Genomic DNA, 72089 nt, shown 5'->3' with positions numbered 1-72089 from the left:
ATGGTAAGCTCAGCAGAGGCTCAAAATTTGTGTAGATATAGAAGATTTATCCCTTATAACTCAAGAAGTCCTTTTTAAGATAATATATCCTCAACCCACTTGGACCCCTGAGAAAAGTTTGGATAAGAACAATAGAAGAGCCAAAATAGATTCTAACATAAAGATTTTTAGCCGAATAAAAGTGAGGATTTATTGTCTTTGTTTTCTGGAAATTCTGGGTAGATTGTGTGTGTGTTTGTGTGTCTCTATGTGTGTGTGTAATGCAGACACATAGCAGAAGACTTGTACATTATGAAGAACCCAAAGTTAGAGGGCAGAGGTGTTTTCTCCACTGTTGGGGATCTTCACGAAGAGACCAAGCAACCACAGCGAGAACCTTAACCGTGTTTTTCTTTTAAACAATGCCTGTGGTTGACAAATGATATCTCCACAAAAATCATGTCATTTAATCTTCACCCAGCAGGGGTTGGTATTTACATATAAGGATACAGAGGTTGAATGATTTGTCTAGATAAGAATCATTTTTGAAAACACTAATAAGTGAGAAAACTTGAGCAAAATTTTAATCTCTGGCATCAAATCCTAGCTAAAAGGTTAACATCTGTAGGAATATCACTATTTCATCTGCTGATTATGAAAGTAACTTAAAGACATAAAGCTATATTTTAGAATCATCAGTTTTATTAGTAAAAAGATTTAAGGAGAGAAAATTACCACCAGACTTCCCAACACTTTCAGAGTTTTGTGTGGTATAGGTTTAAAGCAGTAGGCATTTATCACACATATTTAGACCATTTCATTTAAGTGATTTCACAGCTCATTATTGGTCCTTTATACACTCTGTCCTCCTCATTCTCACAGTCTCAAGTTTTGTTCACTCTTGAACTATTGTAGACCATTTTCAAAAATTTGTATCAAAAAGCATACAGGCATTATGGCTTTGGAAAGCTTTAATATCTGAGAATTCTTTTTTTTTTTTTTAAGATTTTATTTATTTATTTGACGGAGAGAGATCACAAGTAGGCAGAGAGGCAGGCAGAGAGAGAGGAAGGGAAGCAGGCTTCCTGCTGAGCAGCGAGCCCGATGCGGGACTCGATCCCAAGAGCCTGGGATCATGACCTGAGCCGAAGGCAGCGGCTTAACCCACTGAGCCACCCAGGCGCCCGAATTCTTTTTTTTTTTTTAACCTTTATTTGTGAGTAATACCTTCCCTGTCAAATATTTAGGTATAAATATTGCCTTTCCAGATCTCTATCTTTGCTTCATTGATGGCCTTAACTATAAGAGCAAGCCTCCATCCCTCACGGCCTCTGTGAAGAATGAATGACCATGCCTTTTATAATTGTAATAAACATACAGTACTCATGAAATTGAAAAATAAAAATTAAAAAAAGTAGCACTTTTAGAAAACAAAAAACAGAAGTTAAGAAAAATAACCATAAATCAAAATCCCAACAAGCAAAGGTAATGGTTTTTAACGTTTTAGAATATTTAATTTTCAGCATTTTTTTTGCTGAAAGATAATATGTTTTATAAAGTTTCATGTAAGTGGAATTCTTCATCCTGTGCTTTTTCTTAGTACATGTAAATTTCTTTTTTTAATTAAAGATTTATTTATTTATTTCACAGAGAGAGAGAGAGAGAGAGAGAGATCACAAGTAGGCAGAGAGGCAGGCAGAGAGATAGGGGAAAGCTGAGCAAAGAGCCTGATGTAGGGCTCGATCCCCGGACCCTGAGATCATGACCTGAGCTGAAGGCAGAGGCTTTAACCCACTGAGCCACCCAGGCGCCCCGTAAATTTTTATATGTATAAGTTCTATGTAGCACTCAGTCTTTTTAATTTTTTTCTGGTTAATTTTGTGCCAATATCAAATTGAGTTAAACATTTTAGTTTTACAATAAATTTAACACAGAAGAGGACGATAATCCCTTATTACCTATTCTCTTTAATTTTAAAGTCCTTTTCATGTGTTTGTTTTTCAGATTAAATTTGATTTCCTTTAGTGAGTACCAAAATAGCAATTTTGTTTGGACTGTGCAAAATTTGTAACTTAATTTTGGAAAAAAAGTTGACATCCTTATACTGTCAAGTCTGCTTATTCATCAAATATGGATTCTCTCTGCCTTTGTTTAAATCTTCAAAAAATTTTTATTAAAATTTTGTACTTCTGCAATGTTCTTATTATTAGTATTTTGAGATATTTTGAATGAATATGAGTTTTTTCATTATGTATTCCCTTGTTTATTTATGACCTATGGAAATCCAGTGAATTTACCTTTTTTGGTGTTATTATATTGGTTTTAGTTATTTCCTTTTGCATTCATTCATTTTGCTAAACTTGTGCTATTTTTAAATACTTCATGGATTTTTTTCTGTATTATCTCAATCAATTAATCGTTGCTGATAAATCAAACATTTTGGGTTTATCATTTTATAAACTGCAATTTTGTTTGTTTTGTTATTTCTGTCTTGTGTATCAACAATTTTGCTAAACTGTTGTCAATTTTCAAATTTTTCCGATTAATACTCTTTTCCTGATTTTCTAGGTATAGCAATAAGTTGCTTTCAGGGCATCTGGTTGGCTTAGTCCACAGAGCATGCAACTCTTGATATCAGGATTGTAAATTAGAGTCTCATGCTGGGTGTAGAGGGTACTTAAAAATAAAATCTTTAAAAAAAAAAAGTGCAACAAATACCTTTTTAAAAAAAAGTTGCTTACAAACAGTGCTATTTTCCCTCTTTACAAATATTAATATATTTTAATCTTTGTTTCATATCTCACTGAAACAGTTTGAAATTCATGATCAATGTAAAATAAGTATGATGGCAAATATCTTCAATTTTTGGTTGATTTAGTGGGAACTCAGCTTCAATTTATATTAAATATGAGATCTTTAAAAAAAATCATGTCTTTTCATTGAGTGTAATAAAGCAATGTTTTGTTTAAAGTTGCTTTTTGTTCTAGGAATCTTGGGTGTAGAATTTATTATTCTAGGCCTGTTGGTTTATCATTGATTTACTGAAAATCCTAGAACTCAGTCTCATTTCTCTCCTGTTTCCTAGTCACAGAATGTAGTTTCTACGAGACAAGAGCTTGAGAGAAGGGAGGTACTAGAAATGATGAATCAAATAAGGAAAGCCATAGAAGGCAAGGATAAGGCATAAACTAACTAAACTCAGAGAGGAGGAACAGAGTTTCTTACAGGATGGTGGGAAACATCCATCCCTTCACTTTTAGGGTACAGGTCATTGACTGGTTTACTTAGTACTTCAAGGTCTTAGACGATACCTGTGTTGCCTTTTGTAGCTGTGTCTGCTCTCCTGGCTTCAGCTGCCTTTGTCAGCCTTTGTTCAGAACAGATTTGTGTCCTTGTTGCCACCCTTGGAGTCTGGGGTTTTTGTATAAATTGGGTCTGTGAGATGTCTGATCCTGGTGTGGTGCTCTCCAGGCCCTCCCTGCTTTATAACAAACATCCTCCAGGGTCTTTTTTGGCATTGCAATGGGAATACAACCCAAGTGTTGTTAGGGATTAGTCACAAAATGTTTGGGTCTGTTCATCTCTAATCCCAGAGCAGCCCACAAGATGGACAGCTTTTCACTCAAGGATTAATTCACTCTTGTCTGATGAATAGTGCTTTTCATTCTAGGAAGGTTTTGAAGTCTACCTATCTCAAAATATATCTTTACTTTGTATTCTTTCCAGAGATTGCCCCTATTTCCTGATCACAAACACTATGAGTAACCTATTTATGTTGCTTCCTCATCCTCACTTCCTATAGCTTTCTTGTCTCGCTGCAAGTTAACTTTTGTTTTAGCATGCATAGAAATTGCTCTTGCTAATGATCCCAAGTGCCAAAAGTATTGGGTATTTTTTATAAATACCCAGATTACTCAGGTAATCTTACTAGAGCCCTCTCTATTATTTGTGTTATCTATTATCTATTATCAGTTCCTTTTCAGGACCATTTGCCTCTCTTGTCTTTCATGACATTGTAATTTTAGTGTTAATTAAACTGGAATAAAAGAGTGATGTAGAATTTGTATTCAGATCAAATGTTCCTTAATCAGAGATGCATTCTCTGATCAATTTATCAAAAACAGCAATCCTGACTCTATAACTCTCTGCTCTATTTGTCTCTATGGCACATATCACAACATGTCATATTATCAAGTCATTTATTTGTCTCATTTTTTTCTTTTTCACATTAAAATATAAGCTCCCCAAAAGAATGCTTCTTGTAATTTCTGTTCATTGCTCTGTCCCCAACACCTAGACCAGTTCCTGGCACATAGTAGATATTTTATGAATATTCGTCAAATAGACGAATGAATATTGAGAAGAGTGAATAGAGAAGCAGTCTAGAGGAGTTTCAAAGTGTGATGCTTACATTCATAGGCAGTGACATTTTACCCTTTTCTGTTTAATAATACATGTATTCTAGCTACATATACTATTATTAAATAAAACTTTAATTTTTATTTTAATTTTCTCAAATTAGCTTAAACTCCCATTTACTTCTTTGTTGCTTAAAGACTGCTGTCAGAGATTCTAACAGCCAAAAATTACTCAAAATACAGTAACATTGTGGTGGAATGGAATCAATATATATTTAAGTTTTTATTTTAATTCCAGTTAGTTAATGTATAGTGTTACATTAAATTTCAGGCGTACAATATTGTGATCCAACTCTTCCATATATTGCTCTGTGCTCATAAAGTTAAGTGTACTCCTTAATCCTTACCACCTATTTAACCCATTATCCTACCCATCTCCCCTCTGGTAACCATTAGTTTGTTCTCTATAACTAAGAGTCTGTTTCTTGATTTCTCTCTCTTTCTTATTTCCCCCCCTTTGCTTGTTTCTTTTGTTTCTTAAATTCCACATATTAGTGAAATCAAATGGTGTTTATCTTTCTTTCTCTGACTGACTTACTTTGCTTAGCATAATACACTCTAGCTCCATCCATACTGTTGAAAATGGCAAGATTTCATTCTCTTTTATAGCTGAATAATATTCCATTTGTGTGAGTCTCTGTGTGTGTGTGTGTGTGTGTGTCTGTGTGTGTCTGGAGAGCACCACACCTACAAATATCTAAAATTATCTTCTTTATCTGTTCATCAATTAATGGACAGGTGGGTTGCTTCCATATCTTGGCTGTTATAAATAATGCTTTTGGCCTTCTGACAGGTGAAAGGTGGTACCTCTTTGTAGTTTTGATTTGTATTTCCCTGAAGAGTGATGTTGAGCATCTTTTCATGTGTCTGTTGGCTATCTTATGTCTTCTTTGGAAAATGTCTGTTCACGTGTTCTGCCTATTTTTTAATTGTATTGTTTTTTGGATGTTGTTTTATAAGTTCTTTATGTATTTTGGGTACTAACCCTTTATTGGATATGTCATTAGCAAATATCTTTTTCCATTCTGTAGGCTGCCTTTTAGTTTTGCTGATTGGTCCCTTTGCTGTGCAAAAGCTTTTTCTTTTTGTGTAGTCCTGATAGTTTATTTTTACTTTTGTTTCCCTTGTCTCAGGAGGTATATTTAGAAAGAAGTTGCTATGACCTATGTCAAACAACTTACTGCCTCTGCTCTCTTCTAGGATTTTTATGGTTTCAGATCTTACATTCAGGTCTTTAATCCACTTTGAATTTACTTCTGTGTATGGTGTGAGAATGTGGTCCAGGTTCATTCTTTTGCATGTTGCTGCCCAGTTTTGGAATGGAATCAATATTTTGATCCATGTGTGAAAATTCATTATTTTTACTATAATTAAAGTTATGTAATGCTTTAGCAATTTTGTTTAATAGAATATTGTACTCTTAGGTTTTGTAATACATTGCAAAATGAGGTGTAGCTTGCTAAAATTAAGATATACCAAGTCATAAATTATTATTGTCAAGCTATAGTCAAAGAAAGTCAAGAATTGCCAGCACATTAGGGAAATTTGCTTCTAGACTGTAAAAAAGAATGGTCAGAGGAGTAAGCAATTCTGGTGGAACAACAAATATTTATATTTTGGTAAAATATTTGTAAAATTTGGTAAAATTTGGTAAAATTACCAAAAAATTGGTAAAAAAATTTTTGGTAAAAATAAATTTGTATATCTATAAAAAATGTGAAGTCACAACCAAGAAGGGTTTGGGAATAAAAATATTTTGTTCAGGACATTGTAGAAATGCTGTGGAGAGAAATGGTATAGATTTCCAAAAGAAGAACATTGATAAACATTTCATAGGCTTATCCTCTTCTCTGAAATCATGAGGTATTTCAGAAAACCTACAAATATCTAAAATTATCTTCTCTAATAGAATGTCAGTTGCTCTCAGAATGACTGCTGTCTTGTTGTTTTAACTAATGAACTTGCCCAAAGGAAAGGTAAATATGCTCAGTGGGTTTCTTCACAGTATCGGAAGGACTAAGTGATAATGACAATAGAAGAGGATGGAATTATGCATATTTTCAATCACAGACAATGAACTGGCAATGTGGTCTGAACTGGACCTTTGATAAGATGAATCTCAGTATGGCATGCAAGATTATGGAACACTATGAACTTGGAAAAAGGAGAATGTAAAAATGGGCATATTGATTCTCATTAGCAAAACCCTTTTGTGAACTCAGAAGTGGTGTAGCATCAACAATTAGATGTTTTAATCCACTTCCTGGTGGAGTCTTCTTGGGTTACCTGAGATGAATGGTCATGAGATTATTCTATCATGCTATCATGATATCATGTGCAATAAATAAATAAATCAGTCTAATCCACTGACTCCTTCTGAAGCTCAAAATTGTTCTGTTTGTCAACAGGGACAACCAGAGACTCAAAACAACTATTAGTCACTATGAGACCAACATGTAGCTAGCAAGTGGAGGGTATTGATGGTTCCTGACTGTGATAGGGACATATTCTGGATTTCAATTTGCATATCTGGTCATGGAAGCAAATGCTTCAAATATCATTAGAGGATTAGAACAGAAAGTATTTTTATTTTGGATCCTCTGTTTATAGATCTTTACATCAAGGAACCATCTTCTAACAGACTAGTGAAAAGATGCTCAACATCATCATCAGGGAAATACAAATCAAAACTATAATGAGATATCACCATGCATCAGTCAGAGTGGCTAAAATCAAAAACATAGGAAATGACAGGTGTTGGTGAGGATATCAAGAAAGGGGAAACCCTCTTACACTGTTGGTGGAAATAAGAACTGGTGCAGCCACTGTGGAAAACAGAATGGAGGTTCCTCAAAAAGTTAAAAATACAACTAACCTATGATCCAGCAATTGCATTATTAGGTGTTTACCCAAATGGTGCAAAAATACTGATTTTGAAGGGATACTTGCACCCTGATGTTTATAAGAGCATTATCAATAACAGCCAAATTATAGAAAAAGCTGAAATGTTCATTGACTGATGAATGGATAAAGAAGATGTGGTAAAAAATGCAATGGAATATTACTCAGCTAATAAAAGAGAATTTAATCTTGCCATTTGCAAGAATGTGGATGGAGCTAGAGAGTAGTGTGCTGAGCGAAATAAGTCAGTCAGAGAAAGAAAAATATCATTTGATTTCGCTCATCTGTGGAATTTAAGAAACAAAACAAATGATGATAGGAGAAAAAAAAAAAGAGAGGCAAACCAAGAAACAGGCTCTAAACTATAGAGAACAAACTGAAGGTTACCAGAGGGGAGACGAGTGAAATAGGTGATAGGGATTAAGGAGTGCAGTTGTTATGATGAGCACAGGCATTGTATGAAAGTGTTGATTCATTATATTGTACACCTGCAGCTAAAAACTAATATTACACAGTATGTTAACTAACTGGAATTTAAATAAAACTAAAAAAAAAAAAAAGGTACTCATCTTACTGCCTTACACCATAGAACCAGAGGAGAAAAAGAGATTAATCTATTACCTGGTGTGATTAAACCCCAAAACTAAGGGGAAATTAGATTGCTTCTATGCAATGGGGACAGGAAGACTATGTTGGGAACCCAGGATATCCCCGAGGTGCCTCTTAGTACTTCCATGCTCATTAGTAAGGGTTAATGGAAAAGTATACCAATGATAAAGGGCAGGATGACTGAGAATTCAGACCTTTTAAGAATGAAGGTTTTCGATACTCTGCCAAGTTTTGACAGAGTTGGTATAAATATGGTAGAGATCAATAATGACCTTGTGAACAATTACAGAAATTAGAGCTGTAGTAGCTTTGAACATTTTATATTGGCTTTTTATTTGTGAACTTCTATTTTTATGTATGATCCTTCTCTTTCCTTTCCATTTTTATTTTATGTACGTTATTGAAAGCTAACTGAATAGTTCAGTCTTTGGTAGGTAACAGAATATTTGATTGGACTCTAACTGAATTTGAGGAATATGGTAGTTTTTCCAGCAGTGTATACACTGACTCTCTGGATTGTGTATCTTGTTATTTATGGGGAAAAAGTGACAACCTCTTTGTATGAAGAATAGCTCTATCTTTTATGTTTATTATTATTTATTAATTATTATTATTTAGCTGTCTTTTTAAAAATAGAAGTATTGAATTGTTTTATTGTTGTTTGGGAGTTCAGATGTGCGTGAAATAATGCATTTGGAAGCTGAGGAGTCAAAGGTGTGAACCAGGCTGTTTATCAACTTCTTGTGCCTCAGCTACAAATCCTGTTGTTTGGCCTGCTCTCTACAAGTGGATTTAGGTCCATCAGTAATATGCCTTTATCCGCTGGAACGATGCTAAACTTTGGCAGTAGAGGGCACTAGAGAGACATCATAAGAGGAGAGGTTTTTTTTTTGTTTTTGTTTTTTTGGTTTTTTTTTTTTTTTTTTTTGTTATTGTTTAAGTGAGGTAAAATCCAAACAACATACAATTCAGCATTTTAACCATTTTAAAGTATTTAATTTATTGGCTTCTAGTACATTCACAATGTTGTACAACTATCACTTCTAATTACGGAAATTTTCACCATTCTCCAAAGAAACCCTTTTGTACATAGTTGTTTCTCACTTTCCCTTTCCTTTAGCCCATGGTAATTACTTAGCTCCTTTTTGTCCTTATGGATTTGCCTATTTTAGATATTTCATAAAAATGGTATCATATGATATGTATCTTTTTCTGTCTGACTTTCTTTCATTTAGCCTAATGTTTTCGAGTTTTATCCATATTGTAGCAAGTATCAGTACTCCTTTACTTTTTCTGGCTGGCTGATTTTCCATTGCGTGGGTATACCACATTTTTTTAATGCATTCCTCAGTTGATGCACATTTGAGTTGTCTTCCTTTTTTGGCTATTAGGAATAATGCTATTAGGGATATTTAGGAATAAATATTCATCCAAATTTTTGTGTGGACATACATGTTTTCAGTTCTCTTGGGTGGTACCTAAGAGTGGAATTGCTGGGTCATGGGGTGATTCTTGTTAATCACTCCCAAGAGCTACCTGCCTCTTTTCCGAAACTGCTACACTGGTTTATGTCCCCACCAGCACCGTGTGAGAGTTTTATTTTCTCCATAACTTCACCAACACTGGCTTTCCGTATTTAGAATTATAAACATCCTGGTAGGTGGGAGTGGTATATCATTGTGGTTTTGTTCTATACGGTAATGAAGACAAAGCTAATGCTGTTTCGAAATGATAGGTTCAAATGAAATTGTCAGCTGGATATGAAAATAAATGTTCTAGAAAAGACAGGCAATTAAAAATAAAATAGTGTGACAGTATTAAAATCACATAGGGCAGAACAAATGGGTAAATGTAAAGCACGTGACAAAGAGGAATAGTTTATAAAGATAAAACAGAGTGCACATCCCTTTTTATACACATGGCACATAGAGTGAATGGAGAGAATAATTAGCTGCTCTTATCTTTCTGTTGTGTCAGAGTTTTCAGGTTGGATGTGAGATGTTTGCATATTTTCAAAGGAACTGAGAGACACATCCCCAGCAAGTTATTGAAAGTGGCACTTGGGGCTCCTACACATAGACCCATGCTGTGTGTTTTTGAATGAAGGAATAAATAAATGAAATAAATATGTGAATGAAAGCTTGGAGGCAGCTTTGAGGATGGCTCAACATTGCTATTTACTGCCGGGATCCAGCCTTGGCAGGTACAGGTATCCCTGAAGGAAGGGTGGCGTTGGTGAGATGAATGAGAGAGCCACACAGCGAGTTCTGGTCAGTAGTCAGGCATCTCCATCTTTATTCTGATTATCGAGCTTCTTATATAGGCAGTTTAATTGGGGTAGGGGGTTCCAAGCATTCATCATATAATTTCTCTTTGTTCACCACACGTTATTTTAGTTAAACCATAATGGTATAGACTGGTGCCAGGGATGGGAGACAGGGTCTTGCTTCTTGAGTAATCACGTCCCTCAGAAAGCCATGGAAGTTAGCACAGTTATGTGCTTTTTGGTAACTTATTTGGGGGTCTGCAGTAAAACGAGATATAGGTTAATGGAAAACGAGAAGCTATAGGGTTGAACTAGATAATAAAGAACTGTAGGAAAACAGGATATAGGTCAATGGAAAACGAGAAGCTTTAGGGATGAACTAGATAGTAAGGAACTGCAGGGAAACAGATTAATGGAAAATGAGAAACTAAGTATATAGGAGGGAAGTAGGAATGAGAAGGCATTACCTTTGTAGGAGGCAGGGTATATTTTAATGGCTCAGTTTGTGAAAGCCTTGGACAAACATCAACTTAGATAGGAAACCATCTATTGCGGTACACATCTAAAGTTCTCCATTGTTCTAGGTACAGAATAATTTACCTCCTTGGAGTTGCTCGGGTCCTTAAGCCTGAGAGATGTTTGCCGCTGATTAGCAAGGGGCTCTTTATTTGAGAGAGATAACGGGGATCAGAGGAAAAGGTAGGAGACTAACAGACCATGCTTATCTGCGGGGCTGTCCCACCCTCAGCAGTCACCGGCAGGGCAGGTGTTAGGCGTGCATTAGTTCAAACCTTAACCTAGGGGAGCAATGCCCTCGACCAGGCCTCATGGCTCCCAACAATTTACTAGTTGATGAACTTGTATAATCATTCAACCTGAGTGCCTTTTCTTTGTGACAAAGGGTTAATAGTACACTATGTTTCCTAACTAAGAAGGCTGCTGTGAAGACTACATGAAATTAGTTGACCCATTGTGGGAAAGTGTTCTGCAAACTGTAAAGAAGTCTTTAAGGTTAGATGTTGTTATTACCCTACTCCTTTGGGGTAGAAACAGTGGAAGTTGGCTTAAGTTCAAGCCCTTTTCTGTGACTGCCTCTTGCATACCCTTTCTTACTGGAGAAGTGCTTCAGTCTGAATCAGCGGCCATTGTTGGTCAAGGGTGAAGTAATAGCTCCTTTTGGAGAAAGTTTATAGTCTCTGTTCTTGAGTAAGTGTTCAAGCATTACTCTTAGGATGGCTTGTCCCACATATGGACTGACTTCCTGCAGGTCTGCTGCCCTGCCCAGTGCTCACTTCTCTGGTAGGATGAGCTCATGGCGTTGCTTAAGCCCTGAGCAGTCTTCTAAGACTTCCAAGGTGGACTCATGCAAACTTTTTGAGGTCATTCTTCATATCATGGTCCAGGATATTTGATACGTAGGTCCACAGACTAACTTATACTGCTGACCAGCCACATCATGAATCAAGTATTAAGCATCAGTCATGTGCGGAGTTCCTATACTAGGCTTAGAGAAGGTAAAAATGAACATGGATCAGCGTTCTTATACTCAAAAGTGTACATTTTAAAAAATTTTATTTATTTATTTGACAGAGATCACAAGTAGGCAGAGCAGGAGGCAGAGAGAGAGGGGGAAGCAGGCTCCCTGCTGAGCAGAGAGCCCGATGTGGGGCTCTGTCCCAGGACCCTGAGATCATGACCTGGGTCGAAGGCAGAGGCTTAACCCACTGAGCCACCCAGGTACCCCAAAAAGTGTACATTTTTGTTAGATGGGCAAATGATAAAATTTAAATTAGATTTAACTGGTTATTTGTAGCTACTTTTCTAGGGCATTTTCTAGGACTATTTTCTTCCTTTCCTAGAATGAAAACTTTGCTGCATAATTAGATCAGTTTTCCCCTGTGTATATCATATCTCAAAGCCTGTTTTCTTTATCATCTCTTTTGCTTGTTATGGCATGCTGTGACTTTGTGAATCAACAAAATGCTATGATTATTACTACTTTTAACTTGAAGAATTGAAGCAAAGTGAGTTTCACAAGTTCCTCAAGATCGTGTAGAGATTCTAGAACAGATCAAGAGGAACAGGGAGAAGAGTGCAAAGGTTTTGAAATCAGACTTCCAAGGAGTAGAATCGCAGCTGGTGGAACAAGTTCTGTAACCCCCAGTGCCTAGATCCCTTAGCTATACATTGGGAAAATACTGTTTGCACCTCACAGGGTTATTGTGAGTATTAAATTAGATTGTGTGTGTGTATGTGTGTGTGTGTGTGTGTGTGTGTGTGTGTATGTGTGTATCTCAGTTCTTTGGCCTATGAGAAGTACTTAGCGCTTGTTAACGATTAACTAATTATTATTATTATTATTGAGATTATCTGGTATGAAATTAAACTTTTTTCTGTCTTTTAAAATAGACATTTATTTATTTTCTTTTCCATATTATGAAAATGACATGTAAAACACAAATATGTGCAAGTTAGAGTTAATTCATACAGTTTTCATTTTCTATTAGTATTAATGAATTTTCTTGAATACTTTTTGCTTACATTTGGACTATTTCCTTTGGATGTTTTTCTACATATAGCATTACAGGATCAAAGAATATGAACATTTATGAACATTTCAGTAAATTTTATCAAATTGCTTCAAATTGCCCTAACCCTAACCCTAATCCTGAGTGTGTAGACCATGGGATTGAGTGCTGGGGGGATAACATTGTGCAGCACATTAAGGAGTACAGGGATCAGGGGGATCTTTTTCTTTGCAAGGCGTATGGCAGACAGTGCAATGATACCTGTGTAGAAGAAGAGGATGAGGATGAGGTGGGAGCTTCAGGTACCCAGAGCCTTTGACATTGCTTCTGGTGAGTTCAACTGGATCACAGAGCAAAGGATTAATACATAAGAAGAAAAAACCAGGGCCATATCACTCCCAATCAGGACCCATGCTAAAATCAGTTGGTAAAATTTGTTCACAGTAATGTCATCACAAACCAGGCTGGTGACTCCCAAGTTAGAGCACAGGCAGTGATCAGTTTCATTCTTGGAGCAGTAGTGTTGCTGGGCAGCCAGTGTAGATACTGGAATAGTAAGCAGGCCATTCCTGAGCACCATAAATCCTGTGGTTTTGATCACAAAAGCTTCAGTGACTATGGAAGGGGGTGACAGATGACTATACTGTCTACCGCCATGCAGAGGAAGATACCAGATTCCACGCATAAGAAGCAGTGGATGGCATAATCTGAGTAAAACACTCAGGGAGACTGATGGCCGTGGCATCAAACCAGAGGATAGCCAGGATCTTTGGCATGATGGTGGTGGCCAGCCCCATGTCCACAACTGCCAGTATGCCCAGAATACATAGGCATGTGCAGTGTGGCCTCATGTTGGATGGTGATCATGACAAGGAGGTTGGCACAAAGAGCTAAGAAATAGAGCAGAGGCGGGGCAGGGAAAGCCAGTGCTGCCACTCATGAATGCCTGGGAGCTCCATGAGGATGAACTGGGAAATCTGGAGGTTGGAATGGTTGGTAACTCTAGTGGAGGGATCCGTGGTATAGGTGCTCCGTTCTCAGTGTCTGTCCATAAAACTGAAATAGGAAGAAGACTGCATTTGAAAGTTCATTCAGCTCAGGGTCCTCATAATGCACTCTCCACCAATGATCCAGTTTCTTTCATGTGTGACTTTTTTTTTTTCTCCTGGAAATATTCCATGGGAGAGTAATAAAACAAGCCAAATTTTTTTCTAAACATAAGGATTGGAATAACCATTTATCATTACCCTTGTGTATCTAATAAGCATGTTCAAATACATATATATCAAGAATAATCTTCTTACTAGTAGATAACAACTATTAATATTTGGTTTCCTACCGTTTTTCCATTTTATATTTAGGCAGTTTATATCATTATATGAGGATAATGTTGTATCTTGCCTTTGTATTTTAGTATTGTGTTCTAGGACGTAAAGTAGGCACTCAGTAAAAATTTATGACACAGATGAATAAATGAAACACAATTTTCCATTATCATTAAAAGTAAGGTAGAATCTTAATTTGGATGACTATTTTATATTTCTACATTTGGCTGTACCATAATTGACTCACCACTATCTTATTTTCAGATTATTTCCTTTAAGTAGAATTTTTAAAATGATACAGAAGTGATACATAAAAAGAACATAGCCATCTTAAAATTTTATTTTCTGTAATATTTTAAGTATCATACATGTATGTGGTTAAAAGTCAAATAAAATAAAAAAAATATATTATGCTGAGTGAAATAAGTCAAGCAGAGAAAGTCAATTATCATATGGTTTCACTTATTTGTGGAGCATAGCAAATAGCATGGAGGACAAGGGGAGATGGAGAGGAGAAGGGAGTTGGGGGAAATTGGAAGGGGAGGTGAACCATGAGAGACTATGGACTCTGAAAAACAATCTGAGGGTTTTGAAGGGGCGGGGGGTGGGAGGTTGGGGGATCCAGGTGGTGGGTATTAGAGAGGGCACGGATTGCACTGAGCACTGGGTGTGGTGCAAAAACAATGAATACTGTTATGCTGAAAAAATAAAAAATATAAACAACAGACAGTAAGACTTCTATGCTTGGGTCTCCTAAATCCCTTCCTTTTCACCAGAGGCAGCCAGTAACCCATTTTCTTAGGAATCCTTCCAGAGATAGTTTTTGCATGAATAAGAATATACATTTATTTTTCTTATAAAAGACAAAAGCAAATGTTAGTATACTAAACATACCTTTAGCCTTTGTTTCCTTTCCTTTTCTTTCTTAATTATCTTGGAGACTGTTCCATATCACAAACTAGATATGCCTCATTGTACATGATTTTCTACCACATGGATATCCGATAATTTAATGAGAACTTCTGACTTTCAGTTTGTTTCCAGGATTTTGTTACTGTGAAAAATTATGTACTAACTGTACTGTTCATATATCTTTATGCATATGTGTAAGTTTATTTATAAGGTAATTTATAGGGTAATTTCTGAGTGAATGGGGGGGTGAAATGAAAAACAATGATTTTGATTGATATTGCCAGATTGTTTTTCAAGAAGTTATTCTGCCCCTGTATGAAAATATGGGTATTTTAAGTGCTCTTGATGTATATTAAAATGTTGCTTCATAGATACACTGTAGCACTTTATGTATACATAATTTACAAGTTTGCTTGGGACTGTGTTTATGTCACCACATCCATCCATTTCATCACATCCCAAATTAGGAATTTTAATTTAAAAATCTTTATTAATAGAGTAAGTAAAAATTGGTATTTCAATTTTGGTTCAGTTTTCACTTCACTGTTGAGAGACTGTTGACATTTTCTTTTTTTTTTTTTTGAACTTTGACATTTTCAAAGATTTATTTACCATTTATCTGCTTCTTCACTAATTTTCTCTTTTGTCTTTATGTGCAATTTACAGTATTAAATGAAATAATGTTTTTCAAATGCTCACTGTTTGTATGGATTTCTCTATAACTTTTTTTTAAATTTCATTATATCTTAAGGATATTACCTCTCTTGAGTTTTCTGGAAATATTTCCTTCAATTCATTTTCCATTAAAGTCTGTCTTTTCTAAAAAATGATTTATACACATGCATACACACACTTTTATGTAGTCATAAACAACTCTACTTTTTATTTTTTTTGTGACTTTTAAACTTTTAATGATGTAAAATCCATTCTTTTAATAATTATTTACTAGCATATTCTTTATGAAAATTTATTTTAACTTAGCTTTTTAAAAAAATTTGAAATTTCATGGGTGCTTGGGTGGCATAGTTAAGTGTCTAACTCTTGGTTTTGGCTCAGGTCTGTTCTCAGGGTTGTGAGATTGAGCCCCAGGTCAGTCTCCACACTCAGTGGGGAGTCTGCTTGAATTTCTCTCTCCTTCTTTCTCTGCCTCTCTCCCCAACCCCATTCTCTCTCTAAAATCAATCAATCAATCAATCAATCAATCAATAATAGAAAATTCACATGGGGTGAAAAAGTATCTAAATTAATTTCTCCCCACTAATAGTTAAACTATTATCTCAGCATCATTCAATAAATGAGACTTCTTTTTTCCTATTATTCTGAATGACCTTTTTTGTTCATATATTAAATTTCAGCCTATATTTAAAAATGACTGCCTCCCAGGACAATCTTTCCTGTTTTTAGTGTTACTACCAATTGAATCATGTATTTACCACATGATAGGGGACATTCTTAGTAATAACTTCAAAAAAATGTTTTAAATTAATATTAATTTAAGTGCTATTTTTTGGTATATTACATTTAAGAATACAAATTGATTATGGAAGAGTTGATGTCTTTATCCATTGATCCTCTCCATTCAGAAATCTATATGTTTTTCTTTTTTTGTCATAGATTTTTTTTGGAATTTTTTCTATTACTATTACTTTTGTCTCTCTTCATATTTCCTAATTGGCTACTATTACCTAAGAAACCTCCTGATGACTATTGTTTTTTAAAACACTTTCCAAAATATAGCTCTTTTACACTATTGCTTTCCAAAGCTAATAGTTTTTTAGGAAATTTTCTTTTTCACATTTTTTTTGGTAGAATATATTTTCCACAATTAGATAAGTTTTACTATTGTAAGTTTTTAAAAATTTATTATTATTATTTTTTAAGATTTTATTTATTTATTTGACAGAGAGAGACAGGATAGAAGGAACACAAGCAGGGGGAGTGGGAGAGGGAGGAGTAGTCTTCCTGCTGAGCAGGGAGCCCGATGTGGGGCTCGATCCCAGGACCCTGGGATCATGACCCAAGCAGAAGGCAGATGCTTAACAACTAAGCCACCCAGGTGCCCCTATTGTAAGTTTGCATCGTATTAAAATGTTTATACATTTCTAAACAATGTAAGGAAACAGCAAGAGTCAACATCTGTGTCTAGGTCTAGACTTGAAGTAGAATATCTCTAAAACTTTCCCTTCAGTGTGCTACTGGCTAATGCTTTTCTGATGAATGGTCTCTATTAGTTTTGGTGATTTGATGTCTATTTTTAGGTTTTGATTAAAAAACTCAGAAATGGGTACATTCAATCAGAATCTCTTTTCAGGATCTTGAAAGGATAAGTTAATGGGAGGATCTACTGTTGGCACCATCCTTTCTGCTTTGACAGCATGCTTCCCCAGTGTCAGGCTCTGAGAGGCAGCCTTTGGTTGCTCTTTTGTTAGGCATGGGTTTCTGCTCCTCTAATATGTCCAGAGGATTGCTCAGTATCATTTTTCTCACTTGTTTTCCAGACCTCAGGCTTTTGTCTCTTTAAGGAAGATCTTAAGGAATAAGAGGGCCAAAGTCGGAGGATCAAAAGAAGGAAGAAAAGTGAGAAAGCCAAAGACGGGGAGAAAGAGAAGCAGGGTAACCAGAACCCAGAGCTACAAACACAAAACCAGAAAATGGCCCCTCCCCTCCCCTTCCTTCCCCTTGGCCCCTGGTTATTCCCTGCTAGGAGGTCCTGTAGAGATCCTTCCCAAATGGAACTGTCTTCCATATCTGCTTCTATTCTCTTGGCTACACCTATCTTTTATGCCTTTGTTGCCAGGAGTACAATTTCTCCTCTCCCCTGGGGCCTGGGCTTTTGCATAGATTGGAGCCAAGAGTTGCCCTAGACTTTCTTGGATACTCCCCAGGTCCTCCATGAGACTCTCTGTAATCTTTTTTCCTGTGTGAATCAAGGCATGGTGCCTTTTTTGCTATAGCCCCAAATGGCCTGCAGTGATCTTACAGGTATGTCAAGCTTGGCTCAAGGAATAGAAATACTCATCCCCAAGTCCCATGGAAGGCCCTATTATGTGGTCCCTCTGTCACTTAAAATTTTAAAAAATTTTTAGGTTAGCCATTTACTTTCTCTTTTTAAAAATTTCATTTTAAGTTTTATTTTAATTCCAGGTGGTTAGCATACAGTGTTATATTAGTTTCAGGTATACAATATAGTAGTTCAACATTTCTGTGTATCACTCAGCACTCATCACAACAACTAAACTCCTTAATCCCCATCACCTATTTAATCTATCCCCCAGCCAACTCCCTTTTTGTTACCATCTTTTTATTCCCTATAATTAAGAGTCTGTTTTTTGTTCTGTCTTATTTTTTCCCTTTTGTTTCTTAAATTCCACTTATGAGCAAAACATGTGGTATTTGTCTTTCTCTGATTGACTTATTTTGCTTAGCATAATACTCTAGCTTCATCCATGTCATTGCAAATGGCAATAGTTCATTCTTTTTTATGGCTGAGTAATAGACAATGGAATATTACCCAGCCATAAAAAAGAATATATATATCACATCTTCTTTATCCATTCATCAATTGAAGGACACTTGGGTTGTTTCCATATCTTGGCTATTGTAAATAATGCTGCTATAAGCATAGAGCTACATGTATCCCCCTGAATTAGTTCTTGTATTCTTTGGGTAAATACCCAGTAGTGTGGTTGCTGGATCATAAGGTAGCTCTATTTTTAACTTTTTGAGGAACCTCCTTATGTTTTTCAGAGTGACCGCACCAATTTACATTCCCACCAAAAGTGCAGTGTTGGACTGCAAGGAACTACTGCAAAGGAACTACTATTCCTTTTTTCCCACATCCTCAATACTTGCTGTTTTTCGTATTGTTGATTTTAGCCATTCTGACATGTAAGAGGTGATACTTCACTGTAGTTTTAATTTGCATTTCCCTGATGATGAATGATGTCAAGCATATTTTCATCTGTCTGTTGGTCATCTTTATGTCTGGAAAAACGTCTGTTCATGTTTTCTGCCCATTTTTTAAGTTGGATTTTTTTTTTTTAGATGTTGAGTTTTTTGAGTTCCTTATGTATTTTGGATACTAACCTTTATTGAAGATGTCATTTGCAAATCATTTTGAATTTATTTTTGTGTTTGGTGTAAGAAAGTGGTCCGGTTTCTTTCTTGTGAATCTTGCTGTCCGGTTTTCCCAACACCATTTGGTGAAGAGATTATCTTCTTCCTATTGGATATTCTTTCTGCATTGTTGAAGATTAATTGACCACATAATTTTGAGTTTATTTATGGATTTTCGATTCTGTTCTCTTAATCTATGCCTCTATTTTTGTGTTAGTACCATATTATCTTGATCACTACAGCTTTGTAATAGAACTTGGAAGTCTAGAATTGTGATGCCTTGGGCTTTGCTTTTCTTTTTTCAGGGTTGCTTTGGGTATTTGGGGACTTGTGGTTTCATCCAAATTTTGGGATTGTTTATTCTTGTTCTGTAAAAAATGCCGTTGGTATTTTGATAGAGATTGCATTAAGTGTATAGACTACTTTGGGTAGTACAGACATTTTAACAATATTTGTTCTTCCAATCCATGAGCATAGAATGTCTTTCCATTTCTTTGTGTCCTCTTCAGTTTCTTTCATCAGTGTTTTATAGTTTCCAAAGCCAAGGTCTTTCACCTCTTTGGTTAGATTTATTCCTAGGTATCTTATTATTGTGGCTGCAATTGTAAATGGTATTATTTCCTTAATTTCTCTTTCTGCTGCTTCATTATTGGTGTATAGAAATGCAACAGATTTCTGTACATTGTCTCTGTATCCTGCAAGTTTACTGAATTTCTTTATCAGTTCTAGCTGACAGAACTTCCTTCCTTCCTTCTTTCTTTGTTGTTGTTCTTTCAGGTTTTCCATATATGATATCATGTTATCTGCAAATAGTGTAAGTTTTACTACTTCCTTTCCAATTTGGATGCTTTTTATTTCTTTTTGTTGTCTGATTGCTGTGGCTAGGACTTTCTAATACTATGTTGAATAAAAGTGGTGAGAAAGGACATCTTTGTTTTGTTCCTAATCTTGGGGAAAAGCTCTCAGTTTTTCCCCATTAAGGATGATGTTAATTGTGGGTTTCTCATAGATGGCCTTTGATTATGTTTAGGTAAATTCCCTCTGAAGCTAATTTGTTGAGAGTTTTTATCATGAATAGATGTTGGACTTTTTCAGATGCTTTTTCTGCATCTAGTGAAATGATCATATGGTTCTTATCCTGTATCTTATCAATGTGATGTATTACACTGATTGATTTGTGAGGATTGATTCACACTTCCAATTTAGGAATAAATCCCACTTGATTTTGGTGAATGATTTATTTAATGTATTGTTGAATTTGGTTTGCTAGTATTTTCTTGAGGACTTTTTGCATCTATGTTCATCAGGGATACTGACCTATATAGTTAGTGCTCTTTTTTAATGGAGTCTTTATCAAATTTTGGCATCAGGGTAGTGTTGGCCTCATAGAATAAATTTGGAAGTTTTCCTTCCTTTTCTTTTTTCTTTCTTTCCTTCTTTCTTTCTTTCTTTCTTTCTTCCTTCCTTTCTTTCTTTTTTTTTTGGAATAGTTTGAGAAGAATGGGTATTAACTCTTCTTTAAATATTTGGTGGAATTCACCTATGATGCCATCTGGACATGGACTTTTGTTTGTGGGGAGTGTTTTGATAACTGACTCAATTTCTTTGCTGGTTATCTGTCTGTTCAAATTTTCTGTTTCTTCCTGTTTTAGTTTTAGTAGTCTATATGTTTCTGGAAATTTATCCATTTCTTCTAAGTTGTTCAATTAGCTGGCATATAGTTTTTCATAATATTCTTTTATAATTATTCATATTTCTGTGGTGTTGGTTGTTATTTCTCCTTTCTCATTTGTGATTTTATATATTTTAGTCTTTTCTCTTTTTTTTTCTTGGTAAGTCTGGAGAGAGGTTTAACAATTGTATTGACTTTTTTTTTCAAAGAATTATCTCCTGGTTTAATTGATCTGTTCTATTATTTATTTATTTCAGTTTCTATATCATTTCTTTTTATTTATTTATTTAATTTCTTTTCAGTGTAACAGAATTCATTGTTTATGCACCACACCTAGTGCTCCATGCAATATGTGGCCTCCATAATACCCACCACCTGGCTCCACCAACTTCCCACCTCCTGCCCCTTCAAAACCTTAAGATTGTTTTTCAAAGTCCATAGTCTCTCATGGTTCATCTCCCCTTCCAATTTCCCTCAACTCCCTTCTCCTCTCCATCTCCCTATGTTCTCTGTGTTATTTGTTATGCTCCACAAATAAGTGAAACCATATGATAATTGACTTTCTCTGCTTGACTTATTTCACTCAGCATAATCTCTCCTAGTCCCATCTTTGTTGATACAAAAGCTGGGTATTCATCCTTTCTGATGGATGCATAATACTCCATAGTGTATATGAACCACATCTTCCTTATCCATTCATCTGTTGAAGGGCATCTTGGTTCTTTCCACAGTTTGGCGACCATGGCCATTGCTTTTATGAACATTGGGGTACAGATGGCCCTTCTTTTCACTACGTCTGTATCTTTGGAGTAAATACCCAGTAGTGCAATTGCAGGGTCATAGGGAAGTTCTATTTTTTAATTTCTTTTTTTAAATGTTTGGTTTTAATTTTTTTAAAGATTATTTATTTATTTATTTGAAAGACAGAAATCACAAGTAGGCAGAGAGGCAGACAGAGAGAGGAGGAAGCAGGCTCCCTGCTGAGCAGAGAGCCCGATGTGGGGCTCGATTCCAGGACCCTGGGATCATGACCCGAGCCGAAGGCAGAGGCTTTAACCCACTGAGCCACCCAGGCACCCCTATTTTTAATTTCTTAAGGAATCTTCACACTGTTCTCCAAATTGGCTGCACCAACTTGCATTCCCACCAACAGTGTAAAAGGGTTCCCCTTTCTCCACATCCTCTCCAACACACATTGTTTCCTGTCTTGCTAATTTTGGCCATTCTAACTGGTGTAAGGTGTTATCTCAATGTGGTTTTAATTTGAATCTCCCTGATGGCTAGTGATGATGAACATTTTTTCATGTGTCTGATAGCCATTTGTATGTCTTCATTGGAGAAGTGTCTGTTCATGTCTTCTGTCCATTTTTTGGACATGATTATCTGTTTTGTGTGTGTTGAGTTTGAGTATAGATCCTGGATATCAGCCTTTTGTCTGTACTGTCATTTGCAAATATCTTCTCCCATTCCATGTGTTGTCTCTTTGTTTTGTTCACCATTTCCTTTGCTGTGCAGAAGCATTTGATCTTGATAAAGTCCCAAAAATTTATTTTGGCTTTTGTTTCCTTTGCCTTTGGAGACATATCTTGAAAGAAGTTGCTGTGGCTGATATTGAAGAGGTTACTGCCTATGCTCTCCTCTAGGATTCTGATGGATTCCTGTCTCACGTTGAGGTCTCTTATCCATTTCGAGTTTATCTTTGTGTATGGTGTAAGAGAATGGTCGAGTTTCATTCTTCTACATATAGCTGTCCAGTTTTCCCAGCACCATTTCTTGAAGAGACTTTTTTCCACTGTATATTTTTTCCTGTTTTGTCGAAGATTATTTGACCATAGAGTTGAGGGTCCATATCTGGGCTCTCTACTCTGTTCCACTGGTCTATGTGTCTGTTTTTATGCCAGTACCATGCTGTCTTGGTGATCACAGCTTTGTAGTAAAGCTTGAAATCAGGTAATGTGATGCTGCCAGTTTTGCTTTTCTTTTTCAATATTTCCTTAGCAATTCGGGGTCTCTTCTGATTCCGTGCAAATTTTAGGATTGTTTGCTCCAGCTCTTTGAAAAATACCAGTGGAATTTTGATCGGAATGGCATTGAAAGTATAGGTTGCTCTAGGCAGTATAGACATTTTAACAATGTTTATTCTTCCAATCCAAGAGCATGAAATGTTCTTCCAACTTTTTGTGTCTTCTTTGATTTCTTTCATGAGTGTTCCGTAATTCCTCAAGTACAGATCCTTTCTTTAAAAAAAAAAAAGATTTACTTATTTATTTTAGAGAGAGAGAGAGACAGAGCAAGCATGGGGAGGGGCAAAGTGAGAATGGGGAGGGTAGAGAGAGAGAATCCTGAAGCAGACTCCCTGCTGAGCGGGGAGCCCAATGTAGGGCTGGATCCTAGGAGCTTGATATCATGACCTGAGCTGAAACCAAGAGTCGGGTGCTCAACTGACTGAGCCACCCAGGTATCCCTCTGCATCATTTATTTCTCCTCTAACCTTTATTATTTCCTTCCTTTAGCTGGTTTTAGGTTTTGTTTGTTATTTTTCTATTTCCTTTTGGTGAAAGTTTAGGTTGTTTGAGATTTTTCTTGTTTCTTGAAGTAGGTTTGTATTTCTATAAAATTCCCTCTTAAAACCACTTTTGCTGGGCTGCCTGGGTGGCTCAGTGGGTTAAGCCTCTGCCTTCAGCTTGGGTCATGATCTCAGGGTCCTGGGATCGAGTCCCATATTGGGCTCTCTGCTAGGCAGGGAGCCTGCTTCCTCCTTTCTCTCTCTCTCCTTGTGATCTCTCTCTCTCAAAAAAAAAATCACTTTTGCTGCATCCCAGAGGTTTTGGATCGTTGTGTTTTCATTTTCATTTGTTTCCATGTGCTTTTTCGTTTCTTCTTTAATTTCCTGGTTAACCCATTCATTGTTTAGTAGCATCTTATTTAACCTCCATATATTTGTGGTCTTTGCAGATTTTTTCTTGTGGTTGACTTCTGGTTTCATGGCATTTTGATCAGAAAATATGCATGGTATAATTTCAGTCTTCTTGAATTTGTTGAGGTTTGTTTTGTGGGCTAACATGTGATCTGCTTTGGAGAATGTTCCATGTGCACTTGAGAATACATATTCTTTTGTTTTAGAATGGACTGTTCTGAATATATCTGTTAAATCAAACTGTAATGCATGCATGACAAAGCTTCAGCTAACTAACTCAAAGTAGGGAACTGTGCCCACCAGTTTAATCCACAGAAGACCAAAGTGTCCCAGCTGTCATATCCACTGTCACTGAATGGGGTCTTCTTAGGGGTGGGTGTGACTTTGGGCTTTCGATACCCAAGGGAGTCCCTAAGAATAACAGCTGGAGGATGTCTGCTATCTTACCAGCTGGCAGAAAGTCCTTCCTTGAAGAGGGATCTGTGTAGTCTGCTTGTGTACCCACCACACTTCACACTATTCAATCAAATGGGAAGTTTTTCGTATTTCTCTTTTTTGAACCTCGTTTCTCAAATACATCTAGAGATGTTTTTCTTTCTTCATGAATTTTTTTTTAATGTTCATGTGGGTAACTTTTACTAGTCTTTGGCTTCTAACCTAAGTATCACTTCTTCTAAGAAGCCTTTCCTGATTTTCCTGGTCTTTTTTAGATCCCATTCCTGTGTACTACCATAATGCTCCAAACTTCCCCTTTTATCAGTCTTTGGATAGCATTATAATTGCCATTATGTGTCTCTTCTCTCCATTGTTTTATACTCTGTGAGAGCAGGAGCTGTGCCTGTTTTATCCATTATTTTATTCCTCATAACTCTGAGTTGATGGCTGATAATGATGTTAACAAATGTTATATTGAATATTTTTTTCTCTCTGCTGCTATAACACCATACTCTCTGTACTCCATTATATATATTAACATATAGTAAAAATATTAGTATAGAATCCAGTTACTTTAATCAACTCTTATTAATTCAACTTCAGTGCTGCATATTTTCTGTGTCCTGAATTTTCTTTTTGTGTCCTATGTTTAATGCTTGTACTTCCCTGTGTTCTTTCCTCAACCTATCTCTTCTTAGTCTACATTATTTTCTTGGGTGATATTCACTACTGAGGTTTTGCCAGTGGACATCAACCCCAAATCATCATTTAAACTTTTTAAGAGGTGTATTTATATATTAATTTGTTTTTCACTTTCTTTCTCTTATTGAAGGTTGACCTTATGCATTTGTTCCTTGAAGGGCCCAAAGTTGTTCATGAGGCTGGAAATCAGATACTAAAACTTGTACATATGTAAGTGTTGAGGTTATTTAGAAAAACAAATTCAGACTGGATGGTGAAGATTAAGAAGAACCTGACACAAGTTCTAAAAGAGGAAGGATCATTAGAAAAGCTAAGAGCATGTAGCAGAGAAGATGAGTTTAATAATGTCTTAAAGAAATTTTAGAGATACGGTAGTATGGCTGATAGTGACTTTTTGTAAAAGAGCTTATTCTTTTACCTTTCTATATAAGCACTATGGAAGTATATTCTATTCTAAGATTTATGATATTATTGAGTGATGTGGCTCACATTCTCCAGTTCAGATTATAAAGAAAACTTCTAACCCCTTACAGATTAAAGGGTATCTCCTTATCCATATCATTCAGACTCAGTAGTATAATGAAAATTTGAAAATAAACTGGCTAAGATTTGATGACTATGCATCTTGATCCATGCTTTTATTAGCACAAGAGCTACAGGCAATGGAAAACAGGGAGTCTCTCTTATGAAATAGTAATGGATAGATTTATGAAACCCCAGTGCCTGCCCACCAGCAAAGTATTTATGAATTTAATACTATCTAATGAGATTAATGAAATTATTGCAAGGCAATAGTATCACTTATTCATAGGTTCCAAAAGCCCTACTGATAGCTGAAGCTACAATGTGCAGCTTGGTGACTTGGCTCACATCATAGTTTATCAAAGAAAAACATCACCTGAACTTTACTGGGAGTAACCGTTCTAAATCTACTTACTACATTCCTTCCTCTCAAGCCTCATCCCTCTGCACTGTTCCCTCAATATTGATCTCTTAGCTGTTCATCCAAAATTCCACACTTTATGAATTTGGAGTTCCTTTTCAGGCTAGTAAGTCATTCTGGAATATTCTATTCCACTCTTAAACTTTATTCTTTAATGTTGCCTTATTTGTGAAGCCTTACCTGATCCCCTCAGGTATAATTAGATGCTCTCTCTCCAAGGTGTTCCCATCTCTCCATGGTGTGGCCACAAATCTTTGCCTATGCCTCTGCTTTGCCTTTGGTGATGCTTCACCGTAGTTTGATGTATATCTTCCACTTGGCCATGTTTAAAATCTCTGAATTGCCTTCCACAAGCTTAAGGGGGAACTCAGAAAACATATTTTTTGATACAAATTATTGATCCCAGCCCTCTTGACTGTTTGTGAAGCTTTAGCCCATTCCATTCTCTCGATATTTTACACAATTTCTGACTTTAGGCGAGGGTTCAGAGTTTCAGTCAAGGAGTCCATAGTCACACTAATCTAGAGTTCTGGTTCTGAGACTTTTCTTTATTTTTCTGGGCCTGAGTTTCTGTGTCTGTTACCAGTGCCTATTAGACTGGACTTTGTATTGCTCTTGCTACTTGTTCTGCCTACTCCTTCCTCCTCCACTGGGGTTCTGGGTCAGTATTTTCTGCTTCATAATACCTCTCTCTGCAGTTTCAGAGACATGATGGTATCTTCTGCTCTAAGCTCACTGTTACCTAATTTGTCTTCTCTGTCAGGAAACTGAGTGTTTCATATTAGGGTTTCTAATCTTGGCTCTACCTGAAATGACACCTGCTATGTCTTCTTCTTCCCTCTGGAACTGGTTTGATACCCTTACAGTATGGCTCTCAGAAAGGGGTGACCTCATTTGGGTGCTGTTGCCTTCCATATAGCCTTTGTTGCCCTTTGTCTTTCTGGTAAGGGAGTATCATTCTGAAGACACGGGTCTTACTGAGTCTTGAGCTATAAATTTGCAGAGTTTGTTCTTGTCCCCCCGTCTTTGGCTTTATAAAACAAATAATTTTTCCCCTGCAGGGACTTTCTTCCTAGACTTGAAGAATCCATCAAAAATCATGTATGTCACCACAAGTGTTCTCTTGTGTAAGCTGTACACACTCAATTTTTTGAATCCCTCTTAATCCACCGACACCCTCTCAATCTAGATCCTTCATAATCTTGAATATCCTCCCATAGATTAACATGGCACCATTTTCAGGAGTGATTTTGGTGGCTGAGATGAGAATCAAATGTCAATAAATTGGTTAAGTAGGGACAGAGTTGTAGGTAATTTCACCTAAGGTGAGATAATATATGGATGGTAGTACCGTCAAGATTTGGCCTACACTTGTACCTACCATTTTGAGTTCAGACATTTGATATTATCTTCACTCTTATTCCCTGGCAGGTTATCCTTTCTCATAAAGTCTTCTACTTATAATCCATTCTTCCTCTCATGGTTCCACCTACGTCATGGGGGGGAGGGTCATTTAGGTAATATTGTATGTTGGTCCTGGTGTTGGTCCTCCCCATCCCTGCCTTCATCCTCACTCACCCTAGATCAGATCTTGCTTAGGCCAGAAAATCAGGCAGTCCCACTCCCCATGGCAGGAAGCTTTACCTTGTTTCTGGATGTAAGGCCTCTCTTGACATGGCACCCTGGAGAATGCGATTCAAAAATATTCCCTGCTGGGGATGTTCCCTGGAGTCCCAGTAAGAAGAAGAGACCTTGTTAAACCTTTGTCTGAAGAAGAGAGAGAAGTACTAATTGGTGTCTGGGTGGTGAGAGCTTCATTTTGGAACCCTATAGGCAATGCCCGAAAAGCTGTCCATTAAATACTCTGTTCTTGGAAATTGACTGGTAGCTTAACTTCTTCTCATCCTTCTGTAGGTTAAACAGTGCAGCTCTTTGGTGAGTAATGACCAAGCATAGGGCCAAGAAAGAGAGAGACATCCAGGCTTCATCCACAAATTAACTTTTCACCAACCTTCCCAGATTTGGATAATCCGATAGACTGTCTGGGGTGGAAATGCATGGTCTTGATATCACTGGGAAAAATTGAAAATACCACCAATATTGATGATGTGTAGATCATCAAAAGTCTATTTGGACCTTTTGTGTTATATGGACCCAGGCAAGGGAGGGGTCAGGTGTGTGAGAATTACCTCCTCCCAAGCAGGCAAACATCTTTCTAGTCCTGGCTCAATAGTAAACTATTTGTAAGTCTGTTACTCTTTGAAGCTCACAGGGTGAGTCATAGGGAGACATTTATGGAGACATCTCAATCTGTGCCCTGGATTCTTCTGGTTCCAGGACCCCTTACCTTCCTTAACCTTCTTCCCTGATGGAAGTAAATGAGCTGAGCTTACTGAGTCAGACTTTTCCTTGAGGCACAAGGGTTATAATGAGGGACACTTGCTAGGTCCTGAGGAGCATTAGAGGTAATTATTTCTTCAACTGTTCTGAAGATAACAGTCATGTTCCACAATGTGAGCTGAGGCTTAAAGATGGGCAGCTTTGAGAATAATATGAAGCAGATGCTAAGGTGGTCAGAAACACCTTTCTTGACACCATTCAAGCCCTCCTCCCCCCCCCCCACCAACACTCAGCAGTAGTCCCTGGGGGTGCTGCGGGGAACAGTGTGTGGTTAGGAAGGAAGAGGGGAACAATATTGAAGAGGATATGGTATTTTTGACTATGTGTCTTTGGGTCACTACTACATAATAGCCACCCATTGGATGAATATATCATCCTTTGTCAAATCAAATACATTTTTCTGAATCTCTGAAGTTTCTGTTGCTCATAAGCAGATTCCTCCAAATGCATTATTTATTTTTTTAATTCAATGAAAATGATATTACTATTTTCAGCTCTTGACAAAGGACTTTCATGTATTATATCTCACTGTATTTTACAATGATCCTGTGGGGTGGGTTTTAGTATATTCATTACACATGTGAGGAAGCTAAGGCTTGGAAATGGTTAGATGATTTCCTTTAAGTCACAGAGGTGACATATGGCAGAAATAGTACCTCAAATCAGGATCTTGACTCCTGGTCCAGAGTTTATTCCTTTATACCAGAAGTATAGGTCTGCTCTAATCTCCCATCTTCCCAGTTCTCATGCCTTCTGCTGAGGTTACGCAGTCTCCTTAGTGGTTGTGGTGAAAGTATGAGCAATAATCACATAGTTTCTCTTGGAGAGAAAAGCAAAACATTCTTGGCCATTTTAAGCTGTGCTGTTTCTTATTTCTTGGATTACGCTCCTGGCTGACTTCTGCTCCTTTCCCTCATGCTTTGAGACCACTTATTTCTGTTATTGGAATTGTGAAATCAACCTAGCTGCATCTCTTCTGCCAGGAATGAGAATCACTTACCTTATGCCCCTAAACCTAGGTCTCTCTGTATCCTTGTGTTTTTCTTTCACGTGAAAGAACTGTGGCACTGGAAGTATTGAGGATGTCGGAGAGACCTATACTCTCTAAACTGTTCCTTATCTGCCCTGCTATTTGATCCCTCTACTGCCCACCCTTGGCCACCCAGATCTGGATGTTCTTCCTTGGCCCTGAAGCAGTCACTGCTAACACACAGAGAGGGTGATGACTTCCTAGTTCAGGAACTGGGGATTGGTTTGATGTGAGCTCTTGGTTTGATGTGAGTCTGATTCTGTCACTAAATGGATCTTTGACCCTTAGCTATTTACTTCATTTTAGACCTCAGTTTTCTAACCTACAAAAGAATGGTATTGGGCACAGGATGTATTGCAGATCTGAATAATTCTGTACACTTTTTGTGATTATATATGAGAAATGGAACTGGAGGGAATGTCTGCCAATTTTTTCTCTGTTCTCATTAATTTGGCATGATTTAGAATTCTTTGGCTTTCACATGACAGTTACTACCAAGAGCTTCTGTTTTTTACAGGTGACCACAACTCTGAACTTTGTGTCTACCTCTGTACACCACTACCTTGAAGGAGAGGGAGATACAGGATTGAGATACTGGGGAGAGAAACAAGATACACATTTGTGAAATGGCTGGAGAAAAACTGCAGAAAGAACCTAATCCATTTTGGAGTCATCAGGGACCATTTATTCTGTAATCTGGCAGTCAAGTGAAGTTTGGAGGAGTGTGATGTCTCCAAACTAAGGGAGTTTCCATATGTCAGGATTTTTGGCAGTTTCAGATGAAGGTTAGTGATATAAGACTAAAGGACCAAGTGAGGTCAGTGCTGATTAAATCCAGTCCAGAATTCAGAACTGGGAATGTGAGCATGATGGGAAGGATTTTTTATTTAACCTTAGTTTCTGGGCATCTACTTAAATCTGGTTACGTCAGTTGTTTCAGGTCACAGATATACTGGGATATTCAATTCTGGAACCTGGTTTCTGAACTTCTTTACAAATGCACTTCCCATGGGACCAAGCTGACTTGCCTCTTCTGTGTTTGAAGATCTTGCAGAAATATTAACTAAACTGAAGATTATTTTTGAGTGTTTACTGAGACCTATGGGGGTAGAGTGATGGTGACAGTATTGTCAGTGGGACCATATATCTGGAGCTCGCAATCACTGAATTTAACTTGCCTCCTTTCTTTGCAGTAGCCCTTCACTCTTCTAAGTGAGATGATCACCATGATTCTTTCCAATAATTCTCATCACTTCCCACATACTTTCTTCTTGGCTGGCATACCAGGACTGACTGCTGCCCACATTTGGATCTCACTTCCTTTTTGCTTCATGTTCTTCCTGGCAGTGACTGGGAATTGTGTCCTGCTTTTTCTTATCCAGACCGAGCGCAGCCTTCACCAGCCCATGTTTTTCTTTCTTGCCATGCTTTCCTTTGTTGACCTGGTTCTCTCCCTTTCCACTCTGCCCAAGATGCTGGCCATCTTCTGGTTTGGTGCTACAGCTATCAGCTCCCACTCCTGTCTTTTTCAGATGTTCTTCATCCATGCATTCTCTGCTATGGAGTCAGGAGTGCTGGTGGCCATGGCTGTGGACCGTTTTGTGGCCATCTGTAACCCACTACATTATGCAACCATTCTTACCCCAGTTGTTGTTGCTAAGATTGGAGGCCTGATGTTGCTGCGAGGTGTGGGGTTGACCATCTCCTTTCCAAGCTTGGCCCATCGGCTGCCCTACTGTGGCTCTCACACAATTGCCTATACCTACTGTGAGCATATGGCAGTAGTAAAGTTGGCCTGTGGGGCCACCACTGTGGATAACCTCTATGCCTTTGCTGTAGCAATCTTCCTTGGTGTGGGGGATGTGGCCTTTATTGCTTACTCCTATGGGCAGATTGTGAGGACTGTGATTCATTTTGCTTCACCTGAGGCACGTGCTAAAGCCGGCAGCACATGTACAGCTCATGTCTGTGTCATCCTCTTTTTCTATGGCCCAGGCTTTCTTTCTGTGGTCATGCAGCGCTTTGGGCCACCCACAGCCTCTGCCGCTAAGGTCATCCTTGCCAATCTCTACTTGCTCTTTCCCCCTGCACTAGACCCCATTGTCTATGGAGTCAAGACCAAACAGATCCGGGAGCTACTGTTTAAAATGCTAAGGCCCAAGCAGATTGACCCCACCTGAGTATAGTTCTCATCAGCTGGATCTCAGGGCAATGGTGGTCCTCCCCTGTGGGGTGGGAGCCCCACAGCCCAGGTTATTACCTGATAGGGCCAGTCAAAAGAAAAGCAAATAAAGTTTTCTTGAGTGTTTGAAAGTTGGGAAATCTCTTCTGAGGTCATATATAGTGTTTAGATATTGGGATGGAAAACAGAAGTACTGGGTGGGGTATCTCAAGCAAGTAATTTTTTTGAATATGTCTTTCTTCTAAGAGTTTATGACTTGTGTTAACAGGATGAATGTATCAGGGAATTGAGAAACAATGAGGACTTCTATGGACCTGGAAAAAGTGACTTGGAAGATCAGGGAGAGATGAACTGGGTCTCTATTTATACATATGAGAACATGGGCCACTTCCCACCATCATGACACTGACACATAGGCAGTCTGTGGGAGCCAATAGGCCTTCTCAATCAGTAAAACTCTGGCATCATAGAAATAAGGGTGGCAAACTATGGAAATTCTTTAGAGTTTCAGGTTCATGAGAGAAACTCTTTAAAATATTCATGTTCTATTTGATTCTAGAAGTGCTTTAGTTCATGTGCTTTCATCTTGTTTTTGAGATGGATGACCTTCTCTGACTCTATTATGTATCTTTAACCTCTGAGAGTAATGAGAATTTTTCTTTCATTTCTTCACCTTTAGTCTCAAGTGCAGAACCTTGAGTTAAATTTATTGCATGCAATAATTATAGTTCTAATTATTATTTATTTTGTCTTCATTTGTAATTCTTTTGGCCATTTTCTTCTAATTCTTACTATTGGCACTCACTTTTTAATGTTTTTCATATGTTCTTAAGTACCTGCATATCCTTTTTCGTTTGTTTTTTTGTGTGTTTTTAAAATTTTTATTTTTTAATTTAATTTTATATTTTCAGTGTTCCAAGATTCATTGTTTATGTACCACATCCAGTGCTCCATGCAATATGTGCCCTCCTTTATACCTTGCAATGTACGTAGTGTTGATTAAGTGTTATGTGGTCCTAATATACATAAGTATCCTTCTCTAGTTCCTCAAGTCTATGCTTCCTCCATGCATGGGTAGTCTGGGATCTTCCTAATGGGGATGCACCTCCTTGTCTTTATCCTTGCTTTTCTTACTCATGCTCTCTCTCTCTAAAATAAAATAAATCTTTAAAAATTATATATATATATATATATATATATATATATATATATATATATAAAATGATTGGTTGAAGTATCTGTCCTCCATCTCTACTAAGTGGTGAGTTGCACTGTATCCTTAGCATAGTACCTGGTACAAGATAGGCACTCAATAAATGTTTACTTAATAAATAAATTTTATTTTAATGGACTGTATCATTGTTAACATATTTCCTCATCAGTCACATTGACATATGTGTATTTTAGATTAAATGAATACATAAATCTCAAATTGTGATATAGGCACTCAATAACTTTTTATTGAAGAAATGAAATAAGTTGTCACAAAATCAGCATTGCAGTCATAATCACTATTAACACTACTGTCTTTACTGCTATGATTGTGATGAACACTATCTCAACTTTCAAATGTAATTTCATTTAAAAAAAATTTCAACTGGTGGTATTTTGGACACAGTGCAGATGCCCTGGAGAATGTGATTACTCTTATAATGTAATCTCACTGCCATGTATAAACATAGAACAAGCAGAAAAATAGCATTTATCTTCCTCCTTATCTTCATTTTTTCTTCTTTTCTTCAATATTTTCTTCCTTATCCTGAGTATTTTCTAGGCTCTCAGTGTGATATGAAATGAACTTGAAAATATAGAAACTATGATAAAAGGTGATAGTGCTATGATGGATGTTGGTTCTAAGTCACTGAGACTAATTCTGCATGGGAGGTAAGAGCCAACAAAGGGACATGGGTTGGATTAGGTTAAAGAGATGCTATGAATGACCAGGGTTTACAAGAATATGAGCCTAGGTTGTCAAGAGGGTAGTTGGAGGGTTAAGGCTAAACTTATGGTCCCTAAGGGAAGTCTGCTTCAGTCTTTCTCCTAAGTGGCTTCTGCTCTATGCCATGCTCAATGGTCCCATGTTTCCTCTGTTAAATATTAATCTTCAATATAATTAGTAAGAAGATATCACAGCAGGCTTATTCATAGTAGCTAAAATGTAAAGACAACCCATGTGTCCATCAGCTAATGAATGGATTAACAAAAATGTAGTATACACATGTTAGTATTCAGCCTTCAAAGAAATAAAATTCTGGCACATGCTACAGCATAGATGAATCTTAAACATTATGCTAAGTGAAATAAGCTGGACACAAAATGACATATATTCTATGATTCTTCTTATATGAAGTATCTAAAGCAGGCAAATGCATGGAGACATAAATAGCACAAAGATTGCCAGGGGCTTAGAGGAGAGATGAATGGGAATTGCTATATAACAGGTACAGAGCTTCTACTTGGGATCATGGGAAAATTCTGGAAACAGATATTGGTGATGGCTGCACAATATTGTAAATGTACTTAATGCCACTGAATTGTGACTTAAAAATGGTTAAAATATAAATATTATATTAAATATACTCTACCACAATTAAAAATGACAACAACAACAAAAACACCCCAAAGAGATAGCTCTTCAAAGACAAGGCAAAATGTGGAGACCTCCCTCTTCTCCTATCTCTGCTTCATAGGTCGGAGTAGAAGAAAGGGCTACTGGAGATGCACAGTAGCTATAGGATTGCAGATGAAGATTGCTTAGTAGGAGGATGAGTGACATTTACAACCAATGGGTGTAGAGTTCTCTGTGTGCTTTAGTTAAACTTGTTTTAAACTATCTTGGTCTGAATATGCTGCATTAATGCAATACGTTATTTATTTGAGAGCAAGAGAGAGCACAAGCAGGGGGAGAAGCAGACTCCCTGCTGAGCAGGGAGCCTGATGCAGGTTTGATCCCAGGACTCTGGGATCATGACCTGAGCCAAAGGCATGCAGTTAACTGTCTGAGCCACGCAGGTGCCCCTAGTGTAAAATATATATATATTTAAAGATTTTATTTATTTAATATAGAGAAAGAAATCACAAGTAGGCAGAGAGGCAGGCAGAGAGAGAGAGGGGGAATCAGGCTCCCTGCTGAGCAGAGAGCCATATGTGGGGCTTGATCGCAGGACCCTGAGATCATGACCTGAGCTCAAGGCAGAGGCTTAACCCATTGAACCACCCAGGTGCCCCTCTAGTGCAAAATCTTGATGATATGAGCATCTCCTATTGTTCAGTTATTACTCCATGGTAACTTGAGCCTTTGAGGAAAAAAAAACTTCGCACATAGGCTCTGTTGTTTAATGTCTACAAAATGTATATGAAGCTGGTACTCTCATTATATCCATTTTTTGTTTCTGACAAAAATGTTATACCGCCTACTAAGTGGGGAACATTCATTGTTTCACACTTCTCATACCTCTTGTTTGATAGTGAGTTCACTGTTCTTTTTTTAAAAAAATTTATTTATTTGACAGACAGAGATCATAAGCAGGCAGAGAGGCAGGCGGGGGTGGGGGAGGAAGCAGGGTCTCCACTGAGCAGAGGGCCTGACATGGGGCTCGATCCCAAGACCTTGGGATCACGACCTGAGCCAAAGGCAGAGGCTTTAACCCACTGAGTCACCCAGGCGCCCCGTGAGTTCACTGTTCTTGTTCCCTGAAGCAATTTTCAGGGTTTTTTCCCCCTGGAACAACAGATAAGCAAACAAATAAGCTTTGACTGGTGCTTTGCTGTTCATGTCATTCATGCAAATCATTCTATACTACTCCTAATTACTGGTATCTCTCCTTGCTGCTCTTCTTCATTAAATGATGACTAAGTGGATATATTCTCTATTTTTTTGCCTCCCCTCCCCATTACCCTGGTGCAGGACTACAGGATTTATGCTTATGACCCATTGAACACTCTGTGTTTTCATATTCTTGATTTATTTCTCCCAAGATCCTTACCTCATTACCCATTCCCATGACATATCCTCAAACCTCTCTGGAGATCACTGTATTTGTCCCTAACACATCTCCCAGCATCTGTGCTTCACCTCTTATGCATATTCCTAGCATATTTGATAATGAGATTCTGTTCATGTCTCAATCTTCTGCTTAAAATCTTCATGATTTCCACTTTTCACAGTCCTATGGTTTCTGCTTATACACCAGGCTCAGTTCCTGAGTACTACATCCCCAAATGTCATGATTTTTTCAAGTTGTTGGCAATACCAAGCTCCCTTCCCTCTTACCTCAGGGTTTTTGTATCCTCAGCCTCCCCTCCACACCTCTCTTCACTTTTAACCCTTTATTCTGGTCACTAACTTGAATTAGGAGGGCTTTCCTGCATTCCCCAGAATGAGAAGTTTCTCTTATTACATGCTTGACCTCCTGTAGTTTTAATTTATAATACTTATAACTGTTATTAGGTTTCTTTAATCAAATACATAATATATACCATCCAGTGAGCCATGATGGTAGGGATTGTTTATCATATTGCTTGTTTTGTATCATCTAGTAGAGTATACGGATATGGCGGATATTTAATACCTACTGAATGCATGCATGAATGAATGAATAAATGAGGCTTCCCACCAACTATGAATTAAATACTTGTTGCCTGGATAAATGAAAAGACTGTGCAACCGAAACATTATTCCAAAGGGGAATGTGGCCACTGAGGTGTACTATAGCTGCTTTATCAGAGATGTGGCCAAGGGAAGGGTCTCTTTGGTAATAGGGAGTTATGATGGAGGAGGTCTTAGCCATCTCATTGGAAACTTGCTTGGCTGGACTGTGTGAGAATCAATACCTATCTCATACTTGCTGTGGTATTGGAGTTGATATCCATGGACCTATTGCAATTTCTCAGAAGAGAAGCAGAGTGCTTAATTCACTTGAGAGAGATGGTGTTCATCTCAGATTGGATTCTCTAGAAACAGATGCTGAGGCAGAGATTTGCCTGCAGGAAGCTTATTGTATACTTGGGTATACAAGTATACTAAGTATACTTGGGGATGACATCTGTCCGGGAGTATGGGAAGCAGGTTGGAAAAGAGGAAGAAGTTAAACTATAATCTATTTACCCCAGATGCCTGAGCTGATTCCATGGGGTTGCTCTTGAGTGGAGATGGTTCTTCAATGTTGTTTCTAAAGAGAGAGGTTCAGGTTTTTGTATTTGTACTTAAATGGGTCATTGGGTGAGAGCTGCACTCAGAAAAGAACACTAATCGTGGGTGAGTCAGCTGTCTTTGTTCAAGGGAGAGTGACTCAATTATGAGCTTTTAGCAGCCAACACTCCGCAGATGGAGGAATGAACAAGTTTCACCAGAGTCCCCTAAAGAATTTATTGCTCTGAGTTTGACCTGTGAGAATGAGAAATCTGAAATTACAGAGAAATATGAGCTTTCTTAGCTCACCAAACATGCAGCTTCCTATGACAGCCATCAAGGTGGACAGGCTTAGAAGTGATGACCAACACTGGACAGACATGAGCCACCTGATCTGGTGCAGGTGCCACTCCCTGCTCTGCCTCTCTGCCCAACCAGCTATCCCTGGGGCAGTTGATTTAGCTCTCTGGGCCTCCAGCCAGCCTGGATGCTAACTTTAGCCCTGTCCAAAGGTGTCTGCGTGTCCTCTGGGACCTGCCAATTGGTAATAACATCTTGCCTGCTCACTGTCTTATTCACAGTTACTGGACCTACCTTGGGGAAGTATCAAGAATGGACTCGTCTTTCATGGTAGGATTACAAAACTCAGTGTAAATTTGTGCATTATTTATAGAATAATCTATATACCAGAAATTTATACACATCATTTAATTAATATTTATAATATATCAGTAAAATTTATATTATTTGCTCTACCATCAGGTGAGGCAGTCTATACTCAGAGAGTTTAGGTATCCTACCATGGTTTCATTAGTTGAATATGAAGGGGACAGAATTTAAGCACAGTTGTCTGCCTACAAAGCTCATGTTTATCTCCTGTACTGTGAAGACTCTACCAGCTAGTTTATAATTATGAAGTTTAATGAGAAATTGTTCTTTACGTGAGACAAACCATTAAGGCACTGAAAGGATTTTTATAATTAGATAAAACAAAATTGTGGATGAACAAAAAAAGATAACAAAATAAAGTGCTCTTAACATGATTAGTGTGGTCCAACAGTTAATCAGTCCTTCTAAGAGACAGTAACCAGTGGACTCTGAATTTTGAAGGATGAGAAAGACCAAGTCAGATAAAAGAGGAGGAAGAAAGAATACACAAAAGGCACTTGTAAAGTAAGTTGTTGCACTCAAATAATTCCAAGAACATTGGAACAGTTCAAGCAAGACATATATGTGGAAATTTGTTAAGTCAAAGTAATACAAAGAGTAGCCTTTGAAGCCTTGTTTGCCAGTCTTAAATGTGTAGTTTTATTCCATGGACTAAATGGAATAACATATTTTAATCTTAGAAGTGACATGACGACATGTGAATTTTATTTATGTTTTATAAACCTCTGCCTTAAGAATGCACAGTGGATAGGAAGGAGTTAATAGCAAAGCCAGAGAGATCTAAGGACATAATCCACATGATAGAAGTTAGGAGTGTGCACTAGGCAGTGACACTGCAGGGTGAGAAGAATGAGTGGGTCAAAAGGGTATAAAGTGCAATCAACAGGAACTGGTCCCAAGTAAAAGGGAGGAGAGATAAGAATGAGAAAGGATCCTTTCAGGTTTCTACATTGGGTTGAATAGGTAGATATAGTGATTTAACTCACAAAGCTGTGAGCATGAAGGAGGTAGAGTGGATTTGGGAAGAGTAAGCAAGTTAATTCAGTCTTGAATTCCTTGAGCGTGTGGTATAGATACTTAGGTATAGATAAATGCAAAATGGATCTGGGTTGCAGAAAAGCATTTGACTCAGAAACCTGGATTTGGAAGAAATTAAAGGATGTAATTGGTTACAATATTAATAAATGGATGAACTCAATCAGAGATAATGTACAGGACAGGGAAGAGAGGAGAGGATGGGACCCTGGAATCAACACCATATAAGAGAGAGGTTGATGGAGAAGGGGGTGGGATGGGAGACATAGAAGGAACAACTGTAGGCTGCTGTGTTGTGGAAACTGAGGGAGAATACTTTGAAGAGAACAGATTGATTTACAGTGTTCAGCAATGGCAAGAGGGGCTGCAGAGGATCCTTTCCAGTGGACATTCCAAGTGAGAAGTAATTGAATGGTAGAGTTTAAACATCTCTCTAAAAGCAGAGTGTTTACTCTTATCTGTAAATGAAACTAGACCCATTGTAGTTCAGACATGTGGATGTCTCACCTTAAAGACATTATCTCAAGACCAGGGGATTCTCTTCTTTGTATCTCACTTTATTTGCTTGTGCTTCACTTTCAGCTTCTTTCTTCTCATGAAGATGGTGGCCAGATCTAGACACTGGGATAACCCAACAGGAGTGGAGAGATCATGATTTTGGTTTCTTTTCCCTCTTCTGTGTCCAAGCCTTTGACGATGGCCCTTAGTAATTCGAGCTGGAGGCTACTCCATTCTTCATTTTTCCTGATGGGCATCCCCGGTTTGGAGGAAAGCCAGCACTGGATAGCATTGCCACTGTGTGTCCTTTATCTCCTTGCTGTAATGGGCAATGTGAGCATCATCTTCATCATCTGGACTGACTCATCCTTGCACCAGCCTATGTACCTCTTTCTGGCCATGCTCTCTGGCATTGACCTGGTGCTGGCCTCCTCCACTGCGCCCAAAACCCTTGCGGTGCTCCTGGTTCATGCCCATGAGATTGGGTACACTGTCTGCCTGATCCAGATGTTCTTCATCCATGCGTTCTCTTCCATGGAGTCAGGTGTACTTGTGGCCATGGCTCTGGATCGCTATGTAGCCATTTGTCACCCTCTGCACCATTCTACCATCTTGCATCCAGGGATCATAGGGCGCATTGGGATGGCAGTGCTGGTACGGGGGTTGCTCCTCCTCCTCCCCTTCCCTATCCTGTTGCAGAGACTCGTCTTCTGCCGGGCCACCATCATAGGCCATGCCTATTGTGAACATATGGCCGTGGTAAAACTGGCCTGCTCAGAAACCACAGTGAACCGAGCTTACGGGTTGGCGGTGGCCCTGCTTGTGGTTGGGCTAGATGTTGTGGCCATTGGTATTTCCTATGGTCTCATCCTTCAGACTGTGCTGAAGGTACCAGCGGGAGAGGCTCGTCTTAAGGCCTTTAGCACATGTGGGTCTCATATTTGTGTCATCCTGATCTTCTATATTCCTGGAATATTCTCCTTCCTCACTCATCGCTTTGGCCACCATGTACCCCATCATGTTCATGTTCTTCTGGCCACCCTCTACCTCCTTGTGCCACCTGCACTCAATCCTCTTGTCTATGGGGTGAAGACCCAGCAGATCCGCCATCGAGTGATGAGGGTTTTCTCCCTAAAAGGACAGATCTGAACATATCCCCATTATTTTCTTCTGAGGTTGCTGCCAAAGGTGCAGCCAAGAGTCCCTGGCTGTTCTAGGCTATGTGGATAGAGACCATTCCACAGTGAGGAGTCTTTCCTGTCCTGCTAGTCTGATGGCAAAGAATGTTGCCTGGGCACTTGGCTTCATCAGTGATTGGTTTACTTAGATAGCAGGATTTATGATTATTTTCCCCATCCTTTTTTTGCTCTTGATCCCTATTTCTCTACTCCTTGTGATGTGGGACTTGGAGATAAGACTAATAGAAGATATCTCTGGATATGCCATTTTTTCCTGCCTCCACCCGGTCACTATGGAACATCATCTAGTAAAGGAGTGGGAAGTCCCAACCTTTGCATGGTTTTAGTTTTAGTGTTTTCAAACTCTCAAAATTCTGTGAGCTCTAGGTCACTGGGTTCCCCTGTAGTAAGAGAGTATTTCTCAAAGCATTTGAAATGTCCACTATGTGAAAAAACCCTTTTTATTACAATATGAGTAATAAACAGTTTTTATTACAATATGAGTGTTACTCATTTATTTAAAATAGATCTAAGTGGGGAGGTAATGTAATAGGCTCTAGGAGTAATCTGTTATGATTCTTATTTTCAAAATATAAACTTACATGTATATAGTGGATTTCTTTTTAAAAAAGGTCTGTTTGGATTTTGGATTTATTATATCTTAATTTACATGTTTTGCTTAGGATAAAGAGAGAATAAGACCAAGTATTGAGTATATGTATGTTTTATAAGTATTAATTTCAGAAAGCAAAAGTAATAATGTAATTATTATGATCTAATAATCATACTATTTGATAGTCTGGTATTGATAAATTTTTATTAAATTTATAAATTGTTATTATATTTATTAATAAATATAGAACTAGTTATGCCACTTGGAAGAAGAATTTCTCTTTTTGAAATGTGGATATGGGGGTGATATCAATTAGATCCTCCCCATTTCTGGTAACATGAACTGGATAAATCTTACAAGAGGATTGTCACAGTTGATATATTGCATCCTATTTGTTGGATATTGCCCTAAAATCCTAAAAAGTAGTACATTCTGATCAGCCCTAGAAGAAAAAGTCATCCTGACTCGCTGTAGGTGCTCTCATGTTGAGAGGGTCTTATCCTGGTACTCCATAGTGGTTGAAAGGAGGGTCTGGACGGGTTATTCTTCCAGTTTCTTTTTTCTTGTTAAATTTTACTCCTAATAAATAGTTTTCAGGTACAGAGATGGAGTATAAAGTCTACAGTTTGGTTGGCACATGCGGGTGAATTAGGGAGAAGTCCTATGAGTTCTTATTCTAGGAGCAATTACATGTTCTCATCAGCTTGGTTGTAGGCCTGGACTTGAACTCTGGTGAGTTGTCCTGGGGAGGCCCAGGCTGCGCTCTATGTTGTATCACATCCACAGGAAAACTGTCATGGTTCTAGAGGTACTTAGATTAGGTAGGTTATTCCAAGTAGTGGTTTGTTCTTTCCTCCCATTTACATCACCTGCTGACGCTTGGGATATGGTTATGATGTTGGGATCTGAAGAGCTTCCTTGGGTTAAAGATAGAAATGTGTGCTGAAGCTGGCAGAGCAACACTGTAGAAGAGCCTGTGTCCCTGATGCCATCTGGGCCACCAACCCTGACTTAAACCTGGGACAGAAGCTTGTATCTGGGCTAAGCCACTATGCATGGGGGAATCTTTTTGTAGAGGACTAACCTATAACCTAAGAAGTAGATGTTTTTCCTATCAGATCATCCAGATGGGATATGTCTTCTACCTGAAGGAAGTCTTTTAGAATTCCCTTTTGAAAAGGTTTTCAGTTATTGTTTGTCTAAAAATCTGTTTATTTTACTCTCATTCAAATTTACTATCAGAAAATGTTTATGTCATTTTCTTACTGTTTTTTTTTTCTCTTGTGGCTATAGTATATCTCCATATATTCCCTGTTTCATTCCTAGCAGTGTTAATTTGTGCCTTCCCTGATTTCCTGGCTTATCCATGTTAAACATTTATCAGTAGTATGAAAATATTTAAATGTTATACTTATATCCATTTAACTTAATGTTAGCACTGGCTTTTTGGCTTTAACTTTTCTTGTCACATTTTGCGCAGAGAGGACTGCACTGACACAGATCCTCTGGTAATAGAAGAATAATTCCTTCATCAATTCACTAAAGGATTGCTTTCAATTTCTGTTATCAGTTCTAATGATTCTAAACTTGGATTATTTCCTGAATCTCTTAATAAGAACATTTATCATATCTGCATCAAGCTTTTCCCAGTCCTTTCCCTAGCTTATAATTCTACCCTCCACACATACATACCTACATTGGTTTGTAGCCTCTTCATTTTGTTTTTCCTATAAAGCCAATCCAATGCGAATTATGAGTTCCAGAAATTTCTCAAAGTATTTGTACCAATCCTTGTCCATTTCACATATCTAGTACTGAATTGAATTATCTTATTTTTATATTTCTGTAGCCATTAAAGGGAAACTTTGGCAGATAGGGGAAGTAAATAATATTTTTAGTCTAACATCTTGAATCATAATTATTACAATTTTAACTTAATCTTGTGACATCACTTGTGTTGTATGTATCTTCCATGGTAGACTAGAGTCCAGAAAGACAGTAGTTGTCTTCTTCTTCTTCTTCTTCTTCTTTTTTAAAAAAGATTTTATTTATTTATTTATTTTAATCATTTTAGTATACTATTTTGATTCCCTTCTCCTTTTTTTCCTCATTTATTTTATTGTATATGTTTTGGTTATTTTTTTTAGTCTTGTCCTGAGGATTACAATTAACACCTTAATTTATTATAATTTTGTTTGAATTAATACTAATTTAGTTTCAATAATATTCACAATACTTTGCTTTTTATATAGTTCCATCCCTTTATCTTGTTATTGTCACAAATTACAACTTTATGTGAATCCTTTAACATAAATTTATAATTTTTGTTTTGTAGTTGTACTTTAAATCATAAAGAAAAAATGTTTATTAATAAATATATAATTGTCTTTTCAAAAAATTAAAAAAAAATTAATTCCACTCAGGTTAACATACAATGTTATATTAATTTCAGGCATACAACACAGTGACTCAACAATTCTATACATTAGTCGGCACTCATCATAAGTGTACTCTTAATTTCCTTCACTTATTGGACCCATTCCCCCCAACCACCTCCCCTCTGGTAACAATCAGTTTGTTCTTTATAGGTAAGAGTCTACTTTTTGGTTTGTCTCCTTTTTCCCTTTTATTCATTTGTTTTGTTTCTTAAATTCTGCATATGGGGGCACTTCAGTGGCTCAGTTGATTGAGAATCAACTCGGTTTCAGCTCAGGTCATGGTCTTGGGGTTGTGGGATCAAGCCCCATGCCAGGCTCTGTGTTCAGAAGGCAGTCTGCTTGAGAATCTTTTTTTCTCTCTACTCTTCCCCCTGTTCACACACTCTCTCTCTTTATCAAATAAATAAATCTTAAAAAAAATTCCACATATGAGTGAACCACCAGGCTCACCCAACCTCCCACCACTCCTCCCCTCCAAAACCCTCAGTTTGTTTCTCAGAGTCCACAGTCTCTCATAGTTCATCTCCCTCTCCAATTTCCCCCAAATGCCTTTTCCTTTCCATCTCCCCATGTCCTCCGTGTTATTCCTTATGCTCCACAAAGCAAAACCATATGATAATTGACTCTCCCTGCTTGACTTATTCACTCAGCATAACCTCTAACAGTCCTGTCCATGTTGATACAAAAGTTGGTTATTCATCCTTTCTGATGGAGGCATAGTACTCCATAGTATATATGGACCACATCTTCTTTATCCATTCATCCATTGAAGGGCATCTTGGTTCTTTTCACAGCTTAGCAACTGTAGCCATTGCTGCTGTGAACATTGGGGAACAGATGGCCCTTCTTTTCATTACATCTGTATCTTTGGGGTAGTGCAATTGGAGGGTCACAGGGAAGCTCTATTTTTACCTTCTTAAGGAATCTCCACACTGTTTTCCAAAGTGGCCAAACCAACTTGCTTTCCCACCAACAATGTAAGAGGGTTCCCCTTTCTCTACATCCTCTCCAACACATGTTGTTTACTGTCTTGTGAATTTTGGCCATTTTAACTCGTGTAAGGTGTTATCTCAATGTGGTTTTGATTTGAATTTCCCTGATGGCTAGTGATGATGAACATTTTTTCATGTGTCTGTTAGCTCTTTCTATGTCTTCATTGGAGAAGTGTCTGTTCATGTCTTCTGCCCATTTTTTAACATGATTATCTGTTTTGTGTGTGTTGAGTTTGAGGAATTCTTAATATATCTTGGATATCAGCCCTTTGTCTGTACTGTCATTTGCGAATATTTTCTCCCATTCTGTGGGTTACTTCTTTGTTCTGTTGACTGTTTCCTTTGCTGTGCAGAAGCTTTTGATCTTGATGAAGTCCCAAAAGTTCATTTTCACTTTTGTTTCCTTTGCCTTTGGAGACATATCTTGAAAGAAGTTTTTGTGGCCGATGTCGAAGAGGTTACTGCCTATGTTCTCCTCTAGGATTCTGAGGGATTCCTGCCTCATGTTGAGGTCTTTTATCCATTTCGAGTTTATCTTTGTGTATGGTGTAAGAGAATGGTCGAGTTTCATTCTACACATAGCTGTCCAATTTTCCCAGCACCATTTATTGAAGAGACTGTCTTTTTTCCACTGTATATTTTTTCCTGCTTTGTCGAAGATTATTTGACCATAAAGTTGAGGGTCCATATCTGGGCTCTCTACTCTGTCACACTGGTCTATGTGTCTGTTTTTGTGCTAGTACCATGCTGTCTTGGTGATCACAGCTTCATAGTAAACTTGAAATCAGGCAATGTCATGTCCCCAGTTTTGTTTTTCTTCTACAGCATTTCCTTAGCAATTTGGGGTCTCTTCTGGTTCCATACAAATTTTAGGATTGTTTGCTTCAGCTCTTTGAAAAATGCCGGTGGAATTTTGATTAGAATGACATCGAAAGTGTAGATTGCTCTAGGCAGTATAGACATTTTAACAATGTTTATTCTTCTGATCCATGAGCATGGAATGGTCTTCCATCTTTTCGTGTCTTCTTCAATTTCTTTCATGAGTGTTCTGTAGTTCCTTGAGTACAGATCCTTTACCTTTTTGGTTAGGTTTATTCCCAGGTATCTTATGGTTCTTGGTGCTATAGTAAATGGAATTGATTCTCTAATTTCCCTTTCTGTATTTTCATTGTTAGTGTATAAGAAAGCAAGTTACATAAGTTAGTGTATACGAAATGATTTTTGATTTTGTATCCTACCACATTACTGAATTGCTGTATGAGTTCTAGTAGTTTGGGGGTGGAGTCTTTTGGGTTTTCCATATAAAGTATCATGTCATCTGCAAAGACAGAGAGTTTGACTTCTTCATTGCCAATTTGAATACCTTTTATTTCTCTTTGATGTCTGATTGTTGTTGCTAGGACTTCTAACACTATGTTGAACAAGAGTGGTGAGACTGGGTATCCTTGTCGTGTTCCTGATCTCAAAGGGAAGACTCTCAGCTTTCCCCATTGAGGTTGATATTCATTGTGGGTTTTTCATAGATAGATTTTATGAAGTTGAGGAATGTTCCCTCTATCCCTATGCTTTGAAGCATTTTAATATGGAATGGATACTGTATCTTGTCAAATGCTTTTTCTGCATCAACTGAGAGAATCATTTGGTTCTTCTCTCTTCTCTTGTTGATTTGTTTGAGCCTGGTGATGGGTATTATGGAGGGCACATATTGCATGGAGCACTGGGTGGGGTGCATAAACAATGAATTCTGGAACAGTGAAAAGAAATTTAAAAAAATAAATAAAAGTTTAAAAAAAAGAATTTATCAAACTCAACACCTAGAAAACAAATAATCCAGCCAAGACATGGGCAGAAGACTTGAACAGACATTTCTCCAAATGAGAAATACAGATGGCCAACAGATACATGAAAAAATGCTCCACATCACTCGCCATTAGGGAAATACAAATGAAACCACAATGAGATGTCATCTTACACCAGTTAGAGTGGCTATAATTAATAAGACAAGTAACAACAAATGTTGGTGAGGATGTGGAGAAAGTGGAACCCTCTTACACTGTTGGTGGGAATACAAGCTTGTGCAGCTACTCTGGAAAACAGTACGGAAGTTCCTCAAGACATTGAAAATAGAGCTAACCTATGACCCATCAATCGCACTACTGGGTATTTACCCCAAAGATATAGACGTAGTGTAAAAAAGGGGCACATGCTCCCCAGTGTTCATAGCAGCAATATCCACAATAGCCAAACTGTGGAAGGAGCTGAGATATCCTTCAGCAGACAGATGGATTAGAAGATATGATTCACATATACAATGAAATATTACTCAGCCATCAGAAAGGATGAATACCTACCATTTGCATCGACATGGATGGAACTGGAAGGGATTATGCTAAGTGAAATAAGTCAGACAGAGAAAGACAATTATCATATGGTTTCACTCATATGTGGAACATAAGGAATAGTGTGGAGGATCATAGGAGAAGGGAGGGAAAACTGAATGGGAAGAAATCATAGAGGGAGACAAACCATGAGAGACTCTGGACTCTGGGAAACAAACTAAAGGTTACAGAAGGGAGGGGGTGGGAGGATGTGGTAACCAGGTAATGGGCATTAAGAAGGGCATGTGTTGGGATGAGCACTGGGTGTTAGATGCAACTAATGAATCATTGTACACTACATCAAAAACTAATGATGTACTAAATGTTGACTATAATTGAACATAGTAATTTAAAAAAGTGAAAGGCAAAAAAAAATAAAAACAGCTTTTCTGAGTGATTATTCTAGTTACAGACATTGTTGAATATCTCTTGGGGGGTCTGTGATGAGGAATTAAGGTAAAACCAGCCAGATTCATTTTGTGATTTTTTTTTCTCCTTTACCAAACAAGAAGGAAAAGGAAGGAAAATAAAGAAAAGACTTTGTTTTTTTTTTTAACCGTTTCTTTGCTAATATCTCATTTTGCTCATGCATTGTTAACATAGTTTTATTTGCTTGTATCTCTATGTGTTCTTGTAGTTCACTGAACTTCTTTAAAAGGATTATTCTGAATTCCTTGTCATACAGTTCTTGCATCACCATTTTCTTATTGGAGTTTTATTAGATTCCTTTGGTGATTTTGTGCTTACCTGAATCTTTGGGATCCTCATATCCTTGCACTCCTATCTGTGCATTGGGGTAATCAGTCTCCTTTCCATACTCTACAGCTTTGCTGTTCAGCTCAGCTTGGGGTACTGAATGGGTCAGCTGGTAGCAACAGTAGCACAAGGCTTGCTATTGTGGTCAGGTGGAGCCACTGTCCAGGCTTCCTGGTTGTGTAGGTCCATAGGCTATGCTCTTTGATTGGGAAGAGTTACTGCCTGGGCTGTCTGCATGGGCAAGACCACAGGTTGTGTTCAACAATCAGGCAGGAACATAGGCTGAGTGAGATTGTAAGCTCAGGCTCCAAGGCTAGGCTAGATCCAGGGTCATTGTTAGGTTATGCAGGCTAGAAATTATGCTCAACAGTTGCACAGGGCTGCTGACTTTCAGTTTGTTTGGGGTGGAGTGTTTTTGTCATTTTTTTCTGCTTTTACCATTTTGTCATTCTTTGAAAATCATTTTTTATCATTTGATCAGGATAAGACTTCCTGGTCAAGCCCAACAGTGAATTTGGTTCCCTGCCTAGATGAGGTCATAGAATAGACTCCAAAGATAGTAATGCCTCTTTACTGGGGACTCAAATCAGGCAGAAGTGCCAGCTAAGCTCACTGGCCAGATGGATCCATGAGCTTAGCTCGGCAGATGGGGTGATCCACTGGCTGAGATCTCTACTCAGGTTCTACAGCAGGTTCTCTAGCATCTGAGCACTAGTTGTGGTAAACCCTTACCCCTGTTTTCCATCTCTATATTATGCCCTGTGGTCAAGCCATGCAGATTAACTCATGATCCCTATGAGGCAAGACCTGAGTGGACCTCCCAGAAAGCACCCTGCAATGTTGGTGGAGCTGGATGTCCATACTGGGCTCTTCTTTCTTCCTGGAGAAACTAGATGGGACCTTTCAGTGCAGTTCTGTGTTATCCTGGTAGAGGCACAAAGCAGACAAAGTGAAACCTCTCCTCTTACTCTTCTAATGCAGTCTTTCTGGGTCTTTGTGGTCCAGGAGAATGCTACAGCCTCACTCTGTGGTTATGGGATTTTCACAACAGTGTCTTGTCTATGGATAACTACTAGTTTGTCTTCTTGTGAAGAGGACTAATGTCAAGCAGCTTCTGTTACCATCTTGATGATATCATCCCCTTTTCTGTTTGTCCTTGATAAGTGCCATTAGGGCTTTTGGACTGACAACATGATTTACTTCTTCCCTCTCAAAGTTACTTTCTTTCTTTCTTTCTTTTTTTTTTTTTTTCCCATCTGCAGAAGTTATCTTATAACGGGAAGTTTGTACCTTTGACTGCCTTCATCCATTTCCCCCACCCCACCCCCATACCCTGCCTATGGAAATCACTAATTTGTTCTCTGTTTCCGTAAGTATGGGGTTGTTGTTGTTTTTAAAGATTTTGTATACAGTATTTCTTTTCTGACTTACTTCACTTAGCATACTGCTCTCAAGATTTATCCATGTTGTTGCAAATGACTGGATTTCCTTTTTTATGGCTAAAAAATAATCTATTGTGTGTATATTATATGTATTATGTATATGGAAAATATATATCCCACAATATAGTATGCACACACACCCCACAGTTTGCTATTCATTCACCTGTTACTCATTCATCTATTGAGGAACACTTAGGCTATTCCCATGTCTTGCTATTGTGAATTATGCTGCAATGAACCTAGGGATGCAGATATCTCTTTGAGATACTGATTTCATTTCTTTTGGATATATATTAGCAGTGGGATTGTGGAATCATATGGTAGTTCTGCTTTTACTGTTTTGAGGAACTTCTATGGGGCTTTCCATAGTAGCTGCACTAATTTACAATACCCATTAACCAATTTAACAATTCCCATTAATAGCCCACAAGTGTTTCCTTTTCTGGGACACCTGAGTGGCTTAGTCAGTTAAGCATCTGCCTTTGGCTCAGGTCATGATCCCAGCATCTTGGGATCAAGTCCTGCATCAGGCTCCTTGCTCAGTGGGGAGCCTGCTTCTCCCTCTCCTTCTGTTGCTCCCCCTGCTTGTGCCTCCTCTCACTCTCTCTCTCTGACAAATAAATAAATAAAGTCTTTTTAAAAAAAGCTTCTTTTTCTCCACATTCTCACCAACACTTGTTATCTCTTGTCTTCTTGATGATAGCCATTCTAACAGATAAGAGGTGGTACCTCATTGTGGTTTTGATTTGCATTTCTCTGATGGTCAGTGATGTTGAGCACCTTTTCATGCACCTGTTGGCACTTGTAATGTCTATTCATTTCCTCTGCCCATTTTTAATGGGACTGTGTGTTTTTTTTCTATTAACTTGTATAAGATCTTCATATAATTTGTATAATAATCCCTTATCAGATATATGGTTTGCAAATATTTTCTTCAGTTCCATAGTTGCTCTCCACTTTGTTGATGGTTTCCTTGCTATGCAGAAGCTTTGTGGTTTGATGTTCTACCACTTGTTTAGTTTGGACTTTGATGCTTTTTCTTAAGATATCAAATCCAAAAAATCATTAAGAAGACCAAAGTCGAAAAGTTTACCTCTTCTGTTTCCTTTGAAGTGTTTTATGGTTTCACGTTTTACATTCAGGTCTTTAATCCATTTTGAGTTGATTATTATGTATGATGTAAGATTAGGTCCAGTTTCACTCTTCTGCATATGGATATCCAGTTTTCCCAACACTATATATTGAAGAGATAATCCTTTTCCCACTGCATATTTGTATTTGCCTTGTTCTAATTAAATTGTCCATATATGCATGTGTTTATTTCTAGAGACTCTATTTTGGTCCACTGATCTGTGTATAGGTTTTATGCCAATAAAATATTGTTTTGACTACTATCAAAACTATTACTATTACAAAACCATTAACTTTGTTATATAGTTTGAAATCAAATGACTAAAGAGATACATAAATAATAATTCAATAAAATTTCTAGAATATGGGGAAATATTCTAGGATTGGGTCAAATACTTTCAAATATTTCTGGAATTTATAAATCTACTGCATTGACTTTATAGAAAAATCAGAATGAAGAAATCTATAAACCAGGGAAGGTATGTATGTGCGGAGCGTAGAATTATAAGTTAGCGAAAGGACTGGGGAAAGTTAAATCTCGATGCAGATGTGAAAAATGTTCTTAGTAAGAGATTCAGGAGGTGGGAATGCAAGCTGGTGCAGCCGCTCTGGAAAACAGTATGGATGTTCCTCAAAAAGTTGAAAATAGAGCTTCATAGCAATGGCACTACTGGGTATTTACCCTAAAGATACAAATGTAATGATCTGAATGATATGGAATGATGTCAATTAGATGCCCCCCCCCCCAACTTCCTTTCTAGTAACATGAACTGGGTAAAGCGTACAAGAGGATTGTCATGATTAGTAAAATGCATCCTGTTTATATGTCATAATTAGTAAAGTGCACCCAAATATTTATAGCAGCAATGTCCACAATAGCAAAACTATGGAAAGAACCTAGATGTCCATCAACAGATGAATGGATAAAGAAGATGTGGTGTATAGATATACAATGAAATACTATGCAGCCATCAAAAGAAATGAAATCTTCCTATTTGCAATGAAGTGGATGGAACTAGAGCATATTATGTTGAGCAAAATAAGTCAGTCAGAGAAAGACAATTATCTGATCTCTCTGATATGAAGAATTTGAGAGGCAGGGTGGGGAGTTGTGTGGGTTAGGGAGGGAGAAAATGAAACAAGATGGGATTGGGAGGGAGACAAACCATAAGAGACTCTTAATCTCAATAAACAAACAACTGAGGGTTGCTGGGCGGGGGTGAGGAGGTAGGGATAGGGTTGGCTGGGCTATGGACATTGGGGAGGGCAAGTGCTATGGTGAGTGCTGCGAAATGTGTGAGCCTGATGAGCCTGGGCAAATAATACACTATATGTTAATAGACTCTGCAAATTAAAAAAAAAGAGATTCAGATTCAAGAAGTAATCCAAGTTTAGAATCATTAGAACTGATAACAAATTGAAAGCCATCCTTTAGTGACTTGATGAGGGAACTGTTCTTGTATTACCAGAGCAACTGGGTCAGTGCAGTCCTCTCTGTGCAAAATATGACAAGAAAAGTTAAAGCCAAAAAGCCTGTGTTAACATTAGGTTAAATGGATATAAGTTCAAACATTAAAATATTTTCATAGTATTGATAAATGTTTAACATGGATAAGCAAGGAAATAAGGGAAGGCACAAATAAACACTGCTAGGAATGAAACAGGGGATATATGGGGATGTACTATAGCCAAAGTAGAAAATAAAACAGTAAGAAAATGACATAAACATTTTCTGATAGTAAAATTGAATGAGTAAAATAAACAGATTTTTAGACAAGAACTTAAAACCTTTTCAAAAGGAAATTCTAAAAGACACCCTTCAGGAAGAACACATATCCTACCTGGATGGTCTGATAGGAAAAACATCTACTCCTTAGGCTATATGTTAGCTACAAAAAGATTCTCCCCAAACATAGTAGCTTCACCCAGATACAAGCTTCTGTCCTGGGTTTTTAAGTCAAGGTGGTGGCCTAGATGGCATCAGAGACACAGGCTCTTCTACAGTGTTGCTCTGACAGCTTCAGCACACATTTCTATCTTTTTTTTTTCTATTTAATTTAGTTCTCACTTATTTACATAAATTTACATTTCTAAATATAAATGTAATAAATTTATATTTTTATATTTATGAATTTACACTTTGAAAAAGTATTTGATAGCATAGCATTTATTTTTCTTCTCTAACCCAACTGATGATAGTATAATAAAATTTGTATTTTTATTGCCTATAAGTTATTCTCTCAAGTTGTTTTGAATATGCCATAATTATATCCATATTTCTATCTTGTGGTCAAAGGGAGCTCTTCAGATCCCACCATCATACCCATATCCCAAGCATCAGCAAGTGGTGTAAATGGGAGGAGAGAACAAACCGCTACTTGGAATAACCTACCTAAACTGAGTACCTCTAGGGCCATGATGGTTTTCCTGTGGATGTGATACAAGATAGAGCACAGCCTGGGCTTCCCCAGGACAACTCACCTTGAACTCATGAGTTCAAGTCCAGGCCTACAACCAAGCTGATGAGAACATGTAATTGCTTCTGCAATAAGAACTCATAGGACTCCTCCCTAATTCACCCACATGTGCCAACCAAACTGAAGACTTTATACTCCATCTCTGTACCTGAAACTATTCATTAGGAGTAAAATTTGTCAAGAAAGAAGAAACTGGAACACTGATCCTTCCAGTCCCTCCTTTCAACCACTATGGAGTCCCAGGATAGGACACTCTCAACACCAGAGCACTATAGTAAGGCAGCAATGACTTGCATCTTCCAGGACTGAATAAAATTTGTTGCTACTTAGAAATACAAAAGAGTTAAGCCATATTTTAGGGCAACATCCAACAAACAGGATGTACTTTACTAATTATGGCAATCCTCTTGTGAGCTTTACCCAGTTTATGTTACTAGAAAGGAAGGTGGGGGTCATCTAATTGACATCATTCCATATCCACATTTTAGGAAGAGAAATTCTTCTCCCAAGTGCCAAAACTACTTCTGAATGTATGAATAAAGCTGTGTTTACCAGTACCAGACTCTAGCACATTTTGTAATTAATAAATAATAATTACCTGGGTGTTCTGCTTTATTAAATTAAGACTTATAAAACACACATATATTCAATACTGGTCATATTTCTTCTTTTTCCTAATCAAAAATATGAACAGATGAAAAATGCAAACAGAACTTCTTAAATAGAAATCTACTCTACAATATACATTTCTTCCTTGAAAATAGTTTTATATTTTATTTTTCTAAGAACCTATTATAGTGTCTCCCTAATTAAATTAATTTAAATACATGACTAACAGTCATATTGTAACAAGAGGTGTTTTCTGACATATTGGCAGTATCAAATGATTTGAGAGACTCTGTTGCTACATAGAACCTGAGTGACCTAGAGCTAATAGCACTAACTTCAAGAGTGTGAAGACACTCTAAAACCAAAGACATGCAAACACTGGGATTTCCCATTCCCTTACCAGATGCTGTTGTACACTTATTAGCTGAATCAGAAAAAAATGGCTTATCCAAAGCTCTTTTCTCCAGTCCTCAAGTCCCCTCAACACAGGAATAGAGAAATGTTGGGATTAAAAGCAAAAGAAGCCATAGGAATATAATCACAACTCCAGCTATCTAGGTAACCAAATTAGTGATGGAGCCAAGTACCCAGCAGTGTTCTTTGCCATGAGACTAGCAGGACAGAAAGAACTCCTCACTGCAGAATGATCTCTATCCACAGTCTAGACAAGACAGGGACTCTTGGCTGTAACTTTGGCAGCAACCTCAGAAGAAAATAATGGGGATATGTTCAGATCTGTCCTTTTAGGGAGAAAACCCTCATCACTCGCTGGCGGATCTGCTGGGTCTTCACCCCATAGACAAGAGGATTGAGTGCAGGTGGCACAAGGAGGTAGAGGGTGGCCAGAAGAACATGAACATGATGGGGTACATGGTGGCCAAAGCGATGAGTGAGGAAGGAGAACATCCCTGGAATATAGAAGATCAGGATGACACAAATATGAGACCCACATGTGCTAAAGGCCTTAAGACGAGCCTCTCCCCCTGGTACCTTCAGCACAGTCTGAAGGATGAGACCATAGGAAATACCAATGGCCACAACATCTAGCCCAACCACAAGCAGGGCCACCGCCAACCCGTAAGCTCGGTTCACTGTGGTTTCTGAGCAGGCCAGTTTTACCACGGCCATATGTTCACAATAGGCGTGACCTATGATGGTGGCCCGGCAGAAGACGAGTCTCTGCAACAGGATAGGGAAGGGGAGGAGGAGGAGCAACCCCCGTACCAGCACTGCCATCCCAATGCGCCCTATGATCCCTGGATGCAAGATGGTAGAATGGTGCAGAGGGTGACAAATGGCTACATAGCGATCCAGAGCCATGGCCACAAGTACACCTGACTCCATGGAAGAGAACGCATGGATGAAGAACATCTGGATCAGGCAGACAGTGTACCCAATCTCATGGGCATGAACCAGGAGCACCGCAAGGGTTTTGGGCGCAGTGGAGGAGGCCAGCACCAGGTCAATGCCAGAGAGCATGGCCAGAAAGAGGTACATAGGCTGGTGCAAGGATGAGTCAGTCCAGATGATGAAGATGATGCTCACATTGCCCATTACAGCAAGGAGATAAAGGACACACAGTGGCAATGCTATCCAGTGCTGGCTTTCCTCCAAACCGGGGATGCCCATCAGGAAAAATGAAGAATGGAGTAGCCTCCAGCTCGAATTACTAAGGGCCATCGTCAAAGGCTTGGACACAGAAGAGGGAAAAGAAACCAAAATCATGATCTCTCCACTCCTGTTGGGTTATCCCAGTGTCTAGATCTGGCCACCATCTTCATGAGAAGAAAGAAGCTGAAAGTGAAGCACAAGCAAATAAAGTGAGATACAAAGAAGAGAATCCCCTGGTCTTGAGATAATGTCTTTAAGGTGAGACATCCACATGTCTGAACTACAATGGGTCTAGTTTCATTTACAGATAAGAGTAAACACTCTGCTTTTAGAGAGATGTTTAAACTCTACCATTCAATTACTTCTCACTTGGAATGTCCACTGGAAAGGATCCTCTGCAGCCCCTCTTGCCATTGCTGAACACTGTAAATCAATCTGTTCTCTTCAAAGTATTCTCCCTCAGTTTCCACAACACAGCAGCCTACAGTTGTTCCTTCTATGTCTCCCATCCCACCCCCTTCTCCATCAACCTCTCTCTTATATGGTGTTGATTCCAGGGTCCCATCCTCTCCTCTCTTCCCTGTCCTGTACATTATCTCTGATTGAGTTCATCCATTTATTAATATTGTAACCAATTACATCCTTTAATTTCTTCCAAATCCAGGTTTCTGAGTCAAATGCTTTTCTGCAACCCAGATCCATTTTGCATTTATCTATACCTAAGTATCTATACCACACGCTCAAGGAATTCAAGACTGAATTAACTTGCTTACTCTTCCCAAATCCACTCTACCTCCTTCATGCTCACAGCTTTGTGAGTTAAATCACTATATCTACCTATTCAACCCAATGTAGAAACCTGAAAGGATCCTTTCTCATTCTTATCTCTCCTCCCTTTTACTTGGGACCAGTTCCTGTTGATTGCACTTTATACCCTTTTGACCCACTCATTCTTCTCACCCTGCAGTGTCACTGCCTAGTGCACACTCCTAACTTCTATCACCTTAGATCTCTCTGACTTTGATTTCATACCCCTCAAACCAGTCTCCATGTAGTAGGAGGGTGTTTTGTAACATACAGATGTCATCTTCTCACTTCTGATATTAAAATCCTTAGTCCATTAAATCCATGGAATAAAATCATACATTTAAGACTGGTGTACAAAATTTCAAAGTTATTTCATATACATCATCTTAAATCAATTGTAGTTATCATTATTATTAACATTTATAAAAATATTGCTAAATATGAGATTATGGCCTCTTTCCTTTTTACTTTGTTCACATGAATCTGTTTCTGTCTCAAATTTTTGCTGTTTATGTCTCACCATGAAGTAATGATGATTCAGTGTTCTTGAAACCCCCATATTAACAAGTCATACAATTAAACAGTGTTCTGTTTAACCTTCTCCATGCGATTTACTTCTAGGTCATTAAAACAAACAACATGATACTGGATCTGTTTGCATCTATATGTTTGTCTTAAGAAACAGACATGGTCTGAAATAATTGTATTTTTCTACATAAGGGAGAGTTTCACATGTATATCTATATAAAAAAGAGTCAGTAAAGACTCAGGTCCTTCAGATTGTGCATCTATAGATCACTCCTAGTGTCTTTTTCATGAATCAATGATGGCTTCAATATTGTTCCAAATCTCTGAACATAGCAGTTACAAAATCTGAAATGACAGATAGGCACATAACTCCCTGTTTTCCCTCCAAATTCAAATCCACTTATAACTGCAAGTAATAGTAACATATTTTTATTCAGACCTCCAGGAAAATCCCATAATTACAAAAATTCACATTTTAGTACTTGACATTCTGTATGGTGAGAAAATTAAGTCTCTTTCTTAACTACACCCTCTCTGCTGCAGGTTTCAGCCCATGTCTCAGTTTTCCGCTGAGGAGTCAGAGAACAGCTCTCCATTTGTGGGAGGTCACCCATTTTTTTGATAGGAGCAGTGTCAGCAGAGAAGTGGAGGATGTAGCCCAATACAATGGGTAAGGGAGAGAGCAGACACACAGGTACCTGAGTACCACCTGCCTCTTTATGCTGTGTGTTTGTAGTCTAGAGCAAAAGCCTAGGGCTATTTCTTAAAAATTAATTGCTAAAGTCAACAAGAGGTTCCCCCAGTGATTCTTACAGGAAAAGCGGAACAGACTTTATTCCCAAGACCTAAGGGAAGATATATTTAGTTCTCTGAGCAGGAAGCAGAGGACAATTAACAAAGAACTGGAGTTGTACATTCCTATTTATTCACATAAATTCAGTCCAAGCAACCTGTCTTCTATGAAGCCATCCCTAAATTCTGTAAGGTGGCATGGCATTCTCCTTTTCTTTCCTATCAAATCACTTTACCAGTTGTGTCATTGCACTGACTCCCTTGTACTGGAAAACCTATCAGTGTGTTGGTCCTTGGAGAGCAGGGGCTATGTCTTGCTTGGGGCAGCAGTCCTGGGGCAAGTTTCAGAAGTGCAGAATCTAGCTAGTACTTAGCAATGTTTGCTTAATACTTTATGATTATATTACAATATTATATTACTAATATTATATTATATTATATAACATATAATATTACAATATTATTTTACAAATAAATAGATGAGTATATAAAACAACCATAGACAAAAACTTGAGGGATAGGAGTGATTAGCAGATGTGGGTATCTATGAGGGATGAACTGATTGGGCCTCATGCTCCTCACCTGAAGTGATGCTCTGGGTGCTTCATGTCAGAAGGAACCCTGTTGAATCTCTATGCCAGAAAAGTCTATAGCAGGATCCCAGCTGTGTATCAGAATTGAGAGCCACCTCTGGTCACTGCTGGTCACTTCTATCACTATCTCTGTCATTGCAGGCAGGGAGTGCAGGCAGCCCTCTGTGGTCTATGGCTTCTCCCTGTTTCCATAATCCCTAAAGTGGCATGGACTTGATCATAGTGGTAAAAGAGAGATTCAGAGACACGGAGATTATGAGAGGGCATAGAAACCATGGGTTCTAGGATGACCTACTAGGAGAGGGAAAAACAAAAATCAAACCCTCAGGAGCAGAGTTCAGGTGTCAAATCCAAGACACATAAACAATCAGTAAAATATGCCTGATACAGGGGACCATTCTCCTGATCTCCAGGCTACCTCTGAGTATGCATATCTCACAGTCTTGATTCAGGAGAGAACTGAGAAAAAGGAGAAAATTGCCAGACTCAAAGTTTCCATTATGGTCCTCTCTGCTCAGCTACAGAAATACCCTGAATCCCCAGTTTAGTCTACATGATGACCGCCTGCCCCATGAGACTAACATGAGACTAACAGTGATGAAGGGGATTTTACATTCAGAAAAGCTATACAGAAATCTCTGAATACCAAAAAGGAAACCAAACCCATCACTTGGGTTTAAAGTTAAGGATTTCCAGGATGATCTTCTCCTAGCTCTGGCAAGACTTGGGTAAAGTGGGTTAATTAGCTATGTCTACATGCATCGTATATGATGATGAGGATGTCAAGCTAGGATGCTAAAGTCCTCTGTGAATGACTATGAAGATTCAACCATGGCTTTCGTTAGTATTGGAAAACTCAAAGTTTACCTTACAGCAATGTGTGGACTGAAGGGCAGAAGCTAAGAGGAATTGAGCAGAAAGGTTTAGTTTTGAGAAGTCAGACCTGGGGAGAACAGATACTCTGAGGCAAAAGAAAATAAACTAAGACAACAAAAGTTGTCAGACCAGATGTATTGGAAGACTCAGAGCCGCAGTAGCCAACCAAGAAATAGCTCCTATCACAAGGGCTATGAGAAAGGCAGAAGTCAGCTGTCATTAGTCTTCTTCAAAACTATAAGCCCCAGATGTGACCTCAATTCCCACACCTGAAATCCTGTGCATGGACTTTTAGTTGGTTCTCATCTTCACTCTAAAAGGTAAGTCCATTCTTGATACTTCTCCAAAGCAAAGCTGATGACTGTGAACAAGGCACTGGGAAGTTAAGATGTTATTACCATTTGACAGGTCTCAAAGGACAAACAGATACACCTGGACAGAGCCCAAGTTAGCCTCCACATTGGCTGGAGGCACAGGGAGCTAAGTCTATTGCCCCAGGGATAGCTGGTTAGGCAGGAGAGTTGGTTATCTCCCTCAAATAACCACCCTGTCCTACATAAGAGGGGGGAAAAAACTGAAAGACACTTGTGAAGTTCACAGTCCCATAATACTAAAATACTGAGATCTAACCACGGTACCTAAGAATACTTCCCCTCCCCCCACAACCCATCACCATGTTACTAAGGTCTATATACAGTTTGAGGAGGGGGTTGTTTTTGCTTTTTTTTTTTTTTTTTTTTGCCTAATACATCATGTCCCACTATCAACAAAAAATTACAAGTCATATAAAAAGCAAAACACGTGATTTAAAGAGACAAAGCATGCATCAGGCCCAGACATGGCAGGGTAGCTGGAATTATCAGACTAGGAATTTTAAACAATTATGAAAAATAGGCTAAGGGCTCTAATGGACAAAGTATACATCATACAAGAGCATATAGGCAATGTAAGCAGAGAAATGGAAATACTAAGAAGAAAACAAAAAGAAATGCTAGAAATTAAAAACAACACTTTAACAGAAAGGAAGAATGACTTTGATGGGTTTATTAGTAGATAGATATGGCAGAGGAAAGACTCTCTGAGCTTGAGAATAGATCAATAGACTCCTCCAAAACTGAAAAGCAAAGGGAACAAAGACAAAAAAAAAAATGAACAGAATATCAAATGTCTGTGGGACAACTAAAAGGGTTAACATAATGGGGTTACAAGAAGAAGAAAGAGAGAAAGGAAGAAGTATTTGAAACAATGATGACAGAATTTCCCCCAAATGAATGTCAGACACCAAACCACATCCAGGAAGCTCAGAAAACACCAAACAGGATCAATGCCCCAAGAAACTACATCTAGGCAATATCATTTTCAAACTACCAAACATCAAAGATAAAGAAAAAATAACGAAAGAGGTTATAGGGGGTAAAAACACCCTACATATAGAGGAACAAAGATAAGAATTACAACTGACTTCACCTCAGAAAATATGCAAGAAAGAAAAGAGAGGAATGAAATATTTAAACAGTTAAGAGACAGAAAACAATAACCCAGAATTCTCTACCCTGTGAAATTATCCTTCAAAGTGAATGAGAAATAAAGGTTTTTCTCAGACAAACAAAAATCTCACTGGGTATGACACATTACAAAGAGGACCACACATGTCTGTCCCACAGGCTCTGTTGCAATGTAACATTGACAATTCCTCACCAAGAGATTAAGTCTAATTAAACACTCCCTTGAATCTGAGTGGCCTTGGTGATCCACTGACAATAGAATGTAACAGAAATTCAAGCCAGAAAAGGCCATTCAGCATCTGTCTGCATGTCTTGGAATGTTTCCTTCCTGGTTGCTCCCTCCAGGAAGCACCTTCTTAGAATCCAGGTGCCATGCAGTAAGAAGTCTAAAACCACATGAAGAGGCCTTGGGTAGGCCCTCTAGTCAACACTCCCAATTAAGCCTAGTCTTAAAATCATGCCAGCCCAGGAGCAGACACATGAGTGAAGATGCCTTCCACTGATTCCAAACCCTAGCCACATGGTTATTTTCACCTGTTTGAGTAGAAGGATGCCACTGGCTTCTACTCCACTGTACTGCTTTTGAATTCCTGACCCACGGTATCCATGAGAATGATAAAATAGATGCTATATTGTGCCACTATGTTTATGGTGGTTTGCTAAAAAGAGCAGATAACAAGAACACCAGATTTTTCTGAAATAATTTGGAATTTTACTTATGAGTCATTATTGATTATTTTTTAAAGCATATCACTTCTATTGAAAAATTTTTTGAATTTTTAATATAGTTCATAACTACATTAGCAAAATTCATTTCTATTTGGCTGTGAACCTTTACTAAATTCCTTGTTCATACCAATTTCTGGTATTTTTTTTCAAATAAAATCTTTTTTATTTTTTTAATTTAAATTCAATTAGCTAACATGTAGTACATCATTAGTTTTTTTTAAAAAAGTTTTTAATCATTTTTTAAATTTATTTTCAGCATAACAGTATTCATTGTTTTTGTACCACACCCAGTGCTCCATGCAATCCGTGCCCTCTCTAATACCCACCATCTAGTTCCCCCAACATCCCAACCCCCCACTTCTTCAAACCCTTCAGATTGTTTTTCAGAGTCCATAGTCCCTCATTGTTCACCTCCCCTTCCAATTTCCCCCAACTCCCTTCTCCTAACTCCCCATGTCCTCCATGCTATTTGTTATGCATCATTAGTTTTTGATGTAGTGTTCAATGATTCATTAGTTGCATCTAACACTCAGTCCTCATCACATCACATGCCCTCCTTAATGCCTATCATCCTGTTACCCCATCCACAACCTTCAGTTTATTTCCCAGAGTCCAGAGTCTTCATGGTTTGTCTCCCTCTATGATTTCTTCCCATTCAGTTTTCCCTCCCTTCCCCTATGATCCTCCACACTATTCCTTATGTTCCACATATGAGTGAAACCATATGATAATTGTCTTTCTCTGTTTGACTTATTTCACTTAGCATAATCCCTTCCAGTTCCATCCATGTCGATGCAAATGGTAGGTATTCATCCTTTCTGATGGCTGAGTAATATTTCATTGTATATGTGAATCATATCTTCTAATCCATTTGTCTGCTGAAGGATATCTCAGCTCCTTCCACAGTTTGGCTATTGTGGATATTGCTGCTATGAACACTGGGGTGCATGTGCCCCTTTTTTACACTACGTCTATATCTTTGGGGTAAATGCCCAGTAGTGCGATTGATGGGTCATAGGTTAGCTCTATTTTCAATGTCTTGAGGAACTTCCCACAAACAGTAAAAGAGGATTCCTCTTTCTCCACATCCTCACAAACATTTGTTGTTCTCTATCTTGTTAATTTTTGCCTTTCTAACTGGTATTAGGTAGTATCTCATTGTGGTTTTGATTTGTATTTCCTTCATGGCTAGTGATATTGAACATTTTTTCATGTGTCTGTTAGCCATTTGTATGTTTTTGGAGAAGTGTCTGTTCACATCTTCTGTCCATTTCTTGACCAGATTATTTGTTTTTTGGATGTTGAGTTTGAGAAATTCTTTATAACTCTTGGATATTAGTCCTTTATCTGTAATGTCATTTGCAAATACCTTCTCCCATTCCATAGGTTGCCTCTTAGTTTTGTTGACTGTTTCCTTTGCTGTGCAGAGCTTTTTATCTTGATGAAGTCCCGAAAGTTCATTTTTGCTTTTGTTTCCCTTGTCTTTAGAGACGTGTCTTGAAATAGAAACTAGAGAAACAGTAGAACAGATCAATGAAACTAGAAGCTGGTTCTTTGAAAGAATAAATAACATCAATAAACCACTGGCCAGACTTACCCCCCCCCAAAAAAAGAGGGGGCCCCTGGGTGGCTCAGTTGGTTAATGTCTACCATCAGTTCATGATCCATGGGTCCTGGGATCAAGTCCTGAATTGGGGTCCCTGCTTGTCAGGGAGCCTCCTTCTCCCTCTCCCTCTGCTCCTCCCCTCTGCTCATTCTCTCTTTCTCTGTCTCTGTCAATTAAATAAATATAAAAAAGAAGAAAAGAGAAAGGACCCAAATTAATAAAATTATGAATGAAAGGGGAGAAATCACAACTAATACTGAGGAGATAGAGACAATTATTTGAATTTATTACTAGCAGCTATCTGCCAACAAACTAGGCAGTCTGAAGAAATGGATGCATTCCTGGATATGTATAAGCTACCAATACTGAAACAGGAAGAAATAGATAATCTGAACAGACCAGTAACCAGCAAGTAATCAAAAACTTCCCCAAAACAAGAGTCCAGGGCCAGATGGGTTCCAAGGGAATTCTGCCAAACATTTAAAGAAGAAATCATACCTATTCTACTGAAGCTGTTCAAAAAAACAGAAATGGAAGAAAAACTTCCAAACTCGATCTGTAAGGCCAGTATTACCCTGATCCCATTACCAGAAAGACCCCATCAAAAAGGAAAATTACAGACCAATGACCCTGATGAACATGGATGCCAAAGTACTCAACAAATCCTACTCAAATGGATCCAACAGTACATTAAAAGGATTATTCACCATGACCAGGTGGGATTTATTCCTGGGATGCAAGGGTCATTCAACATTCACAAATCAATCAACATGATAGATCACATTAACAAAAGAAGAGACAAGAACCATATGATCCTCCCAATTGATGCAGAAAAAGCATTTGACAAAATATAGCTTCTTTTCCTGATTAAAACTCTTCAAAGTGTAGGGCTAGAGGGATCATACCTCAATATCATAAAAGCCATCTATGAAAAACCCACAGCAAATATCATTCTCAATGCGGAAAAACTGAGAGCTTTTTCCTTAAGGTCAGGAACACAACAAGGATGCTCATTCTCACCACTCTTGTTCATCCTAGTACTAGAAGTCCTAGCCTCAGCAATCAGACAACAAAAAGAATAAAATGCATTCAGATTTACAAAGAAGAAGTCTAACTCTCTCTCTTCACAGATGACATGATACTTTATGTGGAAAACCCAAAAGACTCTACCCCCAAATTACTAGAACTCATGCAGCAGGCCAGCAACATGGCAGGATACAAAATTAGGATATAAAATCAATCCACAGAAATCAGTTGCATTTTTATACACTAACAATGTAACTGAGGAAAGAGAAATTAAGGAATCAATTCCATTCACAATAGCACCAAAACCTGTAAGATACTCAGGAATCAACCTAACCAAAGAGGTAAAGGATCTATACTCTAGAAACTCAGAACAATTATGAAAGAAATTGAGGAAGACACAAACAGATGGAAAAACATTCCGTGCTCATGGATTGGAAGAAGAAACATTGTTAAAATGTCTATGCTGCCCAGAACAGTCTACACATTGAATGCAATCCATATCAAAATACCATTGACATTTTTTACAGAGCTGTAACAAACAATACTAAAATTTGCATGAAAACAGAAAAGACCTTGAATCGCCAGTGGAATGTAGAAAAAGGATGCCTGACTTCAAGCTGTAGTACAAAGCTGTGATCATCAAGACAGCATGGTATTGGCCCCCAAAACAGACACATCAACCAATGGAACAGAATAGAGAGCCCAGAAATGGACCTTCAACTCTATGGTCAACTAATCTTTGACAGATCAGGAAAGAATATCCAATGGAAAAAAGACAGTCTCTTCAATAAATGGTGCTGGGAGAATTGGACAGCCACATGAAGAAGAATGAAACTGGACCATTTTCTTATACCATACACAAAGATAAACTCAAAATGGATGAAAGACCTCTGTGCGAGTCAACAATTCATCAAAATCCTAGAGAACATAGGCAATAGCCTTTTTTCATTGGCCACAGTGACTTCTTTCAAGAAACGCTATTCTAAATACACTGGTCAGATTATGTATGACCTTGATTTAAATACAATAAATACAATAAATAAATACAAATGACTTTAACTACTTTATTCACTATTTTATGCCTGTGACTTTTTAAAGTTGTTCTAAATACACTGGTCAGATTATGTATGTCCTTGATTTCATTAATTAGGTAAAAATATGTTGATCCTACTATATTCTAACAATGTGTGTTTAGAACACCACATTAATGGGGAACAACACTGACAGTGATGTGTCTATCCAGTTCATGTGCAGTATTAAGTAGTCCATATTAAGATAGCTAGTTTTATTTAATGAACAATTGGAAGCTACTGATACTATAATGTAATGTGAAAACTATAAAGGAATCTTAATAAGGGCAATGACCTTAACTACTTTATACACTGTTTGATACCTGTGACTATTCTAGTGCTAGTTATATGTCTGATAATAATATGTAAATATTTATTGAATGTCTGAGATTTACATAAGGTAAATTAGTTGCTCACTCCATGTAGATATCAAATAGCAGAGTTGAATTCAGAATAATATAAAAAACAGGTAGTAGGATAATTTCATTAAGAAATTCTGGTAAGGTTCAATGTAACATTTCAGAACGTTGAAATTGGTATAATATTTAGAAGGATGGTCTGTGGAGTCAGATATATCTATATTTGATAAATCTATATCTAAGCTGTTAGATATAGATTTGAATTTCAAGTCAGTTTCAAATCCTGTTCTTCACATCGCAACTACTGGCACCCAGTAGCACCATAACATAAGATGAGATGAAGGTTCCCTGGAGATCAGCTCATCAGCCCCAGGGTTTTAGTAACCCAAACCAGGACTATTCCCAAATGGCATGGAGAAGGGTGTGGGACAGTGTGAGGAATTGACTGCAGATCATAAAACCCTCTAGATTTTTTCATCAGCACCAAGGAAGCAGCTCTGGTTCTGGTAACTGGTTGCAGGCAGCTGATTCCTTAAGCAGAACTCAATTTATTGCATCATTGGTGAGTTTCAGGGATAAGGGAAGAAGACCATGCTGTGCTAGGCCCACAAGAGCTGAGTTGCCAGAAGATTCAGAACAGGAGACCTTCTCTGCATTCTTATATTTGCTCCCATGATATAGAAGTTGGCTGTGGGTGGTGGTACAAGATGGATGAACATTCAGAAGAGAAAAGATCTAGAGTCTCATCAATTCCATATCATTGAATACAAGGGATCCCATGTTTTAAATGGCTGGAAATTTCATGCAAGTACATCACTGAAATACTTCTGGCCTGACCAGAAAAGCAGTGTAGGGGTTCCAGAGAATCGAAGTATGGTTCTGAAACAGGGACAGTGTTTTGAGTTCAGTGTGACACTGAGCATCCAGGTCCATTAGGGATAGGGGAAAAAAAAAAACTGGTGAAGAAATTTGGTCATTGCCTTCCACCAGCATGTTTGCACAGAGTAGTATTAACAAAAGAGCAAGTCTCCTCTGATTATTATATGGGATTCATATTCAGCAGAAACAGATCTTCCCTTTCCTACTTTTTTTCTCTTCCCTTTGAAAGTCAGTCATATATTTGGGAGACATTGCTTAGGTAAAATATCTTCACTTTCCTAAAGTGTCTTCATCATGAGTTCTTAAGGATCTTTTTATCCTGGATATCTTCTAGGTGGTAAAGTTTCAAAAATATTCCTGAAACCAAGGTTCACTGAACTGGACACTATTCTAAGCATGGCTAAACCAAAGTGTAGAAGAATAGAATAATTGCCTTCCCTCTGATCACCATTACTTTGTTTAGTAGAGAGTCAGATTCTAATAATTATTATTAACTGAATATGTCAAAAATTTGACTCCTATTCATGTCTAAACTTCTATGTGGCAATATATCCAGGCATCTGATCCTTTTGCTTTTTACCTATTCCTTTGTATCCTCTCATTTTTTATCCTTTTTATTAAGTACACTCTTAGTGAAATCCAGGTAGCAGAAGAATGAGCTTAATTTAGAACCATTCTTTACAGTATGTGGAAAGAATGAAGACAGGGAGTTGGATGGATAAGAGACTGGGATTTGTGAAGCATGTTCATGCATAGGGGCTACACATAAGGGGAAGGAAAAAGAATAAAGAGCCAAGGAAGGCCTCTCTCAGGGGTGGCAGAATAGGCAGGAAAAGATAAGTATGGGGCAAGAAATAAAAGTAACAATGGTTTGAACTATATCCTATGTGCTTGTGATTTCTAATTTTCTTCCTTTAACTCCAAGGTTCCAAGTGAATTCAAACTTATTTCTGTAGAAGTCAGACTTGTGTACATTTTGATAGCTTACAGACTCTATAAATTCAATATATCAAAATTGGATCCATCATCTCTGCCTCTACAACATACATCACATATTTTCAGAGACTGTCTTGTGAAATTCAGTCATTTAATCCAGAAGAGATGGGAGAATTTAAGAATTCCTAACTTCTCTTCTTCTATACAACTATTCAGTCTAATCTTTGCTTATGCCATTATATTTATACCTCTGAAAGTTGCTCCTTTTAAAAACATCTTTAGAACCATTCTAGAGGCATTTATTTACACAGTGATCACTTCTCAAGTGAACTATTGAAGCCAACAGTTGCCTCTCTTTAGATGTCCTTTGTCTCTTCTGATTCCTCACGTTTGGGTGTAAAAGAAAGAGGGATATGAGAGATTTGGTATCTTTGTTCAAAACTGAAATCATGATCTTTACAACAAATGGGGATGTGGGATACGTAGAGAAATTTTTTAAGACATGAGAGACTTCAGCATTTTGAATATCTATGGGAAGGATCTATGGAGAGACTGACCACATAGGAAATGGAATGGATAATTAAAAAGTCAAAGTTCCTAAGAAGATCAGAGGTGGACAGACACTGTATCAGAGGTGGGAGGATTGTAACTGGGAGGAGGGATAGATCTTTGAGTTGGCTGGATGCAAGAAGAGCAAGGTACAGGTAATGATGAGTTTATGAATCTATCATAGATATTGAGGAGCTTGCATCTGATAGCTTCTGCTGTCTTTGTGATGCCAATGGGGATGTGATTTCTGACCTATGGAATCTATAATTAATAATTTGCTTTATCATATCACATATCAGTCTCACTTGAAAAAATTTTTGCAGCTTTAGACTATGTTTTAAATGGGGTAATTCTTCTCATTTTCTTTTTAAACCTTGTGGGTAGTCTCTCTTATTTGTTTCTCTGAATTAACTTTAGAATAATTTGCTGAGTCCCCTCCCTATTCATATATGTTTTCACTGAACTTTGCCTTCATTTGAGATTGTTCTTCTATACTCAACAGTTTTCTGGATGAATAAATGTTACCATTTTGAAAGTTTTGTTTTCTATTGATGTAATTCCTGTGTCTTACCATACCTAAACCCAGGTGAAATCTCAGTTTAGGATTTATCTCATGACATTGCACAGCAACTACTCCATTTCTCCACTCTCAGAATTTCTCCTCATCTGCTTCCCTAACTACCAGAGTTGGCAGCACTGGCTGTCCCTGCCCCTCAGCCTCCTCTTCCTTCTGGCCATGGGGGCCAACGCCACCCTGCTGATCACCATCTGGCTGGAGGCCTCTCTGCATGAGCCCATGTACTACCTGCTCAGCCTCCTCTCCCTGCTGGACATCGTGCTCTGCCTGACAGCCATCCCCAAGGTCCTGGCCATCTTCTGGTTTGATCTCAGGTCCATCAGCTTCTCAGCCTGCTTTCTCCAGATGTTCATTATGAACAGTTTCCTCCCCATGGAGTCCTGCACATTCATGGTCATGGCCTATGACCGCTATGTGGCCATCTGCCACCCACTACGATATCCAACCATCATCACTAATCAATTGGTGGCCAAAGCTAGTGCTTTCATTGTGGCTCGGAATGCTTTGCTGCTTTCACCTGTCCCCATTCTCTCTGCCCGCCTCCATTATTGTGGGAAAAATGTCATTGAGAACTGCATCTGTGCTAACTTGTCTGTGTCCAGGCTTTCCTGTGACAATTTCATCCTTAACAGAATCTATCAGTTTGTGGCTGGTTGGACTTTACTGGGCTCAGATTTCATCCTCATCTTCCTCTCCTACACCTTCATCCTAAGAGCTGTGCTTAGGTTCAAGGCTGAAGGGGCTGCTGTCAAAGCCCTGAGCACATGTGGCTCTCACTTCATCCTCATCCTGTTCTTCAGCACCATCCTGCTGGTTGTTGTGTTGACAAATGTGGCCAGAAAGAGGGTCCCCATGGACATCCTCATCTTGCTCAATGTCCTTCATCACCTCATACCTCCTGCCTTGAACCCTATTGTATATGGATTTAGAACCAAAGAGTTAAAACAAGGGTGTCAGAAATTATTGTGGAGAGGGCTTCAAATACATAGAAGGGCACCATTATAGAAACATCTATTACTATTTCCTTTGTTTCTATTCTGGGATTTGTTATTCCAGACAGTAAAATAATGCTTGGATAGCGAGTATTTCCTACCCACTTTCTGTCCCTCTAGTATCAGGAATTACTGTGGATCTCTTAGTACCTGAACAAACTTGATTTGCCTATTAGGTACCGAACCTTAGGTACCTAAGTTTGTATGTAGACATTTATATTTTTAAATCATCCCATCTTCATAACAGTTCTAGAGGACAGGGATTACTGTCTCAGGTTATACATTAGAAAATAAAAATTGGGGGCACCTGGGTAGCTCAGTGGTTTAAATCTTCTGCCTTCAGCTCAAGTCATGATCTCAGGATCCTGGGATCCAGCTCCACATCAGGCTCTCAGCTCAGTGGGGAGCCTGCTTCCTCCTCTCTCTCTGCCTGCCTCTCTGCCTACTTGTGATCTCTGTCTGTCAAATAAATAAAATCTTAAAAAAAATAAATTTATGGAGAAATATTGACAAAGATCACACTTGGTGAGTGGTAGGGCATCAATTGTTAAAATTCTGGAAGTCACAATCTAGTGAAAATGGGTGAGGAAACATATATTATTATAGTTGGTAGGGAGTGATGTCATTATTTACATGGGTATAGGGAATTTAGGGTTTAGGCTGATCAAATAACATTACTCAGTGATCAGACATAATTTTTATTTGCAAAATTCCATAGGATGAAAGCAAGAGCCACTTTTAAAAGATCCTTAAGCACTGATTCTCGCAAATAGATTCCAAAATTTTTAAAGGCATTTGAAATGTAGAGAGTACTAATTTCTTATTTTCAACAAATATGAACTTCTTTGATTTATCAACATCCCTCAACTGGTATATTGGATATAAAGGTCTATACAATATAGCATTAGAGTATTTAAAAAAAAAACAACAACTCAATGAAAGATGGAGAGTTGGACAGCTGCTTAATTCCTTTAAGTATATAGGGTATGAAAAATTGGAAGGGGAGGTGAACAATGAGGGACTATGGACTCTGAAAAACAATCTGAAGGGTTTGATGAGGTGTGGGGGTGGGAGGTTGGGGGAACCAGGTTGTGGGTATTAGAGAGGGCACGGACTGCATGGAGCACTGGGTGTGGTACAAAAACAATGAATACTGTTATGCTGAAAATAAATTAAAAAATGATTAAAAAATAAATAAAATAAATAAAAGGCTAAAAAAAGAAAAAGTGGTTAAAAGTATTTTAGAGGAATTTCTTTAAATAATGAGGAAACTTCATTATCAGTTTGATATCAGTGGTTTTGGAATATAGGTGAAGTTCGGTGGGGTGAGGTCTAGAGCCTGAAGAATTCTTGAGATGTCTTTGGTGCAAAATGCTGGTTTTATTAATGGGGACAGGACCTGTGGACAGAAAGAACTGCTGCACTGAGGTCTCAAGGAGTGGCTGATTGTATGCTCTGGAGTGGGGGAAGTAAGAAAAGGGAGGCTTCAGAAAAACTTTCATGTGCTAAAGAGGATCTACAAGATAATGCTAAAGAGGACCCTCTAAGATATCAGAGGCCTTGTCATTATCAATTTAAGTTTGTTTTCCCTTCCAGCAAGGTGTTAACATTAAGATAGTTGGGAGATTCCTGGAAGAATGTCTCACATCCCACCCAGGAGTAGGAGTAGAGCGGGGAGGTTGCAGGGTGTCAGCTTATACTTTGTCTTCAGGCAGCCTTCTTCTCCCTCATTAAGCTGGTTGTGTGAGAGGGAGAGAAAGTACTATATTTTCATGCTGATACTTGTGTGGATTTTGTTTTATGTGGATTTTGTTTTGTGTGGATTTTGTTATTCAAGGAATATTGGCATAAGTTTCTCTTCTTTTTTTTTAATCATTATTTAAAATTTATTTTCAGCATAACAGTATTCATTGTTTTTGTACCACACCCAGTGCTCCATGCAGTCCGTGCCCTCTCTAATACCCACCACCTGGTTCCCCCAACCTCCCACTCCCCCACCTCTTCAAACCCTTCAGATTGTTTTTAAGAGTCCATAGACTCTCATTGTTCACCTCCCCTTCCAATTTCCCCCAACTCCCTTCTCCTAACTCCCCATGTCCTCCATGCTATTTGTTATGCTCCATAAATGAGTGAAACCATATGATAATTGACTCTCTCTGATTGACTTATTTCACTCAGCATAATCTCTTCCAGTCCCGTCCATGTTAATACAAAAGTTGGGTATTCATCCTTTCTGATGGAGGCATAATACTCCATAGTGTATATGGACCACATCTTCCTTATCCATTTGTCCGTTGAAGGGCATCTTGGTTCTTTCCACAGTTTGGCGACCGTGGCCATTGCTGCTATAAACATTGGGGTACAGATGGCCCTTCTTTTCACTACATCTGTATCTTTTGGGTAAATACCCAGTATTGCAATGGCAGGGTCATAGGGAAGTTCTATTTTTAATTTCTTGAGGAATCTCCACACTGTTCTCCAAAGAGGCTGCACCAACTTGCATTCCCACCAACAGTGTAAGAGGGTTCCCCTTTCTCCACATCCCCTCCAACACATGTTGTTTCCTGTCTTGCTAATTTTGGCCATTCTAACTGGTGTAAGGTGGTATATCAATGTGGTTTTAATTTGAATCTCCCTGATGGCTAGTGATGATGAACATTTTTTCATGTTTCTGATAGCCATTTGTATGTCTTTATTGGAGAAGTGTCTGTTCATATCTTCTGCCCATTTTTTGATATGATTGTTTTGTGTGTGTTGAGTTTGAGGAGTTCTTTATAGATCCTGGATATCAATCTTTTGTCTGTACTGTCATTTGCAAATATCTTCTCCCATTCCGTGGGTTGCCTCTTTGTTTTCTTGACTGTTTACTTTGCTGTGCAGAAGCTTTTGATTTTGATGAAGTCCCAAAAGTTTATTTTGGCTTTTGTTTCCCTTGCCTTTGGAGACATATCTTGAAAGAAGTTGCTGTGGCTGATATCGAAGAAATTACTGCCTATGTTCTCCTCTAGGATTCCGATGGATTCTTGTCTCACGTTGAGGTCTTTTATCCATTTTGAGTTTATCTTTGTGTATGGTGTAAGAGAATGGTCAAGTTTCATTCTTCTACATATAGCTGCCCAGTGTTCCCAGCATCATTTCTTGAAGAGACCATCTCTTTTTCACTGTATATTTTTTTCCTGTTTTGTCGAAGATTAACTGACCATATAGTTGAGGGTCCATATCTGGGCTCTCTACTCTGTTCCACTGGTCTATGTGTCTGTTTTTATGCCAGTACCATACTGTCTTGGTGATCACAGCTTTGTAGTAAAGCTTGAAATCAGGTAACGTGATGCCCCCAGTTTTATTTTTGTTTTTCAACATTTCCTTAGCGATTCGGGGTCTCTTCTGGTTCCATACAAATTTTTTGGATTATTTGCTCCATCTCTTTGAAGAATACCGGTGGAATTTTGATTGGAATGGCATTAAAAGTATAGATTGCTCTAGGAAGTATAGACATTTTAACAATGTTTATTCTCCCGATCCAAGAGCATGGAATAGTCTTCCATCTTTTTGTGTCTTCTTCAATTTCTTTCATGAGTGTTCTGTAGTTCCTCGAGTACAGATCCTTTACCTCTTTGGTTAGGTTTATTCCCAGGTATCTTATGGTTCTTGGTGCTATAGTAAATGGAATCAATTCTCTAATTTCCCTTTCTTTATTTTCTTTGTTAGTGTATAAGAAATCCACTGATTTCTGTACATTGACTTTGTATCCTGCCATGTTACTGAATTGCTGTATGAGTTCTAGTAGTTTGGGGGTGGAGTCTTTTGGGTTTTCCATATAAAGAATCATGTCATCTGTGAAGAGAGAGAGTTTGACTTCTTCATTGCCAATTTGGATACCTTTTATTTCTCTTTGTTGTCTGATTGCTGTTGCTAGGACTTCTAATACTATGTTGAACAAGAGTGGTGAGATAGAGCATCCTTGTCGTGTTC

General features: G+C 38.1%; 4 protein-coding genes and 1 pseudogene across 4 annotated transcripts; 3 read left to right on the top strand and 2 right to left on the bottom strand.

The window, feature by feature from the left end:
• Window positions 1–12813: 12813 nt before the first annotated feature.
• On the bottom strand, window positions 12814–28226 carry LOC125079773 (olfactory receptor 56B4-like; annotated as a pseudogene).
• A 2153-nt stretch (window positions 28227–30379) lies between these two features.
• On the top strand, window positions 30380–31333 carry LOC125078387 (olfactory receptor 52K1-like). The gene has a single exon (XM_047690964.1). The coding sequence runs from the start codon at window positions 30380–30382 to the stop codon at window positions 31331–31333; it is 954 nt and encodes a 317-aa protein (XP_047546920.1).
• A 7488-nt stretch (window positions 31334–38821) lies between these two features.
• LOC125079477 (olfactory receptor 52L1-like) lies at window positions 38822–39817 on the top strand. The gene has a single exon (XM_047693106.1). It carries the CDS (start codon window positions 38822–38824, stop codon window positions 39815–39817), a length of 996 nt encoding a protein of 331 aa, XP_047549062.1.
• A 13594-nt stretch (window positions 39818–53411) lies between these two features.
• On the bottom strand, window positions 53412–54407 carry LOC125079478 (olfactory receptor 52L1-like). The gene has a single exon (XM_047693107.1). It carries the CDS (start codon window positions 54405–54407, stop codon window positions 53412–53414), a length of 996 nt encoding a protein of 331 aa, XP_047549063.1.
• An 11052-nt stretch (window positions 54408–65459) lies between these two features.
• Window positions 65460–68130, top strand: LOC125079772 (olfactory receptor 56A1-like). Its single transcript, XM_047693534.1, has 2 exons — window positions 65460–65473; window positions 67176–68130. The coding sequence occupies exons 1-2, from the start codon at window positions 65460–65462 to the stop codon at window positions 68128–68130; spliced, it is 969 nt and encodes a 322-aa protein (XP_047549490.1).
• Window positions 68131–72089: the final 3959 nt, after the last annotated feature.

The sequence above is a fragment of the Lutra lutra genome, chromosome 10 (genome assembly GCF_902655055.1).
Source record: "Lutra lutra chromosome 10, mLutLut1.2, whole genome shotgun sequence".
Lineage (NCBI taxonomy): Eukaryota > Metazoa > Chordata > Mammalia > Carnivora > Mustelidae > Lutra > Lutra lutra.
Note: the sequence above shows the minus strand (reverse complement) of the source record. Positions and strands in the feature narration are given on the sequence as shown.

Coding starts and splice junctions, on each gene's coding strand:
- LOC125079477 (XM_047693106.1), top strand. CDS start 38,822: ATGATTTTGGTTTCTTTTCCCTCTTCTGTGTCCAAGCCTTTGACGATG.
- LOC125079478 (XM_047693107.1), bottom strand. CDS start 54,407: ATGATTTTGGTTTCTTTTCCCTCTTCTGTGTCCAAGCCTTTGACGATG.
- LOC125078387 (XM_047690964.1), top strand. CDS start 30,380: ATGATTCTTTCCAATAATTCTCATCACTTCCCACATACTTTCTTCTTG.